Source organism: Oratosquilla oratoria, chromosome 33, assembly GCF_046742065.1.
Source record: "Oratosquilla oratoria isolate Oo_2021 chromosome 33, ASM4674206v1, whole genome shotgun sequence".
Taxonomy (NCBI): Eukaryota; Metazoa; Arthropoda; class Malacostraca; order Stomatopoda; family Squillidae; genus Oratosquilla; species Oratosquilla oratoria.
In genome coordinates, this window is record NC_134809.1 from 22,728,465 (window position 1) to 22,783,464 (window position 55,000).

A 55,000-nucleotide genomic window follows, 5' to 3' on the forward strand; every position below is an offset into this window, starting at 1 on the left:
GAGCAATGGCAGCGACTTCTAACATTTCTTCCACCGATTACTGCACTACCAAATTAATGGGCAGTTTGCAAAGTTTACGGCGAAGTAATCTGTTTCCAGCCGGATGCGTGTTAAGTGATAGGGTATTGTGTTGATGAATGGATAGGAAAAAAATACAAAATAAATGTGTCATGGCACCTTGACTGGATGGAGCTTGATTAAACAGTCGTGAAGCTTTTTATTTTTTTTAAGACTTAACTTTCTGCATCAGACCTCTTTGGTTTACAAATGTCTTTTACAAGCAGTTTGTTGCTAAGATAGGAACAAACTCAACCAAACAATACCTTGCCTCTGGGTATCAAGAAAAATCTGGGATATACTCTCATATGCGTGGGAAATGTATTTCAGGGGATTCAACGAATGCAAGCCTTTACAGAATAAGTAATAAGACGTTATGATAAACGAACAAACAATAACGGTTCCATGACGACCGTTCGCCAAGCGGACGCCAAGAATACGATGTTCATAGAACGATTGCACCATCCTCTCGGCTACCCTTCCTCTCTCCCACATCCGCTGTGGTGTATCAGAGCGGTTGGGAGTTAGTCAGCGAGGGTATGTTTTCAAGTTGCTAAGTAAGCAAATAACAGACATGTCTACGAAATGACTGCAATGTGGTACCATTATTCTTTCTATCAGAATCATACTATTACATTATCACTGTCTACATTTAAAAAAAAAAAAAAAATACAAACAGCCCCATATGAATTTAAAAGGTGTAAACAATGAACCACTGACTATTTTAGCGTATGAGCTCACGATGCTGAGAAAAAATCGTAAGTTTGATTAGTGTTGTACTCCATATATTTACCTAGGCGATATTTTATTATCCAACTACACAAAATTCATGAACTACGTTTACTAAACTGACATAGTCGGAGTCGCAAAACTATTCCCATTACGCTAACATTATTTTGTTTTACCAATAACAATTGGCATGAGTGCCCAATAAATATCATATCATATCACTCCTAAACCTATAAGATGGACGGTCACAGACATTTCGCCCACCGGCCTGCGCTCAAGGACAGACGTGGGCAGCCTAATCTGTGATACAAAATCTTCACGCATGCCAACGGAGTGAAATTATATGCCTACTTAGGAACATGGGTCCCCTTCCCTTCATCTTCTAGGACCCTAATATGACGCCCAGCTGGGCCCCAGCGCAGCATGTGGTTATTCAAAAGAAGTTGGAAATTTACTAGATATTTTTTTTACACAAAAGTTGCCCACCCCTGCCCTAGAACTTTCGGCCATGGTAAAGAAATTTAGTACATTCTTATCATGAACATACATACAAAATCCAGGGTTATCACACAATATTATATTTACATACTATGGGCTGTTTTCTTTCTTCCAATGTATTCACACGTTATAACTTGAGATGTGAACTTATTTTTTTCCACGATGGATACAATGTAGTGAGAATTTATTGTGCTATCTTATGTCACTGATCCACACGCATCTAATCATATCTCACTTTAAAACGGCTTGTATTCTGAACCATTGTCTTGGGATCCAATTATTTCGTGTCTATGAACCCTCTTCTCTTTTTACACTTGTGCAAGGTGATCTAATCCTTCCTTTTAAACATGCTAAGTTCTAGGACTTGACTGGCCATAATTATGGATCTTAGCTTTTCACTTGCACTCTGCGAACCCTGCAAAAGCCTTCATTTGAAAAAAAAAAATCGCCAGGTAGGACATAAACATGGAAGTTCAATACAGACGTTAAAGGCCTAGTCAGGATGATAGGCTATTGAATTTAACTTGATAGGCTTCCCTCAGTTGAATAAAACCGCCTGATCGTTGCCAGGATAAACATGGGTCGAATACAGACGACAAAACACCAAAACGACACCCACTCAGATTATGTAACAAACACACTCGCCTGGAGCACGCACGTATACACATCTGCAAGTTGTATAAATAGTCCCAACAACCAAATCGCAGGCAAGATGCAACATGGAACATGCACACAACACAACAAGGGAGACTAAGTGTTGGGAAGAATGATTACTTAGGGTTAAAGAAATTCTTTGAAGCAGACTGGGACGAATTCGTTAATATCACGGGAATAACGAGGATAATTGACTGACATTTACAATGGGAGTGGAAAAGATGTACCAAAGATTAGTGGAAGGAAAAAAAATCTAGGACTGGTTCAATAACAGATGTGATGTTGCAAATAAATAAAAAAAAATGCAGGGATATGGCCGGAACAGAAGCATTAAAAATATTATAAACAAACTAAAGACGACTATACAAGAATCCACAGGAAGTTATTTTGAAACGGGGGGTTGTAGAAAAATGCAAATATGAACCGGATCTGATCTAAAGGTTTATCAATGATAGATTGAGACACAGATACGTAATCACCAAGTTAACAGTGGCTGTCTTTGTGGAACCTCAGCTCAGGGAGAAATAATGATTAGGAGTTTACTATTATATATCTCCACACTGGAGAGTATTTCTTTCTTTCTTTCTTAAGGAAAGTGAGGGATACAAAAGTTCGGGTTTAGAAGATGTAAATGTAGAAGTGACGTGAGTGCTCAATTTTTTGGGATCATTAAATCTGACAAAAGCTTCAAGACATGACGGATCTCAAACTACATAATCAAAAAATGTGAGGAACAACTGGCGGACAAAATTCACAATCTTATTTTATGTTCGTTAAAAGAAGCCAGTGTCGCTTGATTAGAAAAGGGGAAATGTGGTACCAATGCACAAAATGCAGGAGACAACTAATTTATTGGCCGGTATCACTGACCAGCATAATAGTAAAATTATGTGAAAGGATTGTGATAGACCGATGGAGCAAATATCTTGAAGAAGTCGATATTCTGACTGACAATCAATTTGTCTTAAGATCTGGAAGGCCATGGGTGTCGAATCTGGTTTTACTCGAGAGTGATTGATGTGGTGCAAGAGGGAAGAATGCGTGGATTGTGTGTACGTCGACTCAAGGGCCATTCACACATTCAAACAGTTTGACAAACCCGGTTTGTCAGACAATGTTTGAAGTGATGTTCGACCGTGTGAACGGGGTATTTGGTCGTCAAACACGTTTGTCGAACGTCTTTGACAGCCAAATACCCTATTCACACGGTCAAACATCACTTCAAACACTTGTTTGTCAAACCGGGTTTGTCAAACCGTTTGGCCGTCTAAATGCCCCTTTAGACATAGTTTTTGATAAAGTACCTCATTGTCGACTTAAGTGGAAATGGGAGGACTACGACGCAAACTCCTCGAATATATATATATATATATATATATATATATATATATATATATATATATATATATATATATATATATATATATATATATATATATTTAACAGAAGATACACGTGGTCAGTAGTGTCACAATTTTTAAATTGTGACACCCAGCTCGTTGTCTCCCTTCCCATTTTCTCGTCTGTTTTCTCTCCGTATCAGCCCTTAATTCCCCATACTCGGGGGAATTTCCAGTCCTTAAGACTTCTAGTAGCAACATCCTGTCTTTTCTCCTCCTCGATATCCTCTTTATTTGTCATGTCATTTTTGACAACCAATTCAATGCCTTAACGAAGGGAGAGACTTCTAATATCTAGAAACACCCCCCCCCCCTTTTGATTTGTGTTCTCGGAGCCATGCTCAACGGTTCGCACTCACACAAAGCACTCAAACACACCCCCTTCCCGCCCCTGCGCGCTGCCACATATTTGATTAAGCTAGGCAATTAGAATTATTAGGACTGTGTTTAACCCGCTCGTGAACAGTGTCTACCTCAAAGAACACTTGGAACTGTGTCACCCTCCCGCATGAACATTATTCGTAGTACCCTTCGCAACTAGGGACGGAGACATAGTACTATTGGCAACGTCGGAAGCCGGCTAGCGGACATCGTGACCTGACCTGTCGCAGGACACAGGCAGTCTAAGCATCGAGTTCGAAAAAGGAGGTCAGACCGCTCGATCTCGGAATAGTAAGCGCGTCCTTTCCTCCCTCAAGTGACTGTTGGGGATTTATATCCTCTTGAATAAATCGAGTGTCGATTATTTGGGTATAAACCCCTCAAGCAAAAACTGAGTGTAGTGCGATTGACCGGGAAAAGTACGCCGACGAAGTGACTTACAACCCCCATCACAGCGCGCCCAGGCCGTCCACTCCCCGCCCCCACCAAACGAAGTGGCGCCGATCGAAGCTCAGCAGATCAGGCTAATTGAAGACGTCTCCACAAGCAAGACAATTATAAGTACACATTAAATAACAATTTCTTAAGCTAGGAACGCGCGCAGGGAATAGATAGGATGTATGTATGTATGTGAATCCAACTGTTAAAACCCTTATATAATGTCAAGTAGCTTAATTTTAGTGTTTAATTATTCAATTCATTAAAACTCACAATAGGAGTTCTGGGTTTCATTAGCCTAGGACGGTTCTCTTTATGAGTTGTCCCCACACCCCTCTTTGATTTACGTACATACACGCTTGCTGTGAGGAAGCAAGCGTGGTCCCGTGTGGTAATGCGAATTTCCTGGTCTTCGGTTCCCCACTGAGATTATCCTCCTCCTCCATTCTTCACTCCCTTGAGGTACGTATTTCCCCACGTTCCCTCAACCACCTCCTCCTCCTTCCACTGTCCAGGAAATTTGTAATAAGTAGTATACGACTCGGTGGCGCATTTAGTGGAGTCTCTGTCTATCACTACGACGGTCCGGATTCGAATCCTGCCCTCTGCTGAAATAATTTCAGTATCGCTGCGCTTCAAGTCGTTATTCCAACTCTCGTGGGCGGGGAGTTGGGTGTGTGTGTGCATGTAAGGTCACAGCATTACCCATAGGTCGGTCATACGAGCTCTGGGCTCTCTTCCGGAAGGGAAATAGCTGTCAATCACGAGTCCAACCCGTGATCCAAAGACCAAGGTGAAACAGGATAAAATGTAGGGTTGGAGAGCAGTAACGAGCGGGTTTCCATACGGTTCAGTGCTTGCATCTTGTCTATGTCAATGGCATGATGGAATGTACACCAAACTATGTAAACATATTTGCATATGATGTGAGAATCACGAGAGGAGTGAAAATGCTATTGCAACAAGAGCTAGACATTATTTTGTTGCATGAAGCCAAAAATGGGAAATTCATTTCAATACCAAAAAGTGCAAAGTACTGGAAATGGACATTAGCTGCAAAGACCAATTTTAAACCACTCCTGGTGAAATAAACCCTTTACAAATGCAAAATAGGAGAAATTCTTGGGAGCAGGGGCGCCCACAGACTTTCTTGTGATGGAGGCACAAGACAATCAAGCGAAGCTTATCCACCTGAGGGGTTCGGAAATGTTTTGAGTTTTTGCCACTTTTTGGTTGCCTTTTTGACATACTTAGGTCCATTAAATTATAATTTATATACTACATAGATCCACATGTATTCTAGTGCATACATAATTCTAACACTGATGCTTTACCACGTTTCTGATGTATGTAAAACATCTACATTTTTCATTGAAAGTTGGGGGTTTTAGAAGGGAATAATGTTTGAATAGGGGACCTTGTATGCTTGTAATGTCCGCGTCCGCCTGCGGGCGCCCCTGCTTGGGAGCAAGGTCTAAATATACAGGTCAGACCGTTTACATTCTTCTGCGCAGCTTCTGACGTCATTTGGCTGAGTCCATTTTCTCTTTGTGATACATTGAAGAAAACTGTGAAACGCCAAGGAAGACAAGAACTATAATATTTTATATATATATATTATATATCATATATATTATATATTCATATATATAGACAGGAACTATAATATTTTATATATATTTATATATACATTTTATATAATATTTGTCAGAATATAACTAATTCCTTGGAGCGGTGCGAGCGAAGGCGACGTCATTTTCGAACGACGGACCAGCTTCAACTGACAGCTATAGGACCCGCTAACCCCACTTTGAACAGCCAGGTGACGTTCACGGGCCCGCTGCGCCAACTCCCTCGAAATTCGTTCGGAAGTGGTTAGACCTTATATTCTTAGATCTTGCTTGGGAGTATTGATAAAAGACAACCTGTCATCTGACAGACGTATTAGAAGGATTGTGGGAGAGATGTATGGGCCGCTGCAGAAGATTAAAGTGTCTTTTCATTATATGAATGAAGGAATTATGAAAAAATTAAATCATCGAAACCCTGGTTTATGCGTTAATGATATGGTATCACATAGAGTTAAGGATATAAGCAAGCTTGAGAGAATGCAAAGGGTAGCAACCAAGCCTGACAGATAAACCATATGAGTAAAGACTACAAGCAATAGTTCTGCCAACTTTGAGAAGAAATGAAGGAAGAACGGATGTCCAAAGGATATGTGAAGAAATACGTTTTTCCATATACTGTAGATCAGGGGTTCTCAGCCTTACTTGGCCCATTCACCCCTTTCACCATTTGTCAGAATGTCATTCCCCCCCTCCTTACCAAGATTGTCTGTTTCAAAAGGTGCATTCTAAATAATATGCAAATATTACTAAAAAACCCTTTTATTTTTTCCAAATTAGTATAAATCCAGCCCAGGTGACAGGCCAGATAGGCCAAAACCTATAATTGCTTTCCTCACCCCGTAAGCTGACTGTGGTCACAAATCACCCCCAGAAATCCCAAAATTCCCCCCTGGGGGTGAATTTCACCCCTAATGAGAACCCCTGCTGTAGATCCGTGTCCCACCCTAGCGTGAATATGATTGTTTTGTAAAACACCCAATGAATATTGTAGTTCCCTCCTTATGTATATATTCTGTATCTTACATAAGTGTATTATGTTAAATTTCCTTTCTATAAATTATGTCATAATTATTGTGATGCACATGCATTGTGACGTGAGATCGGATGAAGGTGAATTATCCGGGAGAACGTCCCCGACGTTCGGGAAGAGGAAGAGCCAGGGTGGGCAAAACGAGAGAAAATCAACACAAGTGGGGATACACCAATAGCCCCCAATGTCCCTGTGGCGAAGTACAGACGATGGTCCACGTCCTCCGGGAATGTCCATTGAGTCCCCATTGCTCCGACCAAGACCTTAGGGAAGCAAATGAAACTGCCCTTATATGGACACGGTTCTGGTGCGACAAGATATGATGATGATGGGAGATTTACAAGTGTAAGCTATGCTCGACGCTCCGCATAAATACGCAGTAGTGACGTCATCAGCGAAGGTTATAAAATAGGATGTGAAGGACGTGCTCGGCGAAGTTCTTTACCAAAAGAAGAAACAAATAGAACTCTTTACAACAGGACATTGTGGTGCTGATCTGCACGACACCCCTTTTATATAATTAGAATTCTCTGGATGCCCTTTTCAAGACTGCACGACGTATGGGTCGTTTCTCTAGCCCCGGCTGAGTGAAGATGACCGTCTCCTCTTCAAGACTTCACGACAAATTGGAAATTCTTTCTCCAGCCCCCTGCGAGTCAACCGACTCTCAAGACTACAAGAAGCTTGTGTTTCCTCTCCTCTCTCATGCCTCATAGGTAATTGTATACCATGTGTTAACTTTATGTATTCTTTATAATTTATATGTAATATTTTGTGTATTGTAGAATTAGTAATAAAATAGTCTGTTGATAGTTCAAGTTTTTTTCCTTCTGTGATAAAACAAGGCAAGGCTAAAATCGCGTCACACTCTTCTGGTTGCAAGATAAGGATTTCTTATCATTTTCTGGTAGTAGGCGTATATACTTGGAACTTAGGTTATGTAGCCCAAACTGGAACAGTACATGAATTAGTATATAGATATGATTGTTGGAAATCAAGGATATAGGTTAGATAGGAATTGTACATGAAATTGAGGCCGATGTGATCAATTGGAGATTAGAATACGGTACACAACGAGCATTACATCTTATCTGTATAATGCAACACATATTGGACACCTTAACATATACAACAAAACAGACGTAAAGTATACACTGTATTTAACAGTTTCACAATATTGTGTAATGCACAATCCCATATGGCAAGCAATGAAATGTATTTGTAATACATGAGTGTGCAACATGCACTAGCACACACGTAAAACCCAACAGAATCGCAGGACAAACAACATCCACGCAACATACGTAACACGTACGCAATAAAAATACATAACATGCAAGACGTGCCACATGCTAGCAAAACGTGAAATTTCCATAATATTTGTGCATAACACAATGCATGCAACGTACACAAGAATTCAACACAGGCAACATATACATAGCTCACATGCAACACACAAGATATAAATATAACATGCATGCATGTTCCAAGCACACAATATAAACATACAGGGCGGAAGTGCTTGAGCCCAGAATACTGTGACGGACTTCGTTGAAAAAAATAATAATGATAATAATAATAATGATAATAATAATAATAATAATAATAATAATAATAATAATAATAATAATAATAATAATAATAACAACAACAACAACAACAAGCAGTGGCTTCGTCGCCCTTGGCTACGCCAGTTTGATTGGCCTGCGGCGCTTGCTTCGCGCCTGGGGGTTCCGCCCCTTTGTTAAACCAATTGCTGATCACAGCTATGGTAAAAACAAAGGTCCAAGAACCCGTCATTTGTAACCGACAAAGGGTTATTCGTTACGGGTTTGAATAAGTTGTCCACGTCACTAATCATACGTTCGTCCTCTTCTTTACATTCTGTTAGCAGATCCTCAGGTTACATGCCTTCTCATAACATCCTAAGAGGCTTTAGTGTGCCCACCTTGTGGTACACCATACCCTTGATCTTGTAACACATACTCATCTTTGCTGCATTCTCCATCTTATTGGAGGTTGAGAACGACGTTAATGAGAACATCGAATTGAACCCGATGATGTTGTTGGGGAACCTTTTAGATAGTTCAGACAACCCGTCGAACAGTGACTTTAGCTCACCGCTCTTTATAGTTGACAGCTCTTTCACGTCAACTTGCCCGTTAGAGCAACAAATGTAAGGGTTCTCTTTCTTCCACAGAAGAGCCTAGCACATCTTGCATCTGTGTTCTCCTATTGTCTTTAGCCGATGAGCTGTCACCTTGCCATCTGTTTCTCTTAGACCCCCAACTAAGTCAGAAACGGAGGTGTTCTTCTTGACTTAACTGCAATGCTTAACGTCCCTAACCCCTCTAATCTCAGCTAACGTTCCTGTATCATCCTCGTCCAATTCAGACTCCTTCTCTAGCTTGATTGCGGCTGCTACCCTTCTCTCACTTTGCACACGATGCCTGTACTCTTGTTTCAGTCTCCTTTTCTGCCCTTTTCTCTATCTTCTGTTTCTTGGCCATTTCTTCTTCAGCCAGCTGTTTTTTCTCCTCACGGATAGCGCGTTTTAGAAGCCTTTTCTCTTCCGCTGCCTGTTTCTTTGTCTTCACGGTGCTCTGGCCCTCCTCTACTGGTCCGAGAGCAGCACACGAAACGGCCTCCTTTTTCACCTAACTCTTATGCTTAATAGCAGTCTTTACACTTCTAACAGCGTATTTGTTGTGAACAGCGGTTCTTTTTGACGCCCTGTATAGCCTGTCTAGGAAATGCAAGTGAAAGTTCCTGTGGTCAGATTTTGTGCCATGTTTAACAAAACTCTTGTACCCTGAGAAGTAATGGCGCATGAACGCCTCTGAGTCGCTGTCGGATATGGCTTCCTCGGAACACCCCAACCCGTCAAACATGGTGTTGTCATATTCAAATTCTTTATCGTTCTATAGGGTTGCCTTGAAAGTGATCACCTTCCTTAGGAACTCCTGTATTGACGCTTTCACGTTAAACATTTTGATGTCTGTTTACAAACCAGGGAATTTTTTTACTGTGCTCATCTCTAAATCTGGCCGCTAGCACTTTGTCCTCTTTAGAATCCTTTTTGGACACCCTTGGTGGATGTTAACCACTTCCACATGTGCCTCCATCTTCGCTGCTTAGCAGTGTTGTTTCCTGCCATCGCAGTAGCAGACAATTCACAATATGTCTTACTTGCAGCATCCTGGTGCATCATAAAAATACCCTTACGGGGTGTTACCAAAGCACCACCGTGACTGAGGCAGTTTGGAGACATCTAATATAAAAAAAATTAATGGTTGCTTACGCCGTCCGGTGGTAATTCGGTCACACCTTCGCGTTTGGTGGTAAATCGGTTACACCGCCAACTACGGTGAAGAAGAACTCGAAGAAGAAGAAGAACTCGAAGAAATCGAAGAAGAAGAGGAAGAAGAAGAAGAAGAAGAAGAAGAAGAAGAAGAAGAACTCGAAGAAGAAGAACTCGAAGAACTCGAAGAGGAAGAAGAAGAACTCGAAGAACTCGAAGAAGAAGAAGTAGAACTCGAAGAAGAAATCGAAAAACTCGAAGAAGAAGAACTCGAAGAACTCGAAGAACTCGAAAAAGAAGAACTCGAAGAACTCGAAAAAGAAGAACTCGAAGAACTCGAAAAAGAACTCGAAGAACTCGAAAGAGAAGAACTCGAAGAAGAACTCGAAGAAGAAGAACTCGAAGAAGAAGGAGAACTCGAAGAAGAACTCGAAGAACTCGAAGAAGAACTCGAAGAAGAACTCGAAGAACTCGAAGAAGAACTCGAAGAAGAACTCGAAGAACTCGAAAAAGAACTCGAAGAAGAACTCGAAGAAGAACTCTTTATTTTCCAAAAAAGGGGCGTAGCCCAGGGCGCGCAGCGCCCGCGCCTAAGGCGCAGCGCCGCAGGCCAAGGCCCCCGGCGTAGCTGGGCCGGCGCAGCCGGTGGGCTTGTTTTTTATTATTTTTTTTTTTACTTATACTTAGATAATGTAGGCCTTATAAACTGAGGCTATTGCTCTTGATTGTATTATCTCAGAGAAATATTTTTAGGAAATATGTTTTTGATTAAACTGCAGGTTATTACCCTCCTTTATCTCTCTAGCAAAAGAAAATAATAATAATATAATAATAATGATAATAGTACATAGGGTACATACATATACCAAAGGCTTTTTTCCTCATTATAAGGGAGGTAGCTAAAAAACAAAGGCATAAAAACCACTCCCACCCATTTCATCCCTAATACACTCCACTGCCTTCCACCCTCTTCCCTCCCTCTTATCTTGGCACCTCCTGGATGACGGGTCATCCCTGCATCTTGTCCACTGCCCTGGGTCAGAAACAGTGTCGCTAGACAGCACATCCACAGCAAGGCTGCTGCATTAATAATAATAATAATAATGATAATAATATAATAATAGTAATAATAATAGTAATAATAGTAATAATAATAATAATAATAATAATAATAATAATAATAATAATTATAATAATAATAATAATAGTAATAATAATAATAATAATGTTCCATATTCATTTGACCCAGTAAGGTAGATATATTCTAAAGTCGAAGATTGTAAGTGTGTTTGCGCATTTACCTAGTTGTATTAAACAGAAAAGTAGCAATGGTCATGGGATCCTGTCTCTTACTCTCCAGTTTATCATACCTAGTTTTAATATCATGTATGATCCCAACTTCAAGCACCAACAGTGAAGTGTCTATTTACCTAATTCTAGTGTACAGGAAAGGAGCAATGCTCATTGGGTCCTGTTTCCTATTCTCTAATTTTCTAACATAGCTAGACTCAAATTCACATATGGTTCCAACATAATCTATATTTTTGATTTCCAGTTATCATATGTAGATTTGAACTCAGGTATTGTTTGAGCTTGGGCATTATCACCTAAGCTATTCAAAATATCATCTATATTGAAAACTGTATTTCTTTACATCCTTTCAACTTGTGGTCTTTCTTACTTTCATAACCTCTTAAAGTCCTCCCATCTTTAATCAGATCTTTTCTATCAGTGCAATCTATCCCCTTTAGTGACCTGAACACTGTAAGCATGTCACCTCTTTCTCTTTAATCTTTCAAAGTTGGCACACCCAGTGCCTTTAGTCTTTCCTCATATGGTCTATCTGCCAGGCTGGGGACCAGTTTAGTTGCTTCCCTTTGTATTCTCTCAATCTTGCTTATATCTATCACTCTGTGTGTGTGTGTCTGTATTTACCTAGTTGTAGTATGAAGGAAAAGATCAATGAGAGTGGCCTTTGACTACTTAGATGAAGAAATGGTAAAGAAAATATTAGTTACATTGATAAGACCAAGATTGGAGTATGCTGCGACACCATAGACACCCAGTACTAAAAAGAATATAAAGAAACTAGAAAGATGGGAGCTCACTGGTTGAGCGGGTTAGGGCGTTATTACTTGCGACGAAGATCAAGGGGATGGTGGTTCGAATCCTGCCACCGGCAAAGTTGAACCAAGGGCATGGTTTATCAAATTCCATGCTACAAAGTCCTCTGTGAGGAGCACTGTCCTAGCCTTCTGATAGGAGGGAGTTTGTGACGTTATACCACATCATCAGAAAGAATTCAAAGAGCAATGACAAAGATGGCACCAACACTCTCCAAATTGACATATGAACAAAGACTGGCCAAACTGGAACTACCAACCCTGGGACAAAGAAGAGAAAGAGGAGATCTACTAATCATCTACAGAATTATGAAAGGGATGGAAGTCCTTGGTAGATATGATTTATTAAAGTGGGATAAAAGAAAAACAAGAGGACATGAAAAGAAACTTAAAAAGGATAGTTATAGAAGAGATCTGAAAAAGAATAGTTACCCACACAGTGGTGGATATCTGGAACAAATTGAATGAGGAAATAGTGAGTGCAAAAACTATACAAGAATTTAAGATCAAACTGGATGCTGAAAGATATAAAAGTGGATCACTATGAGCATAGCTCTCTTCCCGTAAGATACAACTAGGTAAGTACAACTTGTTGGGGCCTATGTACTCTCCAATTTATTATACCTAGCCTCAAATTTATGTACATTTCCAACTTAATCTATATGCTTGACATCCAATTATCATATTCAGATTTGAATTCTTGAGTTGTTTGAGCTTGGGCAATATCACCTTCTAAGCTATCCCTAGTATCTGTGTATCTATATGGAAAACTGTATTTCTTCACATCCTTTAGACATGTGATCTTCCTTAATTTGTTCCCATGACCTCTGAAAGCCCTCCCATTTTAATCAAGAGATCTCTTCTGTCATTGTAATCTGTACCCTTTAGTGATCTGAATACTGCAATTATATCACCTCTTTCTCTTTGATCTTTCAAAGTTGGTAGACCTAATCTTTCCTCATATGGTTTATCTGCCAGGCTAGAGAACAGCTTGGTTGCTGCCCTTAGCATTCTCTTGGTCTATATTCTTCACTTTATGTGGGGACCATACCACAAGCACATATTCCAGTCTTTGACAGATCAGGGTTTCAATCAGTTTTTTCATCATCTCTTCATCCATATAATGAAAAGCCATTTTAATCTTCTGCAGCAGTCCATATGTCTCTCGCACAATCCTGCTATGTCTGTCAGGTAACAGGTTGTCTTTTATGAATACTTTCTCCTTTTTTTTTTTTTTTTTTAATGGGTTCACTTCCCAGGGAATAGTTTAAGGATGGTTTTTTGCCACTATTACCCATTTCCAGCACTTTGCATTTTTTGGTATTGATATTCATTTCTCATTCTTGGGTCCATGCAAAAATAGTATCTAGATCTTTTTACAATAGTCTGCAGTCCTCTCTTTCATTCTTCTCATGATTTTTACATCATTTGCAAACATTTTTGCATAGCGTCTTGTACCTTCCATCCATCATGTCATTGACATAGACATTATTGGTGCAACCACTGAACCTTGTGGAACTCTGCTTATTACTGCTCTCCATCTTGACATCTTATCTACTGCTGTCCTTGTATAGCTTCTCCCAGAAAAAAAAAAAAAAAATCCATTATAGTAGTATGCCTTTCAGTCCTCCAACATGCTCCAGTTTCCACACAAGTTGGCCGTGAAATACTTTATCAAAAGTTTTTTCAATGTTGAGGAACACACAGTGCACCCACCCGTCTCTCTTGCAGTGCACCAACCACTCTCAAGTAAAAACAAAAGGTTTGACACACCATTTCCAGTCCTAACATAAGTCTACTACTCTAACATTTTTGACTGCCCTAAACATCTTTCCCCGTATCCCATATATCAGCAATATCTCCAACAATGCCTCCCTGTCTACCATCATAAACCTTCTCCAAATCCATAAACCCTCAAAACATATCCTTACCTTTTGCCAAAAACTTTATGCAATTCTGTCTTACCACATTGAAAATTTATCCATGCATCCTCTACCTTTCCTGAACCCACTCTGTTCCTCACCAATTATTCCCTCTGTTCCTCTCCTAATCCTCTCAATTAACACCCATAAGCCTTTCCACTTACACTCAACAAAATGATCCCTCTAAAACTACATTTATATTTGTTCCCTTTTCCTTTGTAAAGCAAAACTATACAGCCACTCTGGCACACTCCCCTCCCTTGGCAACCATTAAACAACCTCACTAGCCAGTCCACTATAACTGTACCTCCCTTTTTATGATACTCTGCATGACATCTGTCCAACCCATGTGCCTTACCAGCTTTCATAATTTTCAATGTTCCTTGTACCTCATCTTTTCTTGTATGTCATTTTAATCTCCCATCACTGTCTTTGTCTTAGCTCCTCTCACTGTCACAACCAATCCCTCCCTAACCTCCTCCACACTCAACAAATATCTAAAATAATCTGCCAATCTTCCTCTTGACCACCCTCACTTCCATTAACATCTGTTCATCTACACCTTTTGTCTTTTTTTTCTCTACCTGACTCATCCACTCACTCTCTTCACTTCCTTCCAAAACATCTTTTATTCCTCAAAATTTCCTGTCATGTTGCTATCCCATTTACATCTGCTCTCCTCTTTCCCTCCCATACCTTATATTTTGCTTCTCTCTTTTCCTTGTACCTCTAAATTGCCTCCCATGTCCTACCTTGCAGCCAATCCACATATGCCTTTTTCTTCTCTTCTACTACCTCCTTCACCTTATCATCCCACCATTCACTACCCTTACTTCTATTCCCTCCCATCCTCCTCAATCCACATATGTGGGACCATACTATTGACATGTACTGTATTCTAGTCTTGAATGGATCAGGGTTTCTTTCAGATTTTTCATCTCTCCATCCATATACTGAAAAGTCACTTTAATAGTTTTGCAGCAGTTCATATCTCTTCCATAATGCTATTAATATATGTGAGGTGACAGGTTGTCTTTTATCAACACTGCTAGATGTTTCTCCTCATTCACTTTACTAATAGATTTGCATCGTATAGAAAAATTCAAAGATGATCATTTAGAGATGCTGCCCATTTCCAATACTTTGTATGAGCGATTGATTGTGCTCATGGCACAATATGGAGCAGAGAGATTATCTAACAGAGGCAGAAAGGAAGAGCCAAAATATGTTTGAGAAGTATGGTAGGTGTTACAAAGATGGATAGAGTGAGGCAAACACCAGGGGTGGAGAGTTGTCATACAGGGAAGAGTGCTGAGGATGTTTGTATATATGAAAAGAATAATAAGTGTGGAAAGACTGGCAAAAAAAAAAAAAAGTGGATAGCAAAAAGGATGGAATGAACTTGAGAGGAAGACCAAGAGGTGGATGAACCAGATAAAGGGGACATCATGTACAAAAGGAGTGTCAGTTGAGCAATGAAAAGTGTGCAAATGATGAGTGAATAGGGAATGTTGTAAATGTATAAAGAAATGATGCTGCCCAAAAGTACATTCATATCTGCTCCATAAAGATTTTGAGGGGATGAGGTGGGGTGGGAGGTCACTATATATTGAAGTAGTTGGGCTACACCAGCTCTGGCATTGGGCAATGCTGAGGATGTTTCACTGTATTGCCTTGACCAAAAGGTATGGCAGTGGACAGAGATGACCCTTCGTCCATGGGGTGCTAAAGGGGGGGGTTGGGGGTTGGGTTAATGAATGAGCTTTGGAAAGGTGTGGGATGGGTACCAGGTGTTGACCATCCCCTGACTCTGACACTGGGCCCTACTTTGGGGATGTCTCACTGTATTGCCTTGACTATTGTGGTGTGACAATGGACAGGAATGAACCTTCTTTCAAGGGATGTTGAATTTTGGAAGGGCAATGAAAGAGCTTTGGCTGCATGTGATATGGGTATGGGTTGTTAGCCACCCACCCCTTCTAAAGGAGAAAAGGCCCTTCAGTATGTATGTATTAATAAGATTAATGGAAACAAAGGGCCACAATGGAAAGAAACCTTGTATTACTTCTGTGTACTGGATGTAGCTGAAGGATCAACACTTAATGACAGTAAAAACATAACATACGGTCTTAAATCCCTAAACTCTTATGAAGACATATATACCTAGCTATCTCACAAAGCAGGTAATGGTTTCCTAAATTAAATAAAAATGATTGATGATTAGTCCAGAAATTCTGAAGGAACATTCTTGAAATTTCCAGCATGAAACTGTTGATGACAACAATGCAGTCTGACTTTCTCCTTGTCATTACACAATCTAAATTAGGTGTAGTGAATAAAGACAATTTTCAACCAATTCTATTCTTTATTCTTATTCTACATTTGGCATTACACTTAAAAATATTTTAAAAAACAAAGGAAGACTCAGTATCAAAGCAGCCATTCTACTACTCATGATTGTCATCCTTAACGATTAATACAGCAGCCATCAACTTTTAACATACTGACAAAAGCAGTTCATGATAAAATCCATATACAATCAACAATGAAAATCTTAGAACAATCTAATGAACAGCTGCATATGTGGGACCGATGATGGGTGCCTACAAGTAGTGGTCCTATGAGATGGTAATCAAAGAATATTCTCCCTGCTCTCCATCTTCAAAATTGACACTTACAACTCCATCTAAAGGTAAAGAACCCGAAGGGGCTGTTCTGTCTCTGGATCAGGCTCAAAATCTGATCTCTGTTGAATTCAACTGTATTTTCTCCACCTATTTACATAAGGAGAGTTGACAATAACTGCTCCCTTCCTCCTACTATTATAAGCTAGTGACACAGAAAGTCACACAATAATAACACATAGATAAGGGTCCAACATTCCTAGGATAGGGCTCAAGGATTGCTGCCAGCCACTATGGAGCTGCAGGCTCCCAGTCAGTAAAACTCAAGGCAACAACAATTATCAATATTAATATTACTATTATTATTGTTTCACTTGGCCATCCCCTTAAAAGGGTGAAAAATCTTTTGGTATATCCATGATTAGGAATGGATATTTCATTTTCACTTACACACTAACATAAGTGCAGCAATCACCATATCACCACAATCAATGAACATAGCCTTGAGGGAAAAAATACAGTTGTAAATATTGGAAAAAATAAAAAGAATATATGTACAAATACATGTACAAACAAATTTATAAACACACACATACTACACATGAATACTGGTACACATAAATATAGCCCTTATTCAGCAGTGATTCAAATCAGTTGGAACTGAATTTTTGTTAACTGCACTTTTGTTAACTGCACCATTGACTTAATCAATTTAGAAAACAGCATTTTTTTATAATTGCACTCTATTCTTTGAGTTCATTTCTTGCATCTTATGTAGGAAATCTTAAAAAAAATAAGAAATTTAATTTTCTTATGCTCTTGTAATCAAATTTACATCCTAACTTTTAGGGAGCTCATGATGTAAAACTTTACATAAATCATTAAGCATGGGATGGGTGAGGTACTGTTTCCATGCCTACCCAAAAATACTGGTAATTCTGTTACTTGTACTGCCACCACATTTAATGAGGTGAGGAGACTGATTTCTGCCATTCTCTAAGATGCCATGAGATGTAACATCACAATCATGGAGATAGAACTGTACTATTACCCCAACAAAGGAGGAAAACCTAGTCAATCTGTTGCCTAGGATTACTCTAGCTAGACAAGCAGTACCAAGGAAGCTAGTCCCGATCAACAGGTTAGCTCAATGGTCACTCAGTGATGAGATATTGTGAAGCTGTCTGAAGTACATGTACAGTAGTATAAAATAATGTTCTGTGTTGTCTGTGAAATGACAGGAACCATTGACAAGTGCCTGCATGGTGGTCCTGCAAGATGGATAACAAAGCTGCCCCTTTTCTAAACTTGTCAACCCCTCCCTTCAATATGAAGGTACAACCTTGAGGGGCTAATATTAGTCTCTGGACTGATCCCAAGATCTCTCTCTTTTAACTTGAACTGTATGTCTTATATTCTTTTAAACATGAAAGGATGGCAATTGGCAACAACTCTCTCCCTACCACTCTCAGCCAGTGACATTGACATGGTTCCACACTAATACAACACAAAAACAGTCAAAAGTTTCTTCCCAGACAGATCTGTGGGAGGTTCCAAGGATTGTTGTCAGTCACTGTGAGACTGGGTTATCCACTTAGTTAAGCTTGAAGCAACAACTGATTGATTGATTGATTGTGAAGTTACTGCATCTGGTACATTTGGTGTCTGGTACCAGGATTCTGTGTTGGTGTTTAGCGCTGGGTGATGAACTGACTGGAGGACTTAAAGGCAAGCACCCTAAATGAACGAAGAATTTATTGCAAGACATGAGAATAATAATAAAGAATGAGATGTCAAGGTGGAGAGCAGTGACCTAAGGAGCCTCACAGAGGTAAGTACTGACGGAAGGTATAACCAGCTACACTAACATGTTTGCAGATGATGCAATGATCATGAGAATAGAAAAATAAAAAATAAATAAATAATAATAATAAATAAAAGATCTTCATACATACATAGAGGGTATACCAAGGGCTTTTTCCCTCTTACAACAGAGGTAGCCAAAGTCAAAGGCATAAATCCACTCCCACCCCATTTCATCCCCCAAATACTCCATTCACCATCATTCCCTCCCTCTTTTCTTGGTTCCTCCTAGATGATGGGTCATCCCTGCATCTCGTCCACTGCCTGGGGTCAGAAGCAATGGAGCAAGACACAGCACATCCAAAGCAAGGCCACCTTTAAACACAAAAACTGAAAACTGTCAATCCCAGCAACATAGAAACTGACCCATACAGTGTAGACATTAATCCAAGGTTTCTTCCCAGAGAGATCTATGAGTAAAACAAGAACCATAGCTGGCTCCTCTAGAACTGTGAATTTCCAGTCAGTAAAACCTGAGGCAACACTTGATTGGGGTCACTGGTACACACTTAAACAGTTACAACACAAAATTGGAGTGGCAATTGACACCAACTGCCCTAGATACAGTTACCATTCAGAAGAGACAGAACATCTAATACTACACTGTCCTACATTAATTCACTCCAGATAGGAAAACAAATTCTCTTCTATGGGTGACTTCTGGGTTGGATGGTGGCTGTGGCTGTCCTGGCAGCTGCAATTCTCCCGATAAAATGAACTAGAGTAAAAGGTTGACCAATTGATACAAGAGCAGAAACAAGGAGAAAAAAAAAAATATATATATATATATATATATATATATATATATATGTATACACAATACCAATAAAAGAAGTAAGAGGTAAAGTAAAGACAATGACAGTAACTAGTGAAAACACATTCACAAAACATGTTGTGTTAGTAAAATATATATGTGGATTCAATGGACCAAAAAATACTTTGATATTTAAATTCAACTTTATAACTTAAAGGTTGTGGAACATTAATGTGTGGTGAAATTTGATAATTGACTATAAATTGTCAGAATATCACATAAATTTTTGGTGTCACAGTTAGTTACAGAAATACTTATCAAATGGATCATTATGCATACTAAACCCGTAAACTGCGACATACATCATATGATGAACAGCATGTAACTGCGACATGCATCATATAATGTGAAAGCTATATTTCACTCCCATATGTCTTAAAATAAAGTTTGGCATCACAGGGTGAATGAGTCCACACACTAGACCTACCCATCGACACATCCCTTAGTTCTCCTCAGATAATCATGGAAGGGGCAGGTCAGTCACAACCCACAACCCTCTACTTCTCATAGTATAAGATGCAAGATAAATTATACAAAAAACATTCCTATGAAATGGAAAGAAACAGTGGACAATTCAAACAGCAGTGGTGAAGAACAAAGTGTGGTAAAGTATAAAAAAGAATGTAGTAGAAAAGTTTCCTGTGGCTCACCCATGCAGGACCACCGCTCACAACCTACCTCCAAGTGACAAAATGCGCAACTTCACTACACCACCACATTTGAACTAAAGCAAATAATTAACTAATATTTGTTTTTCTATACTTCTCAATGCAAACACTCATTTTATAATGGTAAAAAATTCTTTTGAGAAATTTTTTACTATGAAGAATTGCGCACCACAGATATGACTGGTGAAACCCTATTGTTTTAGTTTGGACTTGTATACTTCAGACAATAATACATAAAGTTGTAAATATTACCATATATTAAAATTACACTTACATTATGTATGAGCACCTACATATGTTGTTGAAAAAAATAAGATGTCGTTCATCATCATTCTGCAGCCTTAGTTTTCTTGTAGAAGACCAGAGACCTTGAGGTATCCATCTATGACCACTAGAAAAACTTAAGATTCATAAGAAATTAACTGAAATAGGTAAATAAATGATAAAAAAGGATATCTTACAGTTCTAACAAATTAATGGCATGACTATATGTGTGGGCAGTTTCATTTTCAGCCTTGTATCATAAATTCTGTGGAAGATGTCATTAGTCTACTATCATATACAAGATAAACATGAATAATTCTTAAATATTATTTTCTATGGGAAGCCCTTTTCAAGCTTGCCAGTCTTTCCACAGATACATTACAATCTCACACAATTTTCAAGACCTTTGCATTTGAGCATATGTAAATATTTACCTAACTGAGTTTTACAATAACAAGGGAAACTCCTTGCATCGTGTTTCGTTTTTACCATGAATAAAAAAATCAGTGGCATGCACCTTAACATTGTTGTATAATTACCTACTTGAGTTTAACAGGAATGAGTGAAATGCCTTGCATCCTGTTTTTTTTTCGTTATTAGTTCAAAACCTCTTCACCAGTTATTTTGAACTTACTGAATGTTTGGAGCTGCATTTACCCCTTTTGCAGATTTGTATTTGGTTTGATCACATTCACATACTTCAACTGTAGTGTGGGGTTCAGTGTATTTACCTAATTGTATACCCTATCTATAGTGTATATACTAAATTGTAGTATTCAGTAGGGACCAATAATGGGTACCGGTACCTATTAAGGGTAGTCCTGCAAGATAAATGGCAGAGCAAACATCTCCATACTGCCCATTTTCAAAATCTGTTAACCTCCTCACCTCCACATGGCACTCATTCTCCGGACCACGCCCAAGATCTTTATCAATTTCAATTGTATATCCTCTGACATGCAGAATCATGTGGTATAAGATTTTTAAATGAAATGTGATATTATTTAGGCAATACATTATTCTGCCACTGGGGTTGTTGCAGAGTGAGATATTAAATGGAAGGCAGAAAAAATAAATATGTGTTACACTCTACATTTTTTGAAATCATTACCTTAATATTCTTCTGTCCTTGAAGAAGTACCTACGTACATTATATGTAAACATATAGACTTTGATAATTTGTCTATCAACAGTGTGAGCTTATAGTGTATCTTTTACCATAGGAAGTATACACACAATTAAAATATAATCATCACAATAACATATGTGATGATCAGAAACTAGAAAATAACCAGTAAATGACTAAGGTAATCAACAAGAGAAAATAGATGTTATGGCAACAAAGAAGACGAAAGAAAAAGATTGCTATGCTTATTTTGCACAAATGGCTTCTCAAAACCAATGTGATTAAGATAAAAGATTAGAATGCTGGAAGCATATGTGATACTTTCTGTTTTGCCATTCTGACAGAAAGACAATGTTCATGACTTAGATGAAAAATTTAGTGCTACAAACACCTATATTTTCTCTACGTGAATTACTTGGTGTATGGGAAATTTACAGTAGTATCATGACTTAGTGATAAATCCAAATACAAACTCTTCATTTATCCATTTCTAAACATACCAAACCTTTCACACCAGTGATGGAAATGAGCTCTGGGAGAGATCAAGTATGTGCTAAGGCAGTATTCACAATTTATGCTCAGAAATTATAAAGCCATCAATTGTATTAAGATTGTAAAAAAGAAAAAGAAAATTGATAAATATATACCTTATGTACTCTCCCATTTCCATCAACCTCACACACAGTTTATAGCCAAAACCATTACAGACACGCATAACAAAGTGAAAGTTTTCACCCCTGATGGTCCACTGCAGGACTACTGGACTATGCCCTGGGGGATGATACAGCCTCAGAACCTTGCCACAGTGGCTTAATCTGGCTTGGTAAGGTTGTATGGATGATGTGAAATGGGTGAGGAAGTGTTGACTATGTTGGAATGAATGTAGTTGTGAAATGAGTCTGAAATCAATGTAATGAGTTCAATCATTCTAATGAGATGCCAACATTGATATACAGCACCGGTTTACTGCAACTCTGATGTCCATTGTTGGTGAGAGAGGTTAGGAAGCCATGAATGTGCAACTTAAACAATTGCCTAACACTTAACGATCAAACCCATGTCTCCTACATTTGAGGCAGGAAAACTACCCTCTGTTCATAGGGACGCCACACACTTATGTATTCAAAAACACATATGTCTGTATGTGCATGTACAACAGAAAATAGGAGACAGGACCCAGTGAGCATCACTCATTTCCTGTATACCACAGTTATGTAAACATATGCACAAATACACACCAATTGGAAAATAAGGATATAGCCTAAGTTGGAACCTTACATGAATTTGAAGAGAGGTACAATCAATATGAGCCATGGAGCTTTCATTCAAAAAGATAATAGCTGTTAATCACAAATCCAACATGTGGTCTATGACCATGATAATCACACACACATGGTCACCAAAATGTGAACCTTCTTAACATTCATAAAACATAGACTTTGATTAATTATCAATCAACACTATGTCTTACCAATAAACAAATAATAAAATAATGTTAGTTTTCAAATACTGCCACAATACAAATCCATGTGGTTGGCAGACACCTTAACAATGCATTTGAAATGTACTGCTTTCATTTGTGCCTGACATTATGACTAGAACCCTACTGTCTCTGATAGAAGTAGAACTTACTGGCCCAATGTAAAATCATTATAACCTGAGGACTAATGCTAATACTTTTAAAATTAAACCTGGTAACTGATACTTCAAAGTTATTTACTATTAAAGTACCGAAGAAAATAACCCAATCCCTGTCACTATTCCTTAACCCAAAACTAAACTTCATTTTCCTTAATAATTAAATTCAAACATGATACTAGATATCATAATTCAAACCTCAAAGCTAGGTGTAGTACTACACCCTCAGTAATAGCCCATATCATAAAAATTAGTTTCCTATAATTTTTTACTGCTCTCAAACAAACAGTAATATTTCTTTCAGCATTCAATAAGCAGGTAATTCTCATTCTTCACAAATAATAAAGGTTAACTCTTTAGTATATAGCTTCAGTAAACTTGGTCACTTTCTTGTTCAATTTAAAATAAATTTTCCTCATATTCATTTTCTGAGCTCTCAAGTCATAACATCACTGGTGAATCATACTAAAATAAATATTCTTGACAGGAGCTAATTAGATACAATATAAAACTAAATACCTATCATATGACATTTTATAATTGACAACACAAAAGCTAAATCATTGATCAAAAAAATGCATGTAATATTAATTTAAGATAATAAAAATCTTAGACTGCATAAGATAACAGCAATTTTGCAACATGGTGACATTTTAAAGGTTCTTTCTTTCACAATAAAGAACTCAAATACTTTACCATTCAATAATTTTGTCTCCTTAGGAGATATTACTAGATATATTCTTAACCCAAAACTGCACCTTATGTTTTTCCACTACAGCATGCATAGATTTTAAGTGGCAGCACTTTGAAACTACTAAACCTCTCAAGCAAAGTGCCGCAAATATAGTCCACCATTTTGCACCATTTGCTTTACATTTTGTACAAAGAAAAGAAAGACTGAAAGAAAATTAACATACGGTATTGGGATCAAACTTCAATAAGTGAATTTTGCTACCACATATTTGGTTTCAACAAGGAAGGTCTACATTAATAGAGGTAACATAGTTTTACCTAACACCTGATTCTATGACTTTGGTTGAAGATTCTGTCAGTCATATTCTGAGCCGATAGTTATGGAGACTGGACCCTCATGAATGTAGGTTGTGTGGTACCACTGAGTTGTATCAACCAAAACTGAAAGAATATGAAGATAACAATTACCTATAGAACAACTTATCATACAGTCTGTTTTTTCTGAGGCCTCATACAAACTTCCTACTTTGTACTCCAACTAAATGAATGATAACAATAATTGTTGCCTCAAATTTCATAGACTGGAAACCTGCAGCCCCACATTGGCTGGCAGAAGTCTTCCAGTTCTTCCATGGACTTCTAAAGAAAGAAATTTTGACCTATTCTCTGTGCTGTATTAGTGTGGGATTGTTTCTATGTCCTCATACTAGGGTATCGATTCCATGGTTAGATGCAGTCAATACTTTTAGGACCATTTTGGGGCACCTCTATGGACCAGAAACACATTCATCTATGTTAGATTAAAATCCCTACTGATAAAGGAATGATGACTTGCATATTCAATAATGCTGTCTTTCCTTTTTGCTGACTCCTTGAAACTCGTTTCTTTTCTGATCCCTTATGGATTGTCTTTTGAGCAGAGAAGAGACTGGGCAAGATAGATGTGAGTGGAGAGCAGTTGTAAATGGATGAGAAACTGACATAGCTTGAAGAATTTTTTTTCTGTTCTGGAATTTCTTAAGTGAATGAAAGGGAGGGTTGCCATGTAATGAAGTAGTGGAGATAAACAATATTTTGGTGTCATGCTCTGCTGTGGAGATGCTGTATTTTGCTCCATTGCCTCTAACCCAAGCAGTGGATGGGGGTCAGAAATGACCCTACATCCACAAGGAGCTGTTAGATGGGTGAAGGATGGGTATATGCCTTGGATAGGTCACCCCACTTAAAGAGGGGGGAAGAGCCTTTTGGTATATGCATGTTTGTGTGTATGCATTTAGCAAATTGCAAATTCATGTATGGTTTCAATTTAGGCAACATCCTGTAAAAGCAACTTTGGGGCCATGAGTTTCTATTCAGTGAAACTGAAGAAAATAACAGAAGTCTTTTATCAACACCCCCATATCTTTCTCTTCTTTAACTTTTGTAATGAATTCAATTCCCAAGGAATAGTTCAAAGATAGTCCTTTACATTTATTTCCCAGTTTCAATACTTCACATCTTTTACTATTAAAATTAATTTTCAATTCCTGGCTCCATGCAAACATAGTGTCTAGATCTTTTTGCAACAGCCTACAGTCCTCATTTTTCACTCTTCTCGTGATTTTTGTGTCATCTTAAAACATGTTGGTATAGCATGTTGTACCTTCCACCAAATCATGACCAAACCTTGTGGAACTCTCTGATCACTGTTCTCCATCCTGACATGTACCTTCCCTTCAAACAAATTTTCATTCATTCATGAATATGCAATTAGCTGAATGCATACACACAAACATGCATGTACCACAAGGCTCTTTCCCCCTCTTTAAGTGGGGTGACCTATCCAAGGCATATACCCATCCTTTACCCATCTAACAGCTCCTTATGGATGTAGGGTCATTTCCTACCCCCATCCACTGCTTGAGTCAGAGGCAATGGAGCAAAATACAGCATCTCCACAGCAGAACATGACACCAATATGCTCCAGTTTCCACAAAAATGCCTGTGAAGTACTTTAAGTGAAAAAAAAGACCCATCAATATTTCACATTCTTTTCACATAATTTCACTGTTGTGCTAGTCAATGATACTGATCTGTAGTTTAGTGGTGCCTTTTTTCTTCCACCTTTGTGAACTGGTAACACATTAGCCCTTTTACAATCCTGTGGCACTATTCCTTCTCATAATGAAAATACAATAAGACTGTGAGTTTTGTCCAGTAGTTCTTCCCTGCATTCATCAAATATCAAGTTTAAGATCCTGTCAGCTTCTGAAACTTTTCTGATATCGAATATTCCCCCAAGAAATTGAGCATTTCTCTCACTTCTACATTTACATTTTCTAAACCCGAGTTATTGCCCACTTTGCCTTCCTCTAAAAAACTGCTCTCCTTTGTGAGCATTGATTAGAAACTTCTATTCAATATTTCTGCCTCAACTGAGCCCCTGAAACCTTACCAACTACTATTAGCTTGGTGATTTCTTCCCTGTGTCTTAATTATTGATATCAATATACAGTACATATACCAAGGGCTTTTCCCCTTTACAAGGGAGGTAGCCAAAGTCAAATTTCCATTACTGATAGATACATATACATATACCATGATTTTTCCCCCTTATAAGGGAGGTAGCCAAAACCAAAGGCATCAATCCACTCCCACTCATTTCATCCCCACATCCTCCTCTCCCATTCACCACACCTCCCTCCTTCTTTTCTTGGCTCCTCCAGGATGATGGGTCATCCCTGCATCTTGCCAACTGCCCTGGGTCAGAAGCAATGTAGCAAGGCACAGCAAGGCCACTTCATTTAAAAGGCAACCCCCCACCTTCTCTATCCCCTCATGCAGAAAAAGAGAAGACGGGGAGAAACCCCTTTGGGTTGTGTCAAAATATCATTCACACATACTCCCTCATCCCCCCATCCCATGCGTCACAGCATCATCCATACACAAAAATTTTCCAATCACCCCTATCTTCTATCTTCTCCCTTCCTTCCTCAACACATTCCCCTCTTTCCCAATGCCCCTTCTACCCCATCAGTCTCATCCTTGGCTGCCCTCTCATGTTCACTCCCATGCCAACCACCCTTCTCATGTATACTTACACTTGGCTTTCTTCTCAAACAATGAGAATACTATCATCAACTCCCTTTCTAAACACATTACCAGCATCATCTCTCCACTATAATTCTTATCTGACATCCCAAACCTACTACTCCATATACTGGTTCATCTCCAACTCTAGTACCGAGATACCCCAACACCACTAGACTTACCTTCCTCCCAAAATTCTATACATTTGTTTAAATAAATCCTAAGAGCTTCTCTTCACTTTTCCATTATTCATGACCAGGATCATATGCACCAACAAAAACCTGTATTTCCCTACCAAACTTCACCTTCCATCATATTATCTTTAAAAACACTTCCTTCCACTCCACCATGCACTTTCTTATCTCACCACTTATCAGCAGACACTCCTTCCCTCCATTACCCACTCTTCACTTCCAACACCCCACCACACTCCTAAACTCTATCTCATCCCTCCCTTTCAACCTCGTTTCCCTTAATGCTAACATTTTTATTTTCTTTCTCACAACCAAACCACCAATCTCTTCCCTCTTACATCTGTGCCACAACCACACACATTTAATGACCTAATTACTAAGACTCTGGTTAGAGAACCCCCCCCCCCAACCTTTCCATGCCTTGACTTTTTGTAGGAGGAACAGATACACATGTGAAATATGGTGGCTGAATCCCACCCCCCCCCCCTCAGCATGGGAGTATCCAGAAGAGGTAGTCATAGAAAGACAGGTTCAAGGAAACAGCATGAAGGAAGTATAGTTGTTGTACAAAAGTATAATCATTCCTTTAAGCAGATATTTTTAAACTTAATCATCGACAAATAATGTGTATATGGTTTGCACAGGCTCCCCAAAACAGTCCGTAAAGTACTGGCTGCATATTACCATGCAATCAATACCCTCTACAAGGGTTCTATTTCACCAAAAAACAAGGTTTGGAAAAAATACTTTACATAAAGTGAGACTGGATAAAAAAACTATTTCTTACCAATATCACCTTTGGAGACTGTGATACTAAAAGAGTCGCACTTCTCAGCACATTCAGGTACAGGACGTAGGAGCCAGGTCTTGGTGCCACTCACCTGGGCCTGCCATGATGGTCTCTGCACATAATCAAGCTGAAACAAATGTTGAGGTATCTCAATATTCTTTGGAAAAATAAATGTAAACTACATAAAATACTGACAGTAAAAGTGTGCATGTGAGGATTTACCACATGTTGGCAGGTATTGGTTTAATCAATTGAGACACATAATAATTATCACCAAAATATTTTGTTATGGTATTGCACCTATAGAAGAAAGAAAAACATTATGGTAAGTAGATATGGGTCTTTCTTTTTTATTATTATTACAGAGCTTAACCCCTTCCATACGATGACACTGATGTTGGCATCATGAAGCATGAGTGGGTATACAAGGATACAGGCAGTGTCATTTTGATTATATTTATTTTGTAATTGTAGTTGAGTGACCCCTGTATTCTGTGAACAAGCTTGATCATATTTTCTGTGGTTATCAACATTCAGGGTGAATCAAAATGAGTAATACAGCTGTAAATTTATATTTTACAATGCACATATTGTGATATTTCACTGAATCATCATACATCATGCAGCTGACACTGCTCATGAGAATTCTACTCGTATTGAAGAGGTTAACGGTTCCCATGCTGCCACAAGGTAAAATTACAATAAACGTGACTGTTGTGCACAGACCCAGGTGAATGAAGAAATTCCATGAAAAGAGGCAGTTATACCAGCAGAAGCAAAACCATCTCTGACACTCACATGCCATGAAGCTCCAGGACCTGCTCCTCCCATGAAGATCCAGTCAAGGGCAGAGGCCTCTGAATGTAGTGGCAGAAAGGAAGGGCGTGGTGCTAGATGCCGCAAGACATTGCTCACACCAGGGGAACAATTGCTCCTGTTGAAATAAATTTATATAATTTAGAAAGGCTGTCACCTCTTTAAATAGTTATAACTAATTATTAATTTATTAATTAAACATTTATCAGTAACATGTCTGTGTTATACTGGTGTGGGATTGCTGGCTGAAAGTACTAGAAGGAAGGGAGCATGTATGAAAAGGTGTAATATAGTAAGTTCATAGAGATTTTGGCCCCAGTCACAACTGAGTATCAGCCCCTTAGGGTTGCACTTCCTGATGGGGGTGAGGAGGTGGATGGGCTTTGGAAATGGGCAAATCTGCTGTCAATCTTACAGATGGCTCTCTTAAGTTTGTACACTTTTATTACTTCTGATAATTAATCTCATTATTCCTTCCATTAATTCTTCTTCTGTGTGGTATCGTAGAAGTCGGATACAGACTACTCCCACACTGGTGTTATATGTATTGTTGTTTGAACTGGGGTACCTGTCAGGGTCATTAGGGTTTTAACTTTGTCATACAAAGTTCTTCATTCTTGTTCTGTTGTCAGGGTATCTCCTTGGAGCCACATACCACAGGGAGTTCTACATCAGTCTTCAAATTCATTATATACTCTCATATGGCATTTGTTATTAATTCATTGATTTGTTGTTGGGAGATCTTAGGACCAAGAATCTTGGGTAGTCCTGTTCAGGGTCCACTTCATCTTGGTGTGGGTCCGACTGACAATTAGTAGAGCTTAGTAAGCTTAGGAATGCTAAATTTCTTAGTGGGATTGCGGTTTCAATAATTAATTTTGGTTCTTGGGTCTGTTGATAATGGTAATAGCAGCAATTATTCTCTGTAAAGAAAGTGGATTATTGTTCTGGTGTTACCCTTATTAATTGTTCTTGAGTTTGGAGAAAGGCCTCTTCACTTTACTCACAGGGAAGTTTTGTGGAGCAGGGTGGGAGTACAAGAGGGACTTTGGATTTGAGAGGGTTGTTGCTACCTCCCTGTTATTGTTGTCTTGTTTTCATTATCATTGTTATTCATACCACATTATGAGAGACCTTGCTGGTTAGGTTTTGGGAAGCTATATGTAGAGTACCTAGCCTTTTCCACATGTGGGATGAGCATAGCTGGCCCTAAATAGGGATGCTCAGACATGTAAGTGGCTGCCAAGCTGTGCAGCTTCTCATCCTTACACAGGGTGACCACTGGTCCTCCACCTGCCTTGTAGGTTATAACTAAAAGCTTCCAGAGATTACCATCTTCTACCTTTACTACCCTGCACCATCATGGTAGGGTTTATTATTGTCAATGGTAAAATGAAGATATTGTTAGTTACTGTTGCTCCCTAGACTATCTGTCCAAGAGGTCCCATCCCACTGAGGAACACCATGGCTGAAACAGGGTTTACACATATCCCTTATTGAGTGTGTATTGTGTTGTTGTTGTTGTCTGTGATTGTGTACAATGCAGTCTTCCATAATGTGTTGTATAGTGTGGGATGAAGTGTTGCATCCTAGAAAGTTATCTGTAATGCAGTCATCCAGCCTCTTCTGGTAACTTAGAAGTGCTGGATAGTGGCCACATCACAGTCTGGCCAGGTGGACTCTGTCCTTACAGGGGAGAGAGGGTTCAGAGAGATGGATATAAGGGGGTCTGGCATGCAGCAATGTGTTGTCTTTCAGTTTATTGATGAGCAGTGAGTGATAAAAATTATGGATATGTTTCTGGAGGCTGATGTCTGGTGGTTGTGGAGGAAAAGAAGAGGGTATTTGTATGTGGTATAGGTATTCTGGTGTTGTTTTGATGTTTTTTGGTGTGTGCGAGTGTTCTGCTGTGCAGTGTAGTAGGTGTGCTGGGTTTGTGGAGGCTGCAGCAAGTTTTGTGTGCCTCTCATATAGAAGAGACTGACTGAATGTACTGCCAGTTTCAGTCAATGCCTCACTCTTGGCAACTCCTAGGAGCACAATAGGTGGTGGGGCAGCAGCTGGTCCTCCTTTTCTAGGTTTCCAGTCCCTGAGATTTACTTCGAGATCCTGCTGGTCTTTCCTTGGTAGTGAAATGAGGTGAAGAGTTTCAGGGTCTCAAAATAAGATTCATGATTAGTATTGGGTAACTGGGAAGTTAACCATTTCTTCTCATTTGATGTCATACAACATTAAAGAGAGAGAGAGAGAGAGAGAGAGAGAGAGAGAGAGAGATTGTGCCCACAGCTATATGAAATTGTGGCATTAGAACAAAATTTGTCAACTACATCATTTACTTGATGTTGGGAGTTAGTTTTTCCCTTCAACATTGGCCCTACCTTCGGCCAAATAAAATAGACGGGCGTTTATTTTCAACCCTTTCGATGTCCAGCGTGTACACGTGCGCGCACACGCATATAGAGCAAGCAGAACTCCAACATCTTCAAACCAACTCTCCAGAGACCATCTATTGTCCTCCAGATCCTCCCAAGGGGCAGTCTATTGTTCCTAGTGACCTGAGGATCATACTTTCCAGCCAACGCCCAGAACTGAACAATAGAACCCGCTAGCATTTCAGGAAAAAGCCCGACACCTGCGTCGGACAAAGAGACCACGCTACTTGACTACAATGAAGAAGGGCGACTATCCGGCGCCTGAAGTTGTCGCTCCAAACCAACACGAACCCTTTTGTTATATCTTTCCCAATGTATATATGGCAACCTTTGTAAATATTTAAAATCTGGCAACCCCCCGAGGTTACATTGTATGTAGAAACCAGGAAGAATACTGGAACAGTAAAGAAAAGACACTGCTCAGACTTTGTCTCTCCCAAGCACCAGTATATTTATGTAAACAAAAACTACACATCAATATCTGGTGGCAACCGTGGGATACGAAGCAACAACTCTACCATTCCTCCGAAGCAACAACCCTACGACAGTGGCTCCGTTTGAACATAGCGATCTCCCAACACAACCAATCTTAAACGACGAAATCCAGCATCGCTATGAGGCACAGACCCCTCTCCCCTGCATAACCAAGTATCACACACGATGATATCCCTCTTAGCTGGATTACTCAGCATCCTACTACGAAGCGAAGAGTACTGGTTTCCCAACGTGGGATCCTAAGCAACAACTCTACAACACATTAGACAGAACAGAATCTATAGCTGTCATCATAGTGATGTGATTAATGTTTCGGGAAAAAAAACAATCATGGAGCATTGTATGACACTGAAAAAGAAGACTTGTGAAAAAGATGCAGACAGCTAAGGTTAATGAAGTGAGGTTGTGAAGTCCAAGAATGAGTTGAATGGATGGGGTGAAGGTGGTCTTGAGCAAGAGGTGAATGTCTGTTGAGCAGGGAAGGGAGAGGGCAAGAGATAGGTAATAGCAGAGAAAGTTTGTGAATGGATGATAAATTGACGTGGCTTGAAAGGATCATAGATGGGGACATATACATATGACAACAATGATAGTGTAAGTTGGGTTGAAAATCCCATAATATTACTGATAGGCGGTGTTAACATCCAAAGGCCCTAACCCACCTTATATGGGTGAAGGTGGCCAAATCAAAGCAAATATTTTTGTCCTAACTCTGTGGGAGGACAGTAGTCATTACTGTTCCTCACCACAGGATGCCAAGGCAAAACGAAGTGGCGGTTAAACGGATGCTAGAATAGCGGCCCGAACTTGACAACTTTAAATTAATCCCTGAAAATTAATATATATATATTCAAGATACTGAACCTACAAACTGAATAATCCGACATAAAAATAAGTATATTAAATTTACTGCTACTATTACTACTACTACCACCAAAGATTTTTGTAGTACTGCCTGATAATGTCGATTATAACAACTTGCAATACACGCTTTCCGAATTATGCCGCTCAACTGATCGTGTTCGTGGAATTCCCACTGGTTGCTGGTGATAATAATAATTAAATAATAATAATAACTAATAAAATAACAATCATTACTATAACAACAATGAAGGTGGTGGCATTAACTACCCCGACTCAAAGTACGTGAATACCTTTCCTCCTTTCCTCATCTTTTGCATTTCCCACTTAAAAATTTCAATATAATTAGTACTACTTAACTTTTCAAAATGTTTCTACCTGTATATCCTAATACATAACATATATATATATATATATATATATATATATATATATATATATATATATAATTTCAGTCAGTGAGACAGCTATGAAGCGGTCAAACACATGGACGCAGATGTCACTGCACTACCGGAAAAAAGTCACGCTTGGTTCCAGTCGGACTATTCTGGGGGCTCTGCAGAACGAAGATGTAGTTCGTGTTTGCGTGCTCACAAATCATAGTTCCTCCCATTTTCCAATCATCATTAAACCTTATCACCTAACGTCTCACTCGCTACCAAGAATGGGTAGTTTGAAGGGGGGTAAAGTGTAATTGGTGTATATATCTACTATAGTTATTTCTACAACCTTGCAAACTGTGATAATACATCATTCCCTTGATATCTTTACCATGTATTACTTGCCTCTTCATAGAATACTCCCAATCATAAAGATACAATTTGAAATTAAAATTGTATAGTTTCCTCTGCCCTAAACTTGTGATTTATGTCCTTCTTTCTAACTAATCCTTCTTTCCATCCTTTCCAATTTCAAACTCAAACCTGACCAGCCGCTTCACGCGTCAGTACTTGTGTGTAGTGGTCTGTGGCCACCGCAGCACCCTCTTTCCGTTGCTTTCTCTCCCACGTCTACTAACCTCTCCCAACTTCCTTTTGTTCTCGCCCAATCATATGTTCACCCATGAACCATTTCCTACCTTCGCAAGCACTGTGTTGGATCGTTTGCTACAAAAATGACACCATAAATGAGTATACAATAATTTAGCGGCAGCTAGAAGTATCAACCGGTGCAAATGGGACAGAATAGTCATGAAACGGATGTATGTGTATCCACATATTTTCCTAGTATATCCTCGTAAATTTATATGCACTCATGAGAACACGGGGAATTCTTGTAAAACAACAAACATGCTGCATATATAATTTCCAAAATTCACATTATTTCAGATTTGAGTGACATTGTTAAGCCTAAAAATTATATATACTAACGAATTGAAAATTAATGAGATGTCGCTTATATAATTTTCTATAAATTGTGACATGTCGCTGTAAATGACAGCTATGACTATCATAAAGAAAACTAGAGCCACGTTTTCTTAGCGTTTGTTCGATGTTTTAAATGTTACTAATATGCCTCACATCTTAAAATATCTTCAGCTTTTACAATATTACTAAAATATCCAGGATTGAACGAATACTCGGAAGCTGTATCAGTAACTGGAAGCCTATAGAAATAATAAATTATCGGAGTCACTATCGGAACCAGAGATAATTCACCATGATTTACAATATTTGAAACGATCATTTAGCATTAGCATTACGGTTTTTGGGGGTAACAATTAATGACACATCAAAATAATTAATATGTTATCATTACTAATAAGTATTTGGGGAAACTGCAATGAGGAAACTGTACGAGGAATTGATGGTGTGAGTAGACTTGGAACTTGAATGTGGCAGAACGAATGGAGAGTGGATGTACATGACGCGGCCCCAATTGATTTAATCTAGACTGCTCTGTATATTTCTCGAGTGGATAAACGGGGGCAGGGTTATCATGTAATAAAGACGCAGGGAATCAGCCCCGCCTGTGGTGTTTGCTGCATTACCATCCGAACAGTGTGGGAGGGATTGGGGAAGGCCCTCCATCCATGGTAAGCTACAATGGAAAGGGCAACTTTTATTTTATTATCATTTATCATTATTAATTTTAAATGAGCGTAAGACGAGTGCAGGGTGAGTGTATGCTTTGACTAGGACAACCAACCTTATATGGCTGAAATCCCTGTTAGCATATGCATTACCATACCTTAAAATCTAATTTTGTTCACTAGAAGTAACAGAATTTATATATGTATATATATATATATATATATATATATATATATATATATATATATATATATATATATATATTGTATTGCCGTCTGAGGCATTACGAAAGGTAAACACTATAAGAAATTACTGTAAACGTGGCGGCACACTAAGCATTTCTCACTAGCATGTTACTCGCTTTTGGTCTTATTTTGCTAGGAAACTCTTGCGTATCCGACACACAGGGAATGTTTTGCTAATGTGTTTATTGCTAGTGACTATCGAAAACAATAACAAAGCTTTCCACCAAGTATTCTGCTAAATTTACAAACAATTCTATTGCGGTAGTAAAATAAATGAATAAAAAAAAATAATATTGTCTTTAACGCTCTAATAAGTGTACAGTGACAAATATAGAGAATATAAAAAACTCACGCATAACCAATAATATGCATGTTTAATTCTTAATATTTCACATAAAAACTCCAAGAATGGTGGCTCATTTAAGCACTGGAGTAGTAAATCTTGTCATTGGTTCTTCCCAGCAAGTTCCCCACTTTTCCAGTAGCAAGAGTCAGTAGCATGCTACTCACTTTGGATACCAAAAATCAAAGTGAGTAGCAAAGACAAGTAGCATGCTAGCGAGAAATGTCTAATGTGCCGCTACCTTTCATCCCTATCCACAAAGTTATCTGATCTCTTAAAATAACCAATTGTTCCGGCGCTCACTACATAGTTACTAAGTCCATTCCATTCGTTAACCACTCAGTTGGTAAATCATTTCCTGCCTATCTCAGGTATATTTCTCGAATAATTTTGGCTGCAACGTGGATGAATCAAACATTAGTAAGAATAGTAGGAAAACTGCAAACCGTTGCTCAAACTGTTCATATCATTCCTACACCTTCCCATGCCTAGACTTCGCTTTGATAGCGTTCACAACCGTCACTCCACCGGTCCGAGATCGAATCCCGCCCAGGGCTGAAATAATTTCAGTATCGCTGCCCTGTAAGCCGTTACTCCAACTCTCGTGGGTGGGTGTAAGGTCACAGCATTACTCATAGGTCGGTCATATATGAACTCAGAGCTCTCATCCGTCGGGGGTAATTGCTGTCGATCACGAGTCTCACACGTGGCCCAAGACCATGGCGGTTAATCACCTCAAAATTCCCGTTCCTTCTCTCCCACTGATTTAATGGTAGTGGAATAAGTTCCACTACCGAGGGAAGGAGTCACTATTTCATTTTATTTTTACTCTGCATCAAATGTATATGTATTCCATGTATCTCGCCTACCCACTAACTTCATAACTATTTATGTACTTCTGTTCGTTACCTCCTGGAGAGCAATTCAATCCTGAACGAATTACCTGCGTCCATTAATTAAATTACAAGGTAAGTGTGCTGTGGAACTCCATTTAAGATTTATTGTTTTCCTCCTCTTCACCCCCATCTCTTCTAAAACAAATCCTACTTCCAACCGTACCTTATCCGTGCAAATGCTTACTCGCGCTTTACCCATCCAATCTCCTTCCATCCTCGGCCAACACGCGAACCTCGACGTATGCACGCAACGCAGAACCGTGTACAGGAACCAATAAACGAACGCACGATCAGCGCCGAGATAGCGAGAAGCCTACTTCCGCCTACTCAGCAGTGAGCTTCCGCTCCATATGTTATATGCACTGCCTGTGGTGACGTGATACACTGCATGTCATACAGTTTGTACCTCTTCCAAGTGCAGACTATACGAAAAAAATATAAATATATATACATACATACATACATACACACACACACACACATATATATATATATATATATATATATTGATGAAGGTGGAAAAAGAAGTCACGGGTCTAGTTCCGAGTTCCTGAGTTTATTCCTGACCGGTTTCGCTCTATGCTTCTTCACAGGAACTCGGAACTAGACCCGTGACTTCTTTTTCCACCTTCATCAACTTGTCACAATGTACCAACATATATATATATATATATATATATATATATATATAGTTACATATATTTATATATATATATGTACTGTATATATATTGTACTATGTGCGCGCGCGTCGGGAGTTTCGCCTACCTCCCACGCTTTGACGGAATACTAACCCATCTGGGCCCGTAGTATTTTCAGCAGAATAAAATATCGTTTTGATGTTACCCAGAACACAATCCCCAAAGCGCAATATGGTACTTGTGGGCCAAACGAGACACCATTAACCTGCTTAAGCTCGGAATTCCTGTCCAGATGAATAAAATCGCTATCTGGTGTTGGTCCGAATATATCTAGAGGAAAACGTCTGGCAGTTGTTAAAGTGCTCCGGTACATGGTAACAATAGTCACGCCGCCCACTGAGCCGACGGTTCCGTGTTATCATGCTGGGCTATTTTTCCATCAGCCTGTTGGAGCCGAATTGCTGCTCACAGCTTTCGGGAAGGAATCTGATTTGGTGGAGGAAAATAAATTTCTTCCAGTATATCAAAATAGTTTGTCATAGATATTTTACGTGGTAAAGGGAAATGTAAAATCCACCCCCACCCCCAACACTATAGCTCGTGATACATAAACTAACCTAGTCTATATTAGTTAGGGTGGTGATTCTACAGTTGATCAGTGGGGGAGATATTCTACAACTGACCAGGAAAAAATTCTGGAGGTGGTCGAAAAATAGGCTAATGTGATAAAGCCTTGAAGGTTCCACGCAAGTGCAATCTGCTATTGATTTGCCAATATATCCAATACATATGCGATACCACATACAGCAGTCATTATAACATTTTTGTGATTTTTTAAAGTTGGTAGTGTTTATTTGTACTGACTTTTTTCACTGTGCTGAAATTAAATAATATACTAATTACAGAACAGTATTAAGATTAGATTTGAAAAAAGACAAATACGAAAATAAGTGATTAATAGCTTTCCATTCTGTCACAAATATATAAAGTCTACAAGTTGTAAGTTGACTGAGAACCTGGGGCCAACCAAAATTGTTCTCAATTGGGCCAGCACCCCGACAATAGGACTACCTGAGTTTCACTGTTATACCTCCCCTCAAACCGTAAACGTATACAGTATATATCTACCCATAAAAAATGTACACTGAAACACCACATCCCGTTTATTAATTCAACTTTATTTCAATGTAATATTTACCAAACGAAACGAGACCGGTACATAGGAAGAGCGCTAAGTTACTGTGCCCTGCTGCTTGAAACATAAAATGTAAACAGCGAAACAGATTGCGACTAAAAGGCCACAACAGAATCATTACGCATAGTAAAATATAAATGTATATCACATAAGACATTATATAACCTGTTAGCTGTTACTTTAAAGTTGGTGATGTTATATGCTGAGCAAGTAATCACTGACCAAGCAATTCCACAAACCAACAGACGGGATAAGAAACACCGTTTGCTTGTACGCCTCCCCGGTTGCAAACTGGAGAGTGGAACGCTTCACCCTCGAACACTTAAAAACTGTTCGCTTTTTTATAACTTTTCTTCATTAAATCTGCCCGTTCCATGTGATACTTTCCCTTTTATTCTGGCTGTTCCTAGGTAATTTTATTCATCTCTGTGGAACTTTCTTGGTAGGAAAAAAGTTAAAATAGCGGGGGAACGCAAATACATCCCTCTCCCCAATTACACTGATTAAACCTAGTCATACCCCTAATTAGACGGTGCCGTCGGTCTACAAGCCACACGCATTGCTAAACTCTAATCACATTTGCGTGTCTGGCAGGAGGGTTAAAATTTCTCGCTGCACCAATGACACATAACAGAGACAGTATCGCAATTCTCGACTGAGAAGAAAAAATACAACAATAACTCCAGAAACGATTCGTACACCTCCGCGTCTCCAGTTTTGTCGATTCGGACTAAAAAATGTCGTCTTGTGTGGAGCGTTCTGTATATCACAACGAAACACCTGTCTATGCAACTGTACTCTATAACGCTAAAAACAACTCATACTCACACAAAAATACATTATATATATATATATATATATATATATATATATATATATATATATATATATATGAGAGAAATTCGGTAGTATCAGCGACATCAATCTGTGAAGGTGATTTTACGGGTGGCCGAAAGCAGTGGGTTCGAATCCTGCATGCGACTTTCAATTTTTTTTATCAGATATATATATATATATTGTCACATATATTCCCATATATGTAAGGTGGGAATAGTTTATTACTTTGGATAACGGCACTTCGCCATTACGTGGGGTGTCAAATTACAGGACGAGTACGGGAGGACGCGTGGAGTATTTGTTCTAACACTCAGCCTAGAACGAAGGAGAACGTTTTTAGTTAATTGACCAATGAGGTTCAACCACCATAGACACAATTCCTATGGGCCAATCAGAGGATTTTGTAGAGAAGAACCAGAGCGCCTTGGGCGTGTCAGAGTCAGTTTCAGAGTAGAGGGTACGATGTAAAGGTGTCGCCTCGAAGGGGTCGTCGACTGAAGTAAGTCCTCTGTACTCCCCCTGTACTAGTCGTAAGACAATAACTCAGCTATTTTAATCTAGTGTTTCAAGTAGTGGTGTGAAATGTTTATGGTAGTGACTTAGTGTTTTTCGTTGGTAAAGTATTAATTAATTAATTAATCTTCTTTCACCCCCGTTAAAAGTTTTCGAGCGGGAATCTTCTGTTTTGAAACTTAATTATTCATTTGAATGGAAACTTATTCACTTGAATATTCAGTGATTGTAATCCTTCATGTAATCCTATTAACTTTAATGAATAGTGTTAAACGTTATCTGTGAGTTTAATTTTTCTTGATTTTTATAATATTTTATAATATAAAATCAAGTGGCGACCTTGTAATTTCTATTGGAGTTATCCCAAAGACATGGGGTCTTGGGAACTCAGTCACCCATTCACTCTTACTATGTGTTACGAGTCTGACAACTTTACAATTTCTATTTGAGTTATCCCAAAGACATGGGGTCTTGGGAACTCATTTCACATACTTAATCTATTGCAAGTCAGATATGTGAGCGAGATTCGTAACAATATATATATATATATATGTATCTATGTGTGTGTTTACCAAACTATAGTATACATAAAAGGGGCAAAGCTCACAGGGTCCCATCTCCTACTCTTCAAATTCTCATACCTAGCCTTAAATTCATGTACAGTTCTAACTTAATCTATATCTTCGATTTCAAATTATCATAGACTTGAATTCATGTTCTGTTCCAGCTTGGGCTATATGGCCGTCTAAATTATTCCAAGTATCTATGCATCTATATTGAAGAGTGTATTTTTTCATATCCTTTAGACACATAGTCTTCCTTGATTTGTTCTCATGACCTCTTAAAGCCCTCCTATTATTTCAAGAGATCTCTCCTGTCAATGGGCCTGAATACTGTAATTATAGACTCGCCTTTCCTGTCAATAGGGCCTCAATACTGTAATCATAGATTCGCCTCTTCCTCTGATCTTTCAAAGATGGCTGACCCAGGGCTTTTAAGTCTTTCCTTATATGGTTTATCTGCCAGGCTGCAGACCAGTATGGTTACTACCCTTTGTATTCACTCAGTCTTGCCTAGTCCTTCACTCTGTGTGAAGACCATACCACCGATGCACATGGCCACTCTTGGACAGATCAGAATTTCAATGAGTATTTTCCTCATCTCCTCACTCACTTAGTGAAGATCCACTTTAATCTTCTGCAGAAGTCTGTACATCTCTTCCACAATCCTGCTGATATGTCTGTCAGATGACATATTGTCTTTTATCAACATTCCTCTTTGTTTTTGTAATGGGTTCATTTCCCAAGGAAAAATTTAAGGATGGTCTTTTCCATCTATGGTCCATTTCCAGTACATTGCCTTTTCTGGTATTGAAATTAATTTCCCATTCTTGACCCCAAGCTAAAATAGTGTCTCGATCTTTTTACAATAGTCTACAGTCCTCCTTGCTTTTTGCTTTTCTCATGATTTCTGCATTATCCGCAAACATGTTGGCATAGCTTGTTGTATGTTCCATCATGTCACTGACATAGACAAGAAATATTATCGGTGTAAGCACCGAATCTTGTGGAACTACGCATGAATATGTGCATATTTATCTAAATGATACATAAAAAATTACACGCATGGGTTCCTACCTTCAAGTATCATACCTAGTCTTATATTTGGTTATTGTTTTAGCTTGGGCACTCCTAAGCTATTCATGAATTGATACATCTGTACGAAAAAATATTTCTTTACTTTTACTTTTCTTTACATTTCATTATAATTATTATTTTCTACACAACTTGCTCAAATAGCTTCATTATTTTCTCCTGTCCATGATTATGGGAAATTACTTGGATGGAAATGATTACACTAACATTTAGATGAGGTCAGTATGTGAGAAATAGCTGTCCAATGAAAATCAAGTAATCAGCAAGTCTTTGAAATTTGCCAGAGAAAAGTTAAAAAACATTTGGATTAGGAAAGATTCTACTGAAGACAAATGTGCAAAGACACAGGAACTTGTACAAGAAACCAAAGATAAAAATGAAAGGAGGACGGAAGAAGAAAAACAGCAATTATTCAGAAAGTGGGGTAATGGTTTTGAAAAAGACATTAGGGTAATATTACACAGGAAAAAATATAAGGAAACTGAAAGTAGCCTATGCTAACATAGATGGTTTACTATTGGTCATGTTGGAAATAGATCACTTGATGGTAAATGAGCCTGATATTTTGTGCTTAGCAGACACCGAATCCACAGAAAATGTTGATTTACACCTGGGGAATAATAATTATGCCACCTGGAATTGAGAAAGAAAATATAAACTGGATGGTGGGGTGATGGTTGTCATGAAAATGACATAGTGGTGGAAGAAGCAAATCTGAATGAAGGCATGGCTGAATCAATCCACCTAATGATTAGAACTAAAGGGCTGAACAGAAGAGACCTCACAATGGAGCATGTCTATCCTAATGGCAAGAACTTGGAAATTAATCTGATTATCAAGAAATGGTGAACATGGCAATAATGAAAGGCAAAATATCAAAATATAGTGTGTTAACTAGCAGAGTTCCTTAAGAGTCAATTCTAGCACTTGTGATGTTTTTGGTCCATGTAAGTGACATGATGGATGCAAATATTATAAGATGAATAACTGATGAAGGAGATTGCAAACTGTTAAAAGATATACCTAAAATATATGCCTAGAGCCAAATATGGAAAATGAGCTTTCAACATGCAAAGTGCTGGAAATAAGTAAAAGCTCAAAAAAGGCCTTAAATGTATTATTCAATGAAGAATGAAATAAAATTGAAGGTTGGAATCAAAGGCAAGTACCTCCATATGGTGGTACTGAGAGACATCAAAGAATCGTCTCCTTCATCTATAGATACAAGACCCAAGATCTCCATCAACTTCAATTGCAACTCCACCTTTTCATGTTAGGACAGCAGACAACTACCCCTTTCCAATTACTATTAGTACTATAAGCCAGTGACACAGATACAGCCCCACTGTTAAAACAGACAACAATCCATTTGTATTTTGTCAGTAATAACCAGTGTTTCTACCCTTGGGGACAATAGTGCACCACAGAGATGGAATCATAGAAAAGGTAAAGTAGAGATTTAAGGAGGATAGCAGATCAGAGGGATGGAAGAAGTTCAATTCAAGTGTTACCTTGAGTTTCACTACGTGGAAAACCTACAGCCTACAGTGGCTGGCAATGGTCCTTAGGCCATCCAAAAGATCTCTATGGGAAGACAATTCAGATTGTTGTCTGTGTTGTATTAATACAGAAATGTTTCCATGTCACCAGCTGAGGGTGATAGGGAAAGGAAGCAGTCACTGGTTGTCAGACCCTATGTGTAAAAGTGTAAGAAATGCAGCTGAAATTTAAAGACAGGGATTTTGGTCCCGGTTTGGGAACCATATGTCATGGCAGCTTTACTGTCTATCTTGCAGGACCTGCACATGTAGGTAACTGGTATCCATCACTGGTCCCATGAGGTTAAAAGTGATCAGCTTTTTTTTTTTTTCTCAGGTGGGGATTAATCTTCATTAACAATGGAATGCTGTGCAACTCTGGTCCATGTTTTAGTCCCTTGTATAGTGACAACATACCACTTATGCAGTCATTACCCTGCATGGGGAGGTAACATCCTAATACAGACGCTCCTCAACTTACGTTTTAGTTACGTTCCGAACGGCCAAACGTAAGTTGAAAATGAACGTAAGTTGTTACTGTACTATACATCCGTAAATTCTATTACTGTATCTTACAAAACACCCCTAAATCATTAATTATACACATAACATTGTAAAATAATAACATTAATTTCATCTTACAAAACACCCCTAAATCATTAATTATACACAACATTGTAAAATAATAACATTAATTTCAAGCAACATAAATTGAGATGGTGGAGGAGGAGGGGAGGAGGCAAGGCACTTTCAGTCTGTCGTTTGTGCAATGTAAAGAATGGACGCAGCGTCATGCGTATCGTTTGAACTACGGAGAGCGCGCTAAACTAAAAAATTCACTCAAAATTTTTTTTTACAATTTTTTTTTACAGTCAGTTCAAACGTAAAATCGAAAAAACGTAAAACGAATGAACGTAAGTAGAGGAGTGTCTGTATTTCTGAGTTAAAAAATGGTAAGAGTGAGCTGATGATACTGGTGAGAAATACAGCTGTGAAACCTAACCAAGCCTAACTCTTGGTGAATATAAAGATGTTCTCCCATCTTAATCTTTTCAAGAATCACTACCGATGTTACTATTAATTTGTGGTACTTATATATTAGGTTCACGATACTTAAAATGATAAGAGCTAGGCAATGATATAGGTAAGAATTGCAGCTGCATGACCACCAAACATCATTATAAATACCCAAACATATAATTGGCCTGGCAAAAGACACCAACAGACTTACAACCACCACACAGAAGAAATAAAGCACCTCATGCTAAACTGTCTTGCACTCTCTCTTCACCAAATGACTCATGGGCTGAACCAGTGACCATGGTCATTTACACGCAAGAGAGGACTTATGAGATTTTCAGTCTCTCTTGTGATACTATAGTGTACACCTATATCCAAAAATAAATTTTCAGTTATATCTACAACTTAACACAATTCATCCTTAGCATTATGTGTTTCCATGTTTAACTAAATGCACAGGATATAGGTATGGCAACTGTACTCCGAATTTTCATGGCTAAGAGGGTATTTGTGAAAATTCGTCTCACCCTCTCACACAGCAATTTGTTGGTAATACTAGGCTGGATAGAGTGAGAAACGAGGAGGTGAGGAGGAGAGTGGGGGTGAAAAAGGAGTTGAGATATAGGGTTGATGAAAGAGTATTGGGATGGTTTGGACACATGGAAAGAATGAGTGAAGAAAGATTATTAAAAGAAACTTAACAAATTCCACTAGGAGTATGGCAGTGTTCTAAGCATACACAAATGCAACATCACTACTTACATCACTGCCATATTCATAGCCAATCATAATAGCAAGTATGGCACTGTATCAATTATGCCATATTTACTATCATGATCAGCTATTAACCTAATCAAAGCTATGAAACCTAACCAAACCTCATCTAACATACCTAACCAAACCTAACCTAATCTACCATACAGTTTACAATAATGTTCTTGTTCATAGGTCTGAACTGCATTTTACAACTTAAAAAAAAAAAAATGAATTTAGAATTAACTTAAAATTTCATCTCCAGGGCTCATCAGCTTTTGTCTTTTTGAATTTCTAACTTGATGTGGGTAGAGCTGTGGAAGTGAAACTCAGTTCAATCATGTGCACAAGTGTGCTCTACTCCTTGCCATGAAAATCTGGAGTACTGCTTCCGTACCTCTAACCAGTTTGTTACCTCAAGTATCTTAAATCCCTTCAATTAAGACAACATATTAATTATGCCTACCATCCAAAGTACCAGGGGCGAGTGTTCGGGGCGAGAGCTGCTCGTGAAGGTGGCATGTTCAGGGCCTCCTGAAGGTCTAAAAATTCACTCTTAAAAGGCAAGAACTGGCAGTGGGTTACTACATCTTCATAGGCATCTTCAATACTGTCATACAGACTTTTGAAAAATGCCGGGGAAAAGGTACTAAGGGCAGGCCAATGAGCTGCTCCTCCTCTAACCACTATGGGCACACCACTGTAAGCGTATTTCTTGAAAACATCTCCTGATACATTTGCTGGAAGTTCAATAGCATGATGAATTCCGTGACACAGTTTCGCACAATTACTTGGTGGACGAGTTGCTTCCATAAGCAGGTAGTTATTGCTCACTAAGCACTTGGACCGTCGTATCTGTTGATAGAGACCACGCAACAAAGAACCTTGGCTGACTAGTACGGCACATCCTACAACCACTAAAGCTATCTGCAACCACGTCCTCTTCCTAGAGGCATTCTTCACACACACGTCAGCTGTTGACAGATCGTTCTCAGCAGTACACTCTCTTTCATCTCCAGCACTGGATTCAGGAACCGTTCCTATTTTATCAATTGCATTATCACCTAAGCACATATTCTTTAACTGATCTAAGGTAAAGCCTTGTGTTCTTGCATCACGAACAAACTGTTGACAATATGCATGAAACAAGTCCCTTTTTCCTTTTCCTTTCAATACGTTGTTATTTTCCGCCATCCTTCACCCCACTCGCCCCCTAGTCAGCGAGTGACTCCATCGTAACCTTCGCAGTTCGGATGCAGTGTTTACGTTTAGTTGTGAGCAGAAATAATAGTGACGGTAATAATTTGTTTGCAAATAATACATGACACAAAATATTCTCATTAAAATATGTCAAATCTAAGCTACACCTAAGCGAAGTACATAAATAAGGAAGAAAAATAAAAACACATCGTAGTGTAAACTTATCAAGCAATAAGTGACAATACTATTATTATTCCACTCCTAAACCGGGAGATTTTAAAAACGCTCTTGTTGGCGCAACGGGGTACTGACTGCATAGTAACCTCCAACTAATACTTTATTATTATTATCTTTTTTTTTTTGGGTGGGGAGCATCCATACGGTCCAGAACCACACACCATTTGTCTATGTTAGATTTCTAATATCTCCACTCATAGAGGAATGATGACAGCTGTCCCTCCGCAAAGCTGTTTCATCGAAACTATCCTTTACAACATATGTGACTATCTCTCCTTGATCCCCTTGTGATCATTGTGAAGGCTTGGGGGTTCTCTTATCGTGTTTCCTGTGCATATAAAAGGTAGCCATGTGGAACGGATTGATGGGACCAGCGATCCTCAATTCTGATTTTCTTACGAAAAGACAGGGCATAAGAGGGTCTGGGAGAGGACTACAGCCAGATTGCATTCACGTGGTTGTGGTACAGATGAGAGTGAAATGGGAGAAACTGGCGATTTGTTATAGTTAAGTAAAATAAGTTGAAGGTAAGGAGCTAGTTTGTGGTGGTAAGAATGTCGTTGTCGTTTTTGTTATTATTTATCAGATCCCACTCCGCCAATGGCGCCTTGCAAGACCATAACAGTAAATATCTTGAGTGAATAAAAAATGTCACTGCAAAGAGAAGACTATATGGAAGAGCGATTGTACCTATGGGACTGTATGGCGCTGTGATTTGAAATTAAAGAAGCAGAAAGGAAGAATGAATGTATTTGAGATAAAATGTTTGTGAAATATGATAAGGAGTCGCTATCACACTCCGACTGTTGGAGCAGATTTGCAGCCCCCAACTTTCGGGAAGGAATCTGATATGCTGAAGGAAAACAATTTTCCTCCGGCATATGAAATGACATTATGTCTTTTTGCTGGAAAAAAAAAATAGTTTGCCAAAGTGATTTTACGGTGGAAAAAGTTGTGGAGGTGGGCGATACCGCCGTTTCATCGGAGGTTGAAGGAAAAATATCCCAATATGATAACCCCTTTACAAGGATGAATAAAGTGAGGAATGGTGAGGTGATTAGTGGAGTGGGGTTGGACAGATCTGGGAGAAAGGGTTGAGGAAAGAATATTGGGTTGGTCTGGGCATGTAGAAATAAAAGGTGAAGAAGGACTTGAAAAAATAGTGTGGGAGGCAGAGGTGAATGGAATGAACTTGAGGGGAAGATCAAAGATGAGATGGATGGATGGGGGTGAAGGGAGGAGAAGGGGAATGTCTGTTGAGCAGGGAAGGGAGAGGGCAAGGAATAGGTGTGAGTGGAGAGTGGTCATAAAGGACCCTTCATCTGCAAAATGCTAAGATAAAAGGAAAAACAGATGGGTCTTGAGTGGGAGCAGGTCTTGGTTGGCCACGTTCCTTATACGGGGGGGAAGACGCCGAGGTTACTTGATGTTCTTCCACCTTATAAGGAAGGTAGCCAGCCAAGGTATGAACCCGCCCTTGACCCGTCCCACGCCCAAGCAACGCCCATTTGTTTTGGTTGACTGTTTGTTTGATAGATGTTGGCATTCTTAATCACTGTTGCCAGCCTTCATCAAAGATCAAGTATCCTCGGTAGGTTTTGTTAATTTATTTCAATTTCTTCACTTCTCTGTGTTATTGTCCTTATTTCATAATTCGTATGCTTGATATATACTTTATTATTCTTGGTCATATTATTTCATAAACAGAAACATAAAAACTAGGTATACCAAACCTAAATAAGAATACCGGTAATAATATAATGAAAAACAGAATCAGATCAGCAAAAGGTAAATATTAGATCAAGGTTTGAGTGGTCATTTTTATAGATTACTATCAAGATAGAGGTGTACCTCGTCTATCAGTTAAGCAAGTACCATTATTTCCCTCAGGCAATTGTTCCATATCAAGAATTAAAGAGATTATATGGATGTTTCACACAGACTGCATCCGAGGTTTATCAAGGAGGAGACTGGCTTATAGAACCTTCAGAAATATTATTTGAGACTTCATTGAAAAGGTACAACCCTCCCCCCCCCCACACACACAGACTGGAACATATCAAATATCCTTACTATCTATAAACACGGAGACCGATGCGATCTTGATAACTACAAATTTGTAAGCCTTTCGATGTAATTTGTGAGCTGATAGTCACTCCTTGGGGAGTAAATAATTCGACATGTGAAATCTAACTTATAATTCAGTGATGTGCAATTTGGATTTTTGCACCGACGCGACGTTCTACTGTGCTCTAACCAATGAAAATGATAGAGAATTGGACAAGGGTGTCCAGAGATCCTGCCTTAGACAAGGCAACCCCGTTTTTTTTTTTTTTTTTTTTTTTTTTTTTTAAGCACTCTGTCGTCCGTATTGGACCACCACAAGCGAAACATTAATTTGCCCATCTTTCTGGGGTCTGTTTAAGAAGAATGATATAAATTACCATACGTATACTAAAACAGTGAAAACTGAAGGCCACAATAGCCACTGACTTGTTTTATCATAATTTTATGTAGTTGTCGCTGGGAACGCTACGCAAGGAGTCGCAATGTACGTATAAGACAATATATCAATAAAGTACAAGTTTGAGTCTGAGACTACGACCCAGAGACTCAGAATTTGGGTCTCTAAGACGGTGTGATTGACTTTATTTCTTGTTTTGATTAAGCTGTGGCATTTAATCCCCTAGAGAAATGCTGAAAAGAAAGACTGCATTCAGCCATGAATGGGCCAAATGATTTGGATTTATTGCTAAAAGTAGAAGAGGTGAATTTCATGTAGTTTGCATACTGTGCCGTTGTGGTGGGGATATTTGGTGGCACATGAAAAAAATGCAATTGAACGGCACGCTCCCACATATAAAGTTAACACTTGTAGTAGTGCCGGACTGTATTTGTTTTAATTGATATGCCCAGCTTGATCATCTCAAGACGACAGAATAATGGATACAGAACTGTGAGAAATGTATCATGCTGTGACGCAACATCAGTCATATTAGCTCGATATATTTTTAGTTTTATTTATCCTGTCATGAGCAATGGAATCGTGTGAAAAATATTTTATTTTTCATTAAACCAAGTAAAACACCATCACAAATCCAGTCCATGAGCAAAGGAATCGTATTAAAATATCCATACGGTAATTATAATTGTTATTTCTTTTCATTATCTGCACTTCATGTATATTGATGCATTGCCAAATAAACTTGTTATTATTATTATTATTATTATTATTATTATTATTATTATTATTATTATTATTATTATTATTATTATTATTATTATTATTATTATTATTATTATTATTATTATTATTATCATTACTATTATTATTATTATTATTATTATTATTATTATTATTATTATTATTATTATTATTATTATTATTATTATTATTATTATTATTATTATTATTATTATTATTATTATTATTATTATTATTATTATTATTATTATTATCATTATTATTATTATTATTATTATTATTATTATCCTTATTATTATTATTATTATTATTATTATTATCATTATTATCATTATTATTATTATTATTATTATTATTATTATTATTATCATTATTATTATTATTATTATTATTATTATTATTATTATTATTATTATTATTATTATTATTATTATTATTATTATTATTATTATTATTATTAATATTATTATTATTATTATTATTATTATTATTATTATTATTATTATTATCATTATTATTATTAATATTATTATTATCATTATTATTATTATTATCATTATTATCATTATTATTATTATTATTATCATTATCATTATTATTATTATTATTATTATTATTATTATTATTATTATTATTATTATCATTATTATTATTATCATTATTATTATTATTATTATTATCATTATCATTATTATTATTATTATTATTATTATTATTATTATTATTATTATTATTATTATTATTATTATTATTATTATTATTATTATTATTATTATTATTATTATTATTATTATTCTTATTATTATTATTATTGTTATTATTATTATTATTATTATTATTATTATAAATTGAAATAAACGATTGCCACGGAAATATAATTTTTCAGCACAGTATATTGCAACTTTTTGTAGACATGTATAGTCGTGAAAGAAACGTTAAATCTGACGCTACCAAAAATTCATGATCAGTGTCTCTACACCAGGTGAGGGCAACCTTTGGCACGCGTGCCAGACCCGGCACACTAACGACGCGAAGCCCGGAGTTCACCTAAAAGAAGATGAGATATCTCTAACTTCATTTTTATGACAATTGGTAACCGTGTGCTGTGCTGGGGGGTGGGGGGAGGGCTGAATTGGGGTCATAGGAGGGGAAGGGAGGGACCCATATATCTCAGTATTTACATAATTTGCCAGGCGGGCGGACGCGGCGTGACTCATTTGTTTTTCTAGTTTCACAAAGAACTTATTCGTAAGCAAAATCCAATTTCAGCTATATGAAAGTTCATATTTAAGTATAAGGGGAATGTAGATATTAAACATGATGGGTTCCAGTTATCCGTAGTAACTGGCTGGTTATATATCAAACTTCAGTGTATGTACCATAATCGGATATGCAGCATGCATATCTCTCAGTCACCAAATAAAAATCTGATATAAATTGCCTGTCATCAGTGATAAAGCAGCATAAATCACATTTATAGTAAAACAAATAAAAGGACCACTCTTACAATATTCTCTTATTTTCCTTTTCGATGTGATTTTTTTTTTATTATTTCAAAAGGTCCTCCCCATAATCAAAAAGACACAAAATAATAATATTTTTCCCAAAAATTTCGGTTTGCACGCAAAAAAAAAAAAAAAAAAAAAAAATAATAATAATAATAAAAAATCTAAGATTTAGCTGATTTTGGCACCCATACTTAGAAAGGTTCCCCACCTTTGTTCTAGACGGCCGACAAGAGTACGAGTATGTCTAGTCAGTCGACCGGAAGAACGCTGAGTAAGGGAATGCCGCCACCTCATCTCTTGAATTGGCTCCATTCGGCTGCTGTTTGACCTTATAAGGAATCCTTCCGCCAGTGAGACCTAAACCCTAGGAAATAACGCTAGATTGTTCTCAGTATTGCCTCAAAATCTGTGTCCAGTCTGCACATAATATTTTATTTGTGCTGAACATGATTTTGTTAACAACAAAGTGAGCTTACAGAGAGTGGTTACTCTTCTTTGTCGTTCAAATAAAGAAAAAGCTGTTCCTATGGTCGTCTTTAAATTCCAAACACCTTTAACCGGTTACATTTTCTTTTTATTGCAAAATATATTACAGTCTCCAAATGAAGAAATGAATTGTAAAATAAGTTAGATATTGTTGTTGACTTAAGTTCACTTGCTTAACGAAAACGATATTCATTGACCTATGACATCTTGCAGCACGTTTCGTAGCCATTAATTTGCATGGACGATAGAACAGAACCAGTGGCACCATCACTAAGAATCGTTGGACTTCTCGGTTTCTTCTCGGAAGAGTGGGTCCCCAAACTGTTTCTCTGAGCGAAGGTGTAAATGGCTCGTTGAAGGCGCCAAGGGATGTTTTATCGGTGGACGTTTGAATGGAAAAGATCTATGGGTCAGTGGGAGTTGACGAGACTTTTCCTTTAGCAAAACGTGGGCCTTTGTTCTACGTTTTATGGTCTCAGTCTGTGACGGTAGTATTGGTGTGAGGTGGTGTTCGATATTCGGCTGGTCAAAGGAGAGTGCTTTGCCGGTGCGTGTACCCGGATTCCCGACGAAGACGAAGGCTGACATGGGTGTACTGTGCGCTGCTGTCGTGGCTGCAGTTCCCCTCGGCAGGGTGGGCGCTGAAGGTGGAAGCCCAGAAGGAGCGGCGTGGGAGGGTGGGAATGAAGCCCCAGCATGGAAGAAAGAGGCAGGTAGGTGTTGAGGTGAAATAAGAGGGACTTCGTGAAGTGAAAATGGAGTAGGGGTTGCACGGTGAGAGACTTGAGGAGGTGTTCTTTGGTGAAGGAGAGGCCTAGGAGACACAAGCTGAAGCAGAGCAATCGAATTGTCGTGGTGTGAGGTGGTGATAGGATTATGGTGTGGGAAGTCGGTGTGAAACCCATGGTGAGGAAAACTAGCGGGAAAATGGTGAGAGAAATCAGGGGAACTTGTACTGTGAGGGAAGACAGCGTGAGATTTGTGAGAGGTGGTTTCATGGTCAGGAGTAACTGGGGAAGTTCCAAGGTGAGGGAAGGTAGTGGGAGAACCAAGAGGAATTAGGGCAGGTGAAGTCCTCTGACGCGGGGAGATTAAGGCATTGTGTCCAGGGAAGGAGGTGAGAAATCTATGTTGAGGGAATATGCTTGGAACATTATGATGAAATCCAGTGTGGACCTCTTGGACTGGGACGGGGATGGGGGTTCCTTGTTGAAGAAATGTAAATGGGGCACCTTGAACACTTGAGGCCAAAGGAGAGAGATGGGGAGGTAGCGAAGATAATTGTTGGTGATGGACTAGAGGAGAATGAAATGCAAAATCTGAGGGAGGGAGGAAGGAACTTTGTGGATGGGGTGTTGACTGTGATAGAGTATGTGCCTGTTGATGCCTTGGCCTGACAGGAATTGTATGAGCGAAAGCAGGGCCGTTAGAATGTTGCAGGAGGGAAATTTGGCTGTTGGTTATTAGTTCAGGGTTTGGGATTACTGAAGATGGTACCTGTATTTGTGGGGGTGGTAAGGGTGAAAGATGAGACTGACGTGTAGTTCGAAGATGTAAAGGTGTGTGCCACTCGTGTGTTTGTAAAAAAGGTATCACGTCAACCTGAGCCTGAGGGGTGGGTAAGGGTTCTAGGTGCAGTTGGGGCAAGGGCGTGGGGATAGAGTGTGGGTGTGCACGGGGCGAAAACTCTTGTATTTGGTGCGGGGGGAAGGAGATCGGTGAGTTAATGCTTGGATCAGCTGTGGACGCAAGGTGCGGAGGGAATGGGAGAAAGGTACTTTGTTGTGGAATAAACGCGGGGAAAGGATTTTGATGTGGGAATGATGCAGTCCCTAGATGTGGTAGCAAGGGAGCTGGAGATACAGTTGTTCCCACTGGCTGATGCAGGACTCCAGCAGATCCGATATGTGTGGACGGGATAGCCGTGTGTATGGGCTGAGGATGTTCTATGACAAGTGGTGTTGGAGTATGTGACTGAGGGGTGACCCTTAATTCGGAGTGAGGAATGGGTATATGATCATCCTGTGGGACGGGCGATGTTGGTCCGGGGAACAGATGTTGAGGGAGATTGGATCCCGGGACTGTGTGTGGTATAGGGGAGAGTTCTTGTTGTGGTCTAGGTACAGGTCCAGGATGAGTGTTTGTCGGATGTCCAGGATCTTCGTTGGGCGTCACAGGGTGATGGGCCTCTCCTTCGTATATGACATCAGCGTGGAAACCGAATTCGTCTGCTCTGTACATGACCGTCTGGAGTCTGCCGTCGGGGAGTTGGACCTGCAAAGTGTAATGGATTTAGTACACTATTTTGCATATATTACCGTTATGACTACGTCTCGCTGAAATATATTTTTCTTATCAGTAGTTTTCTCAAATATAGACCCCAAAAGTTTAATCAAAACAAATTTAGTTCCCTGACGTTGTGAAGGGGTTCTTTTAGCTGAATTATATTATTCAGTGGTAACCAGAATAAACTCGTTTTGTGCACGTCTCTAAAGCGGCCCCTACACGATCAATGAATATTACTGACGCAATATATTGACTCAATCTATTGTCTACCTGTATGGCTCTTCAATACTAATCGTCAGTGATATTGCGCATTACGGAGTGTCGCATGCAGGGATCGCTTAAAACTTCATACACATTTTCCTTTAGAGATTACTATCGACAAAGCCTGCCAATACAGACCTTCCGCCACTGCAGATTAAACCGTAAAACCAGGATCAGTCGTGACACGTACCTTCCGCTAGGAATTGTGCGTGTGGAGCTGCCTAGACAATTGCCTGGCTAATTTGGCCAGTGTCGTTATCCAACCCCTCCCTCCCCCTCCTCCTCCCCCTCCCCCTTCCCCTCCCCCTCCCCCTCCACCTCCACCTCCACCTCCCCCTCCCCTCACTGCAGCGGCACACTCCTTCGCTTTCGAGGAACTGACATGGGGATGAATATAGGGGGAAATGAAAATAAAAGGAATATTACTACCCAGTACAGAAGGGAGTAATGGAGATACTTAATAATCCCTTTGATGCTAGTAGAAGGCTTCACAGACAAATGATATAATCTGGCGGCAGCCTGGACGAAAGGGAAAGTGCCATCCCGTACGGAAGGGGGTGAACCTGCGTGCGTGTGATTCACCATCGTCTTGGATCACATGTTCGACTCGTGATCGACAGCTATTACCCTTCCGGATGAGAGCTCAGAGCTCATATATGACCGATCTATGGGTGATACTGTGACCTTACGCGCACACACATCCACCTCCCCGCCCAAGAGAGTTAGAGTAACGACTCGCAGGGCAGTGATACTAAGATTATTTCAGCCCTGGGCGGGATTAAAACCCGGACCACCGTGGTGGCAGGCGAGACCTCTAACCACTGCGCCACGAGATTGTGTGTGTGTGTGTGTGTGTGTGTGTGTGTGTGTGTGTGTGTGTGTGTGTGTGTGTGTGTGTGTGTGTGTGTGTGTGTGTGTGTGTGTGTGTGTGTGTGTGTGTGTGTGTGTGTGTGTGTGTGTGTGTGTGTGTGTGTGTGTGTGTGTGTGTGTGTGTGTGTGTGTAACTCGTCGCATTCAGAGAAACGAAAAGTGACTTTGCGTCCGTCGTTTCATTCTCCTCTGCAGAGCGATTTTACTCCCTACGGTTAGCCTGTGACGAAATTGCTCTGTGATGATGATTGAAATGATGATGGACGACAAACCACGACGAGATACTCGTATTGTGGCTCCTAAGTGGTGTTACGGTGATGACTAGAGTCGTTTGGCGATAGAACATCAAATACAATGTTACCTTCGACCGAACCTGATTCATAACATGTCAGAACTATGCGAATAGGTTATTCGTTGTTGTTGTATTAGTACATTTATTTTTATAACAAAAACCACCTCGGTTATAACAGAAATATTGTATATAGAAATATATAAAGTACTCGGTAACAACAAATAATTCCAACATATCATGTAGTGACATGTTCAGGTGTCCGCAATAGTAGAACTGGATTCACTTATAAGTACTACGATCTATAAATGGACGGAGTTTTCCGCGTAATGGTAGTAAGCATGTATCTATCTATTTATTTATTTATCTATTTATTTATTCATTTATTCATTTATCTTATTCATTTTTTATCTATTTATTTATTTTTTATTTTTCAAAGTCGTAAATGACTCGTGTACATCGGAAATATACAACCCGAA

The 55,000-nt window shown here is 38.8% G+C and overlaps 1 protein-coding gene across 1 annotated transcript; it reads right to left on the reverse strand.

Annotated features, from left to right (window-relative positions):
* Positions 1-16,509: 16,509 nt before the first annotated feature.
* On the reverse strand, positions 16,510-45,438 carry LOC143017798 (uncharacterized). Its single transcript, XM_076172693.1, has 4 exons — positions 44,646-45,438; positions 28,706-28,841; positions 27,905-28,034; positions 16,510-24,295 (listed from the first exon to the last, which is right to left on the reverse strand). The coding sequence occupies exons 1-4, from the start codon at positions 45,371-45,373 to the stop codon at positions 24,210-24,212; spliced, it is 1,080 nt and encodes a 359-aa protein (XP_076028808.1). The 5' UTR covers positions 45,374-45,438; the 3' UTR covers positions 16,510-24,209.
* Positions 45,439-55,000: the final 9,562 nt, after the last annotated feature.

Coding starts and splice junctions, on each gene's coding strand:
- LOC143017798 (XM_076172693.1), bottom strand. CDS start 45,373: ATGGCGGAAAATAACAACGTATTGAAAGGAAAAGGAAAAAGGGACTTG. Junction 28,035..28,705: donor GTCCTGGAGCTTCATGGCAT/GTGAGTGTCAGA, acceptor CATTTGTTTCAG/CTTGATTATGTGCAGAGACC. Junction 24,296..27,904: donor AGTCTCCAAAGGTGATATTG/GTAAGAAATAGT, acceptor ATATTCTTTCAG/TTTTGGTTGATACAACTCAG.